We start from the raw sequence: 69,742 nt of genomic DNA, 5'->3' as shown, positions 1-69,742 counted from the left end.
GTTGCAGTGGGGGAGATCTAGGTTGGATATTAGGAAACACTATTTCACTAGGAGGGTGGTGAAGCACTGGAATGGGTTCCCTAGGGAGGTGGTGGATTTTCCTTCCTTAGAGGTTTTTAAGGCCCGGCTTGACAAAGCCCTGGCTGGGATAGTTTAGTTGGTGTTTGTCCTGCTTTGAGCAGGGGACTGAACTAGATAAATTCCTGAGGTCTCTTCCAACCCTAATATTCTATGATTCTATGAAAACCAAGAATCCGTATATTTTGTTAAAATGACAGATTCATACATTCCAAGGCTCAACCATCAGATATGAGCTGGATGGAGGAATCCCTGGCTCTCTGGCCTGGGCTGGGCAGGAGGTCAGATGGGATGATAGAAACAAGAATAGAACTCAGGAGTCCGGACTCGCAGCCTCACCTCCCCCCCCATCAAATCCGTGACCCAAGCAGGAAGGGCCAGGGGGCATGATTGACATGTGGCAAATCTGACACCAGTCAAATCCAATTTCAAGACCACCAACCTCTGGAACACCTTGCCACCGGATGCTGCCATGGCCAATTGCTCAGCCAAAGGAAAGGATGTTGGGTCAGATGACAGGGAATGCCTGGAATTAAAATGGTGGCCTGGGGGACTCAGTGCCACAGGAAACTCATTGCCAATCACAGCGCAGAAGAAAGCAAGAGGTGGTTCTATGAGTAAGGCTGCGTGTCTGTCACAGAGATCAGGGAAGTCACAGATTCTATGACCTTCCGTGACCTCCATCACTTCTGCAGCCGCCGGTGCTGGCTCAGGGGCCAGCAGCAGCAGTTTGGGTGGAGGCTCAGGGCTGGGGCAGGTGATTGGGGTGCAGGGCGGTGCTTACCTGGGGGGGGCTCCCCACCTCCCACCGGCATGTCCCTGCAGCTCCTAGGCAGAGGGGTCAGGGGACTCAGTGTGCTGCCCTAACCCTAACCCACCCCGCAGTGCTCGTGGGGTCCTGGGCTTTGTGCCGCTGCCCCCACCCTCCCAGCACCAGTGGTGGTCCTGGACTATTCCCTGAGTACCTGTGGCACCCCCAGCTCCCTCCCCCCTCCCCATGAGCACCCCAGGCCCCCTGGCCCAAGTTTTAGTTAGGAGTATATAGTAAAAGTCATGGACAGGTCACAGGACCTGAATTTTTGTTTACTGCCCGTAACCTGTCCATGACATTTACTAAAAATAAGTGTGACTAAAATGTAGCCTTACCTATGAGTAATGAGGACAAGCAGCGCCTTTATAGCCAGGAGTTAAAACTCGGCGCAAGATGCTTGGAAAGGGGTTAGACCCATCTGCTTAGAGCAGGAACCAACCCCTAGGCATAAGGGGCTAGCAGAGAATTTCCCCCACGGGGAGATTATTCCATCCTTATCCACTAGGGCGTGTCTTGTGCCTTCCTCGGAAGCAGCTGGGCTTTGCTAGAGACAGGAAGCCAGGGTAGATGGGCCCGTTGAGCAGTTTCTCTCTCCTTGGGCATTCCAGCTTTAGCCACTAGACCCCATCCCCTGAAGCAGGAATAGAACCCAGGAGTCCTGATTCCCAGGTCCCCCTGCTCTAGACACTAGACCCCACCACCAAGGAAGGAATAGAACCCAGCTCCCCTGATTCCCAGCTCCCACTGCTCTAACCACTAGACCCCACCTCCCAAGGCAGGAATAGAACCCAGGCATCCTGAGTCCCAGCCCTTAAGAAGGCCCAAGGCTGCCAGGTGGAAAGCCCCTTCCAGGCACAGAAGCACGGCACTTTCTCCTGCTGGGTTAGGCGTGTGCATTTGTGAAACCACTTCAGCTTTTGAGGTTTTCTGCATCAGCCAGACTGCAGTTCCCCTTCCCGTTGCCTGCCCCCAGCCTGCTGAGCCTCACGTGTGCTGGTGATGCTCAGTCTGTGCCGGGGATCTGCTGGCCAGATGTCAAACACATTTATCCCCAGCGAGACGGGAACCCAATGGAGACGGCTCTGACGTAAGGGCAAAGTTGCTCTGAATTCTCAGCCTCCTGCCGCTGCTAATTCATAAATCCGTCCGTCTGGAACCCAGACGGGCCCCTAGATCGTTCCAGTCTAGTCTCTGGCACAGCCCAGACAAGGGACTCTCAATTAGTCCCCCTGTACTGAGCTCAATCCCTCGTGTTTCCAAGAACATCTTCCAGAAAAGCCACCAGGTGTTTGTCCGGCTGTTCTTAAAACCCTCCAGGGATGGGGATCCCAAAACCACCCCGGAAGCCAATTCCAGAGCTTCTCCCCCTTGAGAGTTAGAAAGAGTTTCCTAACCTCTGACCTAAAATGTACAAACTTTTAAATTTGGGGAGTAAAAGTGTTGAGTTTGCAGTTTAAAAAGAATCTGGATTTTTTTTAATGGAAAAATCACTGTTTTTCCCCCAAAAAAAAACAGTTTGCAAAAATCGAAGCTTGGGCTAAAAGCTGTTTATGAAAACTCAAGATTTGTACCAAGCCTCTGAATGGTTTTCATCAAAACTGACAGTTTTGAATCAAACCCCAAGGATGGTTATTGGAACCTGATTGGGTTTTTTTTCCCTTACCAAAAATCCGTTTTCAAAACCCAAGCATTTGGGCTTAAAACAGTTTATAAAAAATGAACATTTGACTCAAGCCCCATGTTTTTTCTTACCCAACCTGCCATTTTTTATCCATCCCCCAAAACATTTACTCAAACTGCCAAATTTTTTACCCCAGTCAGTTTCCAAAACCTGAAACAAATCCAGTTTCCACTTCTTTCAATTAACAACAAAAAATTGTATCACATTTTTCTAAAGGAACCAGATCTGGTTTGAAATTCCTGGTGATAAATCACTGACGTATCCATCTGGTTCCATCCATTTCCCTAAAAAGAACAGGCATACTTGTGGCACCTTAGAGACTAACAAATTTATTAGAGCATAAGCTTTCGTGGGCTACAGCCCACTTCTTCAGATGCATATAGAATGGAACATATATTGAGGAGATATATATACACACATACAGAGAGCATGAACAGGTGGGAGTTGTCTTACCAACTCTGAGAGGCCAATTAAGTAAGTGAAAAAAAACTTTTGAAGTGATAATCAAGATAGCCAAGTACAGACAGTTTGATAAGAAGTGTGAGAATACTTACAAGGGGAGATAGATTCAATGTTTGTAATTGCTCAGCCATTCCCAGTCCTTATTCAATCCTAAGCTGATTGTATCTAGTTTGCATATCAATTCCAGCTCAGCAGTCTCTTGTTGGAGTCTGTTTTTGAAGTTTTTCTGTTGTAAGATAGCCACCCGCAGGTCTGTCATTGAATGGCCAGACAGGTTAAAGTGTTCTCCCACTGGTTTTTGAGTATTATGATTCCTGATGTCAGATTTGTGTCCATTAATTCTTTTGCGTAGAGACTGTCCGGTTTGGCCAATGTACATGGCAGAGGGGCATTGCTGGCACATGATGGCATATATCACATTGGTAGATGTGCAGGTGAACGAGCCCCTGATGGTATGGCTGATGTGACTAGGTCCTATGATGATGTCACTTGAATAGATATGTGGACAGAGTTGGCATCGGGCTTTCCCTATTACTCCAGAGTCCTTGCTCTCACTTAGGAAGGAAAGGGTCATACAATGGTGCTGATGAGGATATTGCAAAAATCCTGGGCACAGAACGCTCAATGAAAGAGGTGGCCCATAGCTCTGTCTTGTAGCAGTGAGTTCCACTGGCCATATCCCAGTTGATTGTAGAATACCCAGCCTGGATAGTCTGGAGGATGAGAGGGTGAGGTCCTCTCCAATGATGCATTCCTGACCCTCTGGTATTTCTCCCTTCCTTGTCTTCCATTCTCTGTTTTCCCCTCCTCTGTGGTCATTTTTAACCCCTCTTCTGTCTCTCCCCAGGGCACCATGGACAAAGGCAACATGACCATCCAACCAACCACTGGGGAGAATTCCAGCCAGACCCCAGCTGCTGCGAGCGCCACTCACTTTGCCGCAGCCGTGTTACTCTTCCCCACCTTCCTGCTGGGTGTGATTGGGAATGGGTTGTACCTGTGGGTGCTGGGGCTGAAGATGAGGAGGACAGTGACCACGCTCTGGTTCCTCCACTTGGTCTCCTGCTACCTCCTCTTCACCATGCTGATCCCCTTCTTCATCCTCCTGGGTTTCCACTGGGTCTTCATCATGGCTATGTGCAAACTCCTCTGTGCATGCCTCTCTCTGGGCATGTTCACCTCCATCTTACTTCTCGCCCTCATCAGCCTGGACTTAAACACCCTTATTCAAAAGCCCATCTGGTTTCGGAATCACCGCTCCCTACCCTGGGCTGGAAAGCTGGTTGCGAACATGCGGCTGGCCTCCTTCGGTCTCAGCGCTCCCTACCTGGCTTTTGGGGAGACCTGGCTGGTGGACGGGGGCAGAATCATCTGCATCAACAATTACAACATCTCCGGAGACTGGAACGGAGCCGAGAGGTAGGCCCTGGGCAGACAGGTCCACCTGGCTGTCCTCATGGTCTGGTTCCTGCTGGCTTCCTGCTGCCCTTCTCCACCATCGTGGGATGCTATGTCTGCGTGGGGCTGGAGATGAAGGGGAAGAAGTGGGTATGGGCTGGGAACCCCCTGAATGTCATGGTGTCCATGGTGGTTTCCTTTTTCCTCAGCTGACTGCCCTACCACCTCTACCACAATTTGAAGCTCTACAAGAAGGAGGTGCCAGAGTTGGTAACGGGTACCCTCTTTGTCATTTTCACCTTCACATCCTGCTTCAATTCCTCCTTATCCCCCATTGTCTACCTCTTCATGGGGGAGAAGTTCTGACAGGTGTTCAGGATGTCTCCTCTCACTCTGGTCAAAGCGGCTTTTGTCGATGATCACGGAGGCAGTGCCCCTGAGTCTAATGGAAGACACGGGTCAGAAGTTCACAACACAAAACAGGAGATGGCCTAAAGGTGCCCAGACTTAGGGAGAGTTGTAAGCTTGGCATCCCCTTTCTTCCTAGATTCCATATGGTTCTAAAATCTGGAGGGTTCCAGGTATATCGCTGTTTATAAACACTGCAGTGTTCCTGGATTCTAAATTCCCTGCTCTTTTTCGAGAATCCCATGTGTTCTAGGTCTCTCAATTTTTTCAAGCTCAGTGGGTCATTAATGGAACCAGATCAGTAGTCAGCTCCAGAATCTTGTTTGTTTTAGATCACTCAATGTGTTCTCACCTGATTGACTCTCTTGGATACTGCATCACTAGCTGGCTCTGGAATATCATTTATCGTAAGCGTCTCAATGTGTTCAAATTCAAAGTCTATGGGTTCTATATTCCTGACCGGATCTAGGCCATCACTGGATTCTTGAGTGTTTTCAAACCACATGGAATCCAACAGGTTCCAGATTGTTTCCTAAAAATTTCATCATGGTCCTAGATTTCCAAATGGTTTTTAATCCATTAGGTGTAGTATATTATAGAAGAGTCAGTATATTGTAATAGCGATATCTACCTCTTCTCTAGTGTTTGTCATCAGTAGATCTCAAAGAACTTTACCAAGGTCAGTAGCAGTCTTCCAGTTTTTACAAATGTGTAAACTGAGGCACAGAATGGGGAAGTGACTTGGCCAAAGTCGCCCAGTAGAACCTTTGGTCTGTCCAGTGGCAGAAGCGGGAACAAATCCAGATCTCCTGCATCCCAGCCCAGGTCTCTATCCATTGCATCTCCTTAGATTGTGAGATCTGTAGCACACAGACTGTCTTTTTGCTCTGTTTGTACAGCACCTATCACAGCCAGGTCCTGGGCCAGGACTGGGGCTTCCAGCACTACTTGAAATAAAAAATAATAAGTAATAATCAGTCCCGGGTGTTACTTGAACTACTTATATTCCAGAAGGTTTATGTGGCGGCTCTGAAATATTTTACAACCACCGCATGACCCAGTCACTGGGATATTTAGTGTGTGGAGGCTCTGGCTTAGTTTAAGAGTGGTCAATAAGGAAAACAAGCTGGCAAGACAAAAAGTGGCTCCAGAGAAACCACCTACCCATGAACACTGCAGGGCGGTGAAGAGGTAACGTCCAAGTAACCAAGAAGATCCTACTTGCCAGCTCTAGCCAAGTTACAAAACTTTGGCCAACTCGGGGGCCAGCAGATCCAATGAACAAAAACTTTAAAAGACCCATCGGGTGGATTCTCCATCACTGACAATTTTTAAGGCAGGATTGGGTGTTTTTCTAAGAGATCTTGTTAGGGGGCTTATTCCTTCACCCTCTCACTTCCCTGGTCCTTCTCGCATGACCATGCAAATAAACATACAAAACAATACAGAAGCAAGAATTTCACAACTACATCTATACAGACTTAAGGGTTTTCCAGCTGTGTCTATTGATAAGTAAGTTCTTACCAGACAGGATGCTGTCAAACTAAGTTTCCTTTTACATCTTTTAGGCTCTTCCCTTTCTCTGGAGGTGATAGGAATATCAGGACAGGATTGTATTCCAATAGCACCTTATTTCAATATGACTCGTTTGGAATGTGAGGATGTGACCGTTCACTTCTCAGCTTATGGTTGCCTCTGCTGCTTAGCCAAAGGCCTTACTTTGCCTAAGAACAGAGCCTCAGACTGTCACAGTGCGAGAAGGCCCTTACACAGACAGACAGTGATTTTGATTCTTTCTTTTATACCTCTATAACTAGCTAAGTGATAAGAATACACGTAAAATCTTAAAGTATAGGCCTTTACAGACAGGCCTGAATATCTATATCCTAACAGATCTGCTCTAGTTCAACCAGGGACTAATTCAAGGATATTCTGCAGGAGTTCAGATAGGGCACTACCATGCTCCATCTGGACTTGGAAGCTCTGAATCTACCCAGAGGTCGGGGTGGTGCACCAGTTGTCACCTAGGGCCCACTGTGGTGTCTGAGCAAGCAAGGCCTGTGTAGGCCACCAGCCCAGGGTGGAGGCTGTAGGTAAGTTAGACACATGTGTTTTACTGTTCAGACAAAACAAGAGTGACAACCATAACAGATACCACCCATCTCTGATTCAAAATTCAATAGGTTCTCATGGATTCTAGGAATCCTGGCTGATTGTTAACCTCTTGGGTCCCAGCTACGTCACTGTTTTCAATCTGATCTGATCTGGGCTAGATTAGACATAATGTTTTCAAACCCCTGTATGTTTCAAAAGCTAATAAGATCCTATGAGTTCTAGATATTTGGCTGGTTCTTGAACCTTTGGGTTCTAGGTTTTCCAAGATTTTAAAACCCAAAGAGATCCTATGTGGTCTTGAGCATCCTAGTTTCCAACCTCATATATGATGTCCTACCTGACATAGGACCAGTTTGGGTTTTAAAAAACTTGTCATGCCTAGATCTCAAGAGGTTCAAGAACCACTCAGATATCTAGAACTCATGGGGTACTATTGGGTTTATCTATCTATATCTATCTATCTATCTATCTATCTATCTATCTATCTATCTATCTATCTATCTATCTATCTATCTATCCACACACACACACACTGTAGTACCACATGAGTTCTAGATATTTGGCTATTTCTGAAACCTCGAGTTTTAGGTGTGACAATATTTTGAAATCCAATCATATCTGACATGGTCTAGTACTTCAAGGGCTCCAAACACCTATATGTTTGAAAATACAATAGGATCTGGTGAATTCTAGATATGTGGCTAGTTCTAGAAAGTCCCTTGGTATTTGCCCTGAGGGTACCGCTGGACCCACATTTCTGTGCATCCCTGGCCCTCCGCACCCAGCCGGTCAAAGGAGCCAAGCTGGGCAGTAGTGGATTATCCAATGGGCTGACGGGGCCTGTGCCCAGGGGCTCTAGACAATTGGGGGCCCCCAGAAAAATAGATGCCCCACCCCAGCAGAAATCCTGGAGCCCTGGAAGAAGCACTTGGTGGGCAAGGTGGGGGAAACCCCTGTGCCCCAACACCACTCCCTGGCAGAAGTGCCTGGCAGGGTGGGGAAAGCCCCAATGCCCAGACCCCCTCTGTAGCCCTGGGACTGCAGGGCTCTTGCTCCCTGCCGAGGCCTCAGGGTTAGTGGTTAGAACAGGGGAGGGGTGACTTAGGACATCTGGGTTCTAGCCCCAGATGTGGGAGGGGCGTGGGGGCTAGTTTTAAAGCAGTGGCTGTTTCTTAGGTGGTTTCTTTGCTAAGACAGTGTCCGAATGATCATTTCCATTCATGGTTTGCAGTTCCTCCATCTCAGAGAGCAGGTGGAGGTGAAGTGTGTAGAAGACACAGACTTAAGGGGAGTGACCTCAACACACAGGGCAGCACAGACTCACGGACGCTTTGCTGGTTAAACACAAACCATCTGAGTCTCTCTGCACTGGGTCCTGCACTGCCCAGGTGAGTCGAGATGATGGGCCGAGGCCCCTTGTTGGGTCTGACAGGGAATTTCCTTGCTAATCCTACCTAGAAGCCACAGACATTTGCTATTAACAAAGCAAACCAGTGGGATTCCTTGCCACTGGGTATTAGTGGGATTAGCATGTGGGACTCCCTGCCACTGGGTATTATTGGGGTTAACATGGGGACTCAATAGACAGAGGTAAGTAGGTGGGGTCTGTGACATGGGTGAATTTTTTTCTTTTGTTTCAGGTTAATCAGATGAGGTGTTCCCCATTTACAAAGCTCTAAGTCGCAGGAGCCCCCCTGTCCCTCCCACAGCCCAGGAGTCCTGCCTCCCAGCTCTAACCCATTAGACCTGACTCACCTCCCTGAGGCAGGAATAGAACTCAGGAGTCCTGGCTCCCAGTTTCCCCTGCTCTAAACATTAGGCCAGTCTGCAGAGCACAGAGGACACCATGCTGACAAGGCTGCGGGGGGGGGGGGCACAGTCCCTGACAGAGACAATAGCCCAGAGGTCCCTGGTGCAGGGCTGCAGCATGGCTGAGGGTCAGAGAAGCAGGTTTGTGGATTGAGGCTTCCTATGTTACAATGAGGATGAGAAGGACCCTGAATGCTCTCTCTAGTCAGGGTGTAGCAGGACTTCCTGTGACAGGCAGAAGAGTTCAAGACATGGGGTGAGGGTGGGTTTTACGGGTGAGTAACATACACGTTGAGCTGAAACACGGGGGGCTTAGAGACACAGCCACTGCTCTTTGATCTAGAAACAGAGATGTTTGGGTTTTCATCACTATTACCATCTTTGACCTGGTGTCTTCAGCCTCAACGGGGCTGAATTTGGACCAGAGATGGCATGTAAGTCCTGTGCCAATCACCAATTCTTTGGGACTCTGGTTCTTCTGAAAAAACCGAGGTTGGGGGGGAATCATTTGGAATGACTCCAAACTATTATTATTAGCTAACAAAAAGGTGTGCGGTGCGGGGGGGGGGGGGGCAGATTGTTTCTGTCCAAACAAAATGTTTTTTTCCCTGTGCTTGCTTTTTACACATTTTAAATTAATAAAATATTTAAAAAATTTCAAACAAAGGTGCTTTGAACAAGAGAACCGAAATGTTTTACTTTGAAAATGTCAGCTTTTTGGTGGTTGAGCAAAACAATTTGGCAAATTTGGCACTAGTTTATTAATGTTTTGGTGTCACTAAGTCTACTGTAACTGCTAAAAACCATTTGCTCACAGAGCCGGGGTTTGAACCCAGGAGCCCTGGCTCCTTGCCCCCCCTGCTAGATCCTACTCATCTCCCAGCTGCAGGAGAATAGCCCAAGAACTGTGAAGTAAAGTCAACAGAGCTACACTGATTTACACTGGCTGAGGATCCGGTCTATTCACTCCATGCCCTACTGCCTTACAGGCTTAATATTCCAAAATAATTGGTGATTATTTGTTATGGTTCTATGTTGGGGGGGTTCCCAGATGAATACCGTTAAAGAGGCCTGATTTTCCAGAAGAAGGAGCTGAACCCTTTGTGAACATCAGGCCTGTTGGAAGTGTCTCAAGTCAGTACGTGATTCCATGTCCTTGGAACCCTTCAGGTACTAGACCATGTCAGATCTGATTGGGTTTCAAGACATTGTCATACCTAGAACTCAAGAGGTTTAACAACCAGCCAAATATCTAGAACTAATGCGGTACTATTGTTTGTGTTTATATTATATACTCATATACATAAATGTATATTATATATATATATATATATATATATATATACATACACACACATTTATGTATATGAGTATATGTTGTGACAAAGTTCCTCCTCTATCTTGGTGGGTCCTGCGCTTATTGGCAGATTTTCTTGCCTCAGAGATTCACCATGTGGGTTGGGGAACAGCCCAGAGACCTTCCCCTCTGGAAGAACCCACAGTCCAGGTCAATTGGGAGGTTTGGGGGGAACCCGGGCCCACCCTCTACTCCGGGTTCCAGCCCAGTGCCCTGTGGACTGCAGCTGTCTATAGTGCCTCCTGTAACAGCTGCATGACAGCTACAACTCCCTGGGCTACTTCCCCATGGCCTCCTCCAAACACCTACCTTATTCTCACCACAGGACCTTCCTCCTGGTGTCTGATAACGCTTGTGCTGCTCAGTCCTCCAGCAGCACACCCTCTCACTCTCAGCTCCTTGCGCCTCTTGCTCCCAGCTCCTCACACTCACACCACAAACTGAAGTGAGCTCCTTTTAAAACCCAGGTGCCCTGATTAGCCTGCCTTAATTGATTCTAGCAGCGTCTTCTTAATTGGCTCCAGGTGTCCTAATTAGCCTGCCTGCCTTAACTGCTTCTAGCAGGTTCCGGATTACTCTAGTGCAGCCCCTGCTCTGGTCACTCAGGGAACAGAAAACTACTCATCCAGTGACCAGTATATTTGCCCTCTACCAGACTCCTGTACCCCACTGGTCTGGGTCTGTCACAATGTATACACACACACATTTAAAAACACAATAATACCCCAGGAGTTCTAGACATTTGAGTGATTCTTGCAACACTTGGGTTCTTGCTCTGACAAAAAAATTTAAAACCCGAACTGGTCCTATGTGGTCTAGGATGTCACATATGAGGTTGGAAACTAGGATGCTCAAGACCACATAGGATCTCTTTGGTTTTCAAAATCTTGGCAGACCTAGAACCCAAGAGGTTCAAAGAACCAGCCAAATATCTAGAATGCATAGGATCCTATTGGCTTTTGAAACATAAAGTGGCTTGGAAAACATGATGTCTAAATCTAGCCTACATCAGATCAGATCGCATTCAAAACACTGACAGACCTGGGACCCAAGAGGTTAAGAACTGGACAGGATTCCTGGAATCCATGAGATCCTATTGAATTCGGAATCAGTGAGCGGTGGTATCTGTCATGTTTGGCAGTCTTGTTTCGTCTGAACCGTAGAAATGGGGAAAGATTTTTTTAAAAGAGGGGCTATGTGCACGTCTAACTTTCCCACAGCCCTCCACCCGGGAGTCGTGGCCCACAGAGGTCTGGTATCCTCAGATACCCCAGTGGGTCCGGGTGACAACTGGTACAGCACCCCAACAACATCTGCCTGACCTCAAGATAGAATCAGAGATCCCAAAGCCAGAAGCAGCATGGTGGTCCCCTAGTCTGACCTGCTGCAGAACTTCTCTGAATTAGACCCTAGTTGAAATAGAGCAGACCTGTTAGAAATACCATCCAGTCCTGCTTTAAAAATTTCAGTGATCGAGAATTGACCAGGGAAGATCTTTTTAACTCTTTATCATCTTTTGGATCTGCTGGCCCCCAGCCTTGGCCAAGGTTTTGTAACTTAGCTGGAGCTGGCAGATGAGATCTTCACAGTTACTGTGACCTGTGACCAGAGGTGCACAGGGAAGCCCACATTGAAAATGCCAAGATCAGGGCAGGCTGCAAAAAGCAGAGTAGTTTATCCCAAAACTGGTGGTTAACACTGTAGTTATATTCACCAACCAGTCACAAGCTGTGCTCCTGATCCCCCACATGGGTTATCAAGAATCCAAAATAATAATAATAATGATCCCACAGCCCCCTTTATTGCATTCCAATCTTAGGCTCCCAGTCAGAAAATAGGTCCAGTAAAGTGAGAAGTTACTTAAAATTCTATTCACTATACAAAATGACAGGTTTCAGAGTAGCAGCCGTGTTAGTCTGTATCCGCAAAAATAACAGGAGTACTTGTGGCACCTTAGAGACTAACAAATTTATTAGAGCATAAGCTTTCGTGGGCTACAGCCCACAAGCTTATGCTCTAATAAATTTGTTAGTCTCTAAGGTGCCACAAGTACTCCTGTTAACTATACAAAATGTTCTTCTAATCCCGAAAGGGCCAGCCACATTCCCAGATCAATACTGGTTTGGATCTTATCCAAAATACAACGTTGCCAGCCAATTCTTGATGGGCCATCGAACAGCCTGGACAGTGCTGATGCAATCTTTCTGGGGGTGTCACCCAGATACACAGCACAGGTTTGAGATATTAATATACCACACATATTTACGACTCATGATACAAAGATGATACATACACATAAACAAGCTTATCATATTTATGAAATGATAACTTCCCCACTCATAGCTTACATGGCATGTTTGGTATGTTTCATTTCAATTTCGTATCCATAATATTATGAATAATCACCCATATTCCATATATTGTCACTCCTACTTGCTTGGATGTTCCCTCTTCACCACCCTGAAGAGTTCATGGGCAGGTGGTTTCTGTGGAGCAGCTTTTTATTCTACCGGCCTGATTCCCTTACGGGCCACTCTTTAACTAAGCCAGAGCCTCCCCACAGGAAATATCCCAGTGATTGGGTCACACAGTGTTTGTAATTATGTCAGAGCAGCCACACAAACCTTACAGAAACTACATAGTTTAAGGAAAACCTGGGAATCATTATTATTATTATTATTATTATTTATTTTGGTAGTTCTGGGAGCCCCAGTCCTGGCCCAGAATCCTGCTGTGCTAGGCACGGTACAAACACAGAGCGAAAACACAGAACCAATCCCAGAGATCTCCCTGCGTACGAAGATGAAATTGAAAGACACCTCAGCTGGAATGTAGGAGACAAGCATTTGTTCTAGTTCTGACACTGGCCTGCTCGGTGACCTTGGCCAGGTCACTTTCCCACTCTGTGGCTCAGTTTCACCATTTGTAAAAACTGGAAGACTGCTACTGACCTCCTTCCTAAAGATCTTTGAGATCTACTGATGACAAATACAAGAGAAGAGCTAGATATTGGTATTATAATACACAGACTCTTCTATAATATACTACACCTAATGGATTTTAAACCATTTGAAAATCTAGAACCACAATAAAAGTTTTAGCAAACAATCTGTTGGATTCTTTGTAGTTTGAAAACACTCTAGAATCCAGTGATGTCCTAGATACAGTCAGGGACCTAGACTCAATAGACTTTGAGTTTGAACACTTTGAAAGGCTTACAATAAATTAGATTCCAGAGACAGCTCAAGATGCAGAATCCAAGAGTCAATTAGGTTAGAACACATTGAGAGACCAAAAACCAACAAGATTCTGGAGCTGGCTATCATTCTGGTGCCACTGATGACCCATTGAGTTTCAAAAAATTGAGAGATCTAGATGTGTAGGATTCTGGAGACAGCAGGGAATCTAGAATCCAGGAACACTGAGGGGTTAATCAACATAGAGATACCTGGAACTCATTAGGCTTCAGAACTAGCAGGAATCTAAGAACAAAGGGGATGCCAAGTTTTCAACTCTCCCTAAGTTTGGGCACCTTCAGACCATTTCCTGTTTTGTGTTCTTGACTTCTGACCCGTGTCTTCCACTAGACGCAGGGGCACTGCTGCTGAGATCGTCAACAAAAGCTGCTTTGACCAGAGTGAAAAGAGACGTCCTGAAGACCTTCCAGAACTTCTCCCCCACAAAGAGGTAAAGGATGGGGGAGAAGGAGGCATTGAAGCAGGACGTGAAGGTGTAAATGACCAAGAGGGCACCCGTCACTGACTCTGGCACCTCCTTCTCGTAGAGCTTCAAGCCGTGGAAGAGGTGGTAGGGCAGCCAGCCGATAAAGAAGGAAACCATGGCGGCCACCATGACTTTGAAGGGCTTTCCAGCCCACGCCAGCTTCTTCTCCTTCATCTTCAGCCCCACGCAGACATAGCATCCCACAATGGTGCAGAAGGGCATCAGGAAACCCAGCAGGAACCGGACCATGAAGATGGCTAGGTGGACCCTTCTGCCCAGGTCCTGCGTCTTGGTTCCGTTCCAGTCTCCAGAGATGTTGTAATTATTGATGCAGGTGATCCTGCCCCCATCCACCACGTGGGTCTCCCGGAAAGCCAGGTAGGGAGCGCTGAGACCGAAGGAGGCCAGCCACACTCCCACAGCCAGCTTCCAAGCCCGGGGCATGGTGCGGTGATTCCGGGACCAAATGGGATGGTAAATGAGGGTGTAGCGGTCCAGACTGATGAGTGTGAGAAGGAAGACGGAGGAGAACATGCCCATGGAAATGAAGGCATTAAGAAGCTTGCAGGTGGCCATGCCAAAGACCCAGTGGAAATCCAGGAGGATGTAGATGGCGAAGAAGGGGATCAGCAGGGTGAAGAGGAGGTAGCAGGAGACCAGGTGGAGGAACCAGAGGGTGGTCACCGTCCTCCTCATCTTCAGCCCCAGCACCCACAGGTACAGCCCATTCCCCACCACACCCACTAAGAAGGTGATGAAGAGCAACACAGCAGAGGCCAGGTGAGCGGTCTTCATGGTCTCTGGGGTCTTGATGGAATTTGCCACTGTGGTTGGTGGGAGTGCCATGATATCTTGTTCCACTGTACGCTGGGAAGAGACAGGAGAGGAGTTGGAAGGGTTGACAGTGGAGGTGAAAAAGGAGAGTGGAAAAAGAGAGGGGAGAAATACCAGAGTGGGTTAGAAAGGAAACTGTTGAGAGGACCTCGCTGGATAATGCTATTATAATACACAGACTCTTCTATAAAATACTACACATAATGGATTCTGGTCCTCCAGAATATCCAGGCTGGATATTCTCAGAAACTGGGCTATAGCCAGTAGAACTCACTGCTACAGGATAGAGCTGTGAGCAGTAGGGGAGGACAAGGGGAATAGCAGACATGGGAGGAGTGGAGAAGGGGACACTCTAGTAGATCAAATATACAGCTATGCAGAGAATACCACATAGCTGTGATCTGGATGTGTGGCTGGCTCAAGGGAACAGGGAATGGGCCTGGGGCCTTTCCCCTCTATGGTGGCCAGCTCCAATCTGGCCCCAGGGCAGGGGGATCAGGCCTACTCAGTTGGTGGTGCGGGGGAATTGGTGCTGTTGACTCCTAGCATGCTGGAGCTGGTGCCAGTGGAACTCACTGCTACAAGGAAGACAAAACCACCCCTCCCCCACCCATCTCTTGTGCTCATCTGCCAGTCACAGGAATTGCTGCTACACCCTGACTCGTGAGAGCGTGCAGGGTCCTTCTCACCTACATTGTAACACAGGAAGCCTTAATCCACCGAGCTGCTTCTCTGACACCAGCCGTGCTGCCAGCTCTGCACAAGGACCTCTGCCTCTGTCTGGGATTTCCCCCCTCACAGACTTATTAGCTCTGTAGAATGGCCTAATGGTTAGAGAATGGGGGAGGTGCTGGGAGCCAAGACTCCTGGGCGCTGGGAGGGACATAGGATCTTCTTGCTTACACTCTGCAAATGTGGAACACCTCATCTGATTACCATGAAACAAAAGCAAAAAATTCACCCACATTACAGATCTCACCTACTACCTCTGTCTCTTGAGTGCCCCATGTTAACCCCAGTGCTACCCAGTGGCAGGGAGTCTCACAGGCTAACCCCACTGATACCCAGTAGCAGGGAGTTTCACAGGCCAACACCAGCGATACCCAGTGGCAGGGAGTTTCACAGGCTAACCCCTCTGATACCCCGTGGCAGGGACTCCCACTGGTTTGCCTTTAAAATAGCAAATTTCTGTGGTTTCTAGGTGGCCTTACAAGGAAATTCCCCTTCAGACCCAATGAGGGGGCCTCTGCCAATCATCTTGACTCACCTGGGCAGCAAGTGGTGGAAACATACCAGGTGCAGAGATTCGGACGGTGTGTGTTTGCCCAGCAAAGTGTCTATTTGTCTGTCCCCGCCTCAGTACTGTCCTGTGTGTTGAATTCACTCCCCTTAACTCTGTGTCTACTACATGCTCCACCCCCACTTGCTCTCTAAATAGAAAAGCTGCAAACCATAAAGGGAAATGATCATTCGGACACTGTCGTAGCAGAGCAACCACCTAAGAAACAGCCATTGCTTTAAAACTAGCCCCCATGCCTCTGCCAGACCCAGGGCTAGAACCCAGTGGGCGGTCTAGTCATGGCCACAAGCCCCACCTTGCTAGGCACTGTATAAATAGAGAGGGAAAAGACAGATCTTGCATGAGAGAGCTTACTGTCTAAGGAGTCAGGATCGATAGAGACCTGGACCAGGTCTCAGGAGGCCTTGGTATTATTCCTGGCTCTGCCACTGGCAGACTGAGTGCCCTGGACCAAGTCACTTCTGCACTGCGTGACTCAGTTTCCCCTTTTGTAAAATCCAGGAGACTGCTATTGACCTCTTTGGCAAAGTTCTTTGAGATCTACTGACATAACTTGCTCTGTGGATATGGGGAAAGCGGTGGACGTGATATATCTTGACTTTAGGAAATCTTTTGATATGGTCTCCCACAGTATTCTTGCAAGCAAATTAAAGAAGTATGGGCTGGATGAATGGACTATAAGGTGGATAGAAAGCTGGCTAGATCGTTGGGCTCAGTAGGTCGTGATCAGCTGCTCGATGTTTAGCTGGCAGCCGGTATCGAGCGCAGTGCCCCAGGGGTCGGTCCTGGGGCTGATTTTGTTCAACATCTTCATTAATGATCTGGATGGTGGGATGGATACACCCTCAGCAAGCTCGCAGATGACGCTAAACTGGGTGAGAGGCAGATACACTGGAGGGCAGGGAGAGGGTCCAGAGGGACCTAGACAAATTGGAGGACTGGGCCAAAAGAAATCTCATGAGTTTCAACAAGGACAAGTGCAGAGTCCGGTCCCTGGGCCGGCAGCAGCAACAGCAGTTTGGGTGTGGGAAGGGGCTCAGCGCTGGGGCAGGCGGTTGGGGTGAGGGGCGGTGTTTACCTGGGTGGGTGGCCTCCCTGGCTTCCACTGGCATGTCCTTGCAGCTCCTAGGCTGAGGGGCCAGGGGGCTCAGCGTTCTGCCCATGCCTGCAGGTGCTGCTCCTGCAGATCCCATTGGCTGCGGGTCTCAGCCAATGGGAGCTGCGGAGTCAGTGCTTGTGGTGGGAGCAGCGTACGGAGCCCCCCGGCCACCCCTCTCCCTAGGAGCTGCACACACATACAGGTCAGAGCAGGGACCCTGCCAGCCCTGCCAACCCCACCCCCCAACACTCATGGGGGTCCTGGGCTGTGTGCCACCGCCCCCACCCTCCCAACACCAGTGGTGGTACCGGGCCACTCCCTGAGCACCCGTGGCACCTCCAGACCGCCCCCCCCCGAGCACCTCAGCCCCAAGTTTTAGTTAGGGGTATATAGTAAAAATCATAGACAGGTCACAGTCCCTGAATTTTTGTTTATTGCCCGTGACCTGTCCATGACTTTTACTAAAAATACCTGTGACTAAAACATAGCCTTACTTATGAGTAATGAGGACAAGCGGAGCCTTTCTAGCCAGGAGTTAAAACTCAGAGCAAGATGCTTGGAAAGGGGTTAGACCCACTTGTTTAGAGCAGGAACCAACCCCTAGGCATAAGGGGCTAGCAGTGAATTTCCCACAGAGGGAGATTATTCCATCCTCATCCACTAGGGGGTGCCTTGTGCCTTCCTTGGAAGCAGCTGGACTTTGCTAGAGACAAGACGCTGTTGTAGATAGGACCCTTGAGCAGTTTCTATGTGCTTGGCTATTCAAGCTTCAGCCACTAGACCCAATCCCCCAAGGCAGGAATATAACCCACGTGTCCTGATTCCCAGCCCCCCTGATCTAGCCACTAGACCCCACCCCCGAAGGCAGGAATAGAAACCAGGTGTTCCTGATTCCCAGCCCTTAAAAAGGCCCAAGGCTGCCAGGTGGAAAGCCCCTTCCAGGCACAGAAGCACGGCACTTTCTCCTGCTGGGTTAGGCGTGTGCATTTGTGAAACCACTTCAGCTTTTGAGGTTTTCTGCATCAGCCAGACTGCAGTTTCCCATCCCGTTGCCTGCCCCCAGCTTGCCGAGCCTCACGTGTGCCGGTGATGCTCAGCTCTGTGCCAGGGATCTGCTGGCCAGATGTCACATGCATTCATCCCCAGCGAGACGGGAACCCAGTGGAGACGGCTCTGACGTAAGGGCAAAGTTGCTCTGAATTCTCAGCCTCCTGCCGCTGCTAATTCATAAATCCATCCGTCTGGAACCCAGACGGGCCCCTAGATCGTTCCAGTCTCGTCTCCGGCACAGCCCAGACAAGGGGCTCTCAATTAGTCCCCCCGTACTGAGCCCAATCCCGCATGTTTCCAAGAGCATCTTCCAGAAAAGCCACCAGGTGTTTGTCCGGCTGTTCTTAAAACCCTCCAGGGATGGGGATCCCAAAACCATCCCGGAAGCCAATTCCAGAGCTTCTCCCCCTTGAGAGTTAGAAAGTTTTTTCTAACCTCTGACTTAAAATGTACAAAACTGTTGAGTTTGCAGTTAAAAAGAATTGGTTTTTAATAAACTTTGAACTTGTTTTTTTTTTTAACCAGCCTGACAACCGGATTTTTTAAAACTGAAAAATCAGTGTTTTTTCCCCAAAAAAACAGTTTTCAAAAATTGAAGCTTGGGCTAAAAGCTGTTTTCTGAAAACTCAAGACTTTTACGAAGCCTCCGAATGGTTTTCATCAAAACTGATGGTGTTTAATCAAACCCCCAATACAGTTATTGAAACCTGATTGGGTTCTTTTCCCTTACCAAAAATCTGTTTTCAAAACCCAAGCATTTGGGCTTAAAAAAGTTTATAGAAACTGAACATTTGACTCAAACCCCATGTTTTTTCTTACCAAAACTGCCATTTTTTATCCATCCCCTGAAACATTCACTGAAACTTCCAAATCTTTTACCCGAGTCAGGTTCCAAAACCTGACAAAATCCAGTTTCCACTTTTTCCATTAACAACAAAAAAGTTATATTAAATTTTTGAAAAGGAACCAGACCTGGTTTGAAATTCACAGTGATAAATCGCTGATGTGTCCAACTGGCTCCATCCATTTCCCTATAACTCCAGGGTACTTGCTTTCACTTAGGAAGGAAAGAGTCATACAAGGGTGCTGATGAGGATATTACAAAAATCCTGCGCACAAAATGCTCAAATCAAGAGGTGACCCATAGCTCTGTCTTGTAGCAGTGAGTTCCACTGGCCATATCTCTGTTGATCATAGAATACCCAGCCTGGATAGTCTGGAGGACCAGAGGGTGCCGGAGAGGTCCTCTCCAAAGGTACATTCCTAACCCTCTGGTATTTCTCCCTTCTTTGTCTTCCATTCTCCATTTTGCCCCCTTCTGTCTGTCCCCAGGGAACCATGGATTGAGGCAACATGACCATTCAACCAACCACTGGGGAGAATTCCAGCCAGACCCCAGCTTCTGTGAGCACTTCTCACCTCACCGCAGCCGTGTTGCTCTTCCTCACCTTCCTGGTCGGTGTGATGGGGAACAGGCTGTACTTCTGGGTGTTGGGGCTAAAGCTGAAGAGGCCGGTGACCATGCTGCGGTTCCTCTACCTGGTCACCTGCTACCTTCACCCTGCTGATCCCCTTCTTCACCGTCTACATTCTCCTGGGTTTCCACTGGGTCTTCAGCATGGCCATGTGCAAACTCCTCTATACATGCCTCTCTCTGAACATGTTCATCTCCATCTTACTTCTCACGCTCATCAGCCTGGACTTTGACACCCTTATTCACAATCCCATCTGGTTTTGGAATCACCGCACCCTGCCCTGGACTGGAAAGTGTGGCTGCCCTCCTTCGCTCTCAGTGCTCCCTACCTGGCTTTCCAGGAGACCCACATGGTGGAAGGGGGCAGGATCACCTGCATCAATAATTACAACATCTCCAGAGACTGGACCAGAGCCGAGACACAGGACCCAGGCAGATGGGTCCACCTGGCTGTCTTCATGGTCTGGTTCATGCAGGCTTCCTGCTGACATTCTGCACCATTATGGGATGCTACGTCTGCGTGCGGCTGAAGATGAAGGAGAAGAAGCGGGCATGTGCTGGGAAGCCCTGAAAGTAATGTTGGCCATGGTGGTTTCCTTCTTCATTGGCTGGCTGCCCTACCAACTCTACCACGGCTTGAAGCTCTACAGGAAGGAGGTGCCAGAGTCAGTGACAGGCACCCGTTTGATCATTTACACCTTCACGTCATGTGTCAATTCCTCCTTCTCTCCCATCCTCTAATCATTGGGGAGAAGTTCTGGCAGGTCTTCACAACGTTTCTTCTCATTCTGGTCAAGGCGGCTTTTGTTGACCATCTCGGCAGCAGTGCCCCGAATGTAACAGAAGGCAGGGGTCAGAAGTGGAAAACACAAAACAGGAGATGGTCTGAAGGTGCCCAAACTTAGGGAGAGTTGAAAACTTGGCATCCCCTTTGTTCCTAGAACCTATATGGTTCTAAATCCTGATGGGTTCCAGGTATATCAATGTTTATAAACCGTGCAGTGTCCCTGGATTCTAGATTCCCTGCTCTCTCCAGAATCCCATGCGTTCTGGGTCTCTATTTTTTTTTTCAATCTCAGTGGGTCATCAATAGAACCAGATCAGTAGTCAGCTCCAGAATCTTGTTTGTTTTAGATCATGCAATGTGTTCTCACCTAATTGAATCTCTTGGATTCTGCATCACTAGATAGCCCTGGAATCTCATTTCTTGTAAGCCTCTCAATGTGTTCAAATTCAAAGTCAATGGGTTCTAGATTCCCAACTAGATCTAGGACATCACAGAATTCTTGAGTGTTTTCAAACCACATAGAATCCAACAGGTTCCAGATAGTTTGCTAAAACTTTCATTGTGGTTCTATATTTCCAGATGGTTTTTAATGCATTAGGTGTAGTGTATCATAGAAGAGTCTGAGTATTATAGTAGAGATATCTAGCTCTTCTCTAGTGCTTGTCATCAGTAGATCTCAAAGAACTTTAGGAAGGAGGTCAGTAGTAGTATTCCAGTTTTTACAAATGGGGAAACTGAGCCACAGAGTGAGGACGTGACTTGGCCAAGGTCACCCAGTAGAACCTTCAGTCCGTCCAGTGGCAGAACCGGGAACAAACTCAGGTCTCCTGCATCCCTGCCCAGCTCTCTATCCATTGCATCTCCTTAGATTGTGAGATCTCTAGCACACAGAATCTCTCTTTCATCTGTTTGTACAGCATCTAGCACAGCGAGGTCCTGGGCCAGGACTGGGGCTCCCAGAACTACTTAAAATAAAAAATAATAATCATTCCTAGGTGTTACGTGAACTACTTAGATTCCATAAGGTTTGTGTGATGGCTCTGAAATACTTTGCAACCACCACATGACCCGGTCACTGGAAGATTTAGTGTGTGGAGACCCTGGCTTAGTTTGAAAGCGGCCAGTACGGAAAAGAAGCCAGCAGGACAAAGAGCGGCTCCAGAGAAACCACCTCCCTGTGAATGCTTCAGGATGGTGAAGAGGTAATGTCCAAGTAACCAAGAAGATCCCACTTGCCAGCTCTAGCCAAGTTACAAAACATTGGCCAAGGCTCAGGGCTAGTAGATCCAATGGACAATACAGACTTTAAAAGACCTCCCTGGTGGATTCTCCATCACTGGCAATTTTTAAGGCAGGGTTGGGTGTTTTTCTAAGAGATCTGCTCTAGTTCAACCATGGACTAATTAAAGGGTATTCTGCAGCAGTTCAGATAGGGGACTACCATGCTCCATCTGGCCTTGAAAGCTCTGAATCTATCCAGAAGTCAGGCAGATGTTGTTGGTGTTGTAAACCAGTTGTCACCTAGGTGTCTGGGGTGTCTGAGGAAGCCAGGCCTGTGTAGGCCACCAGCCCAGGGTGGAGGCTGTAGGTAAATTAGACATATGTGTTTTACTGTTCAGACAAAACAAGAGTGACAAACATGACAGATTCCACCTCTCGCTGATTCAAAATTCAATAGAATTTCATGGATTCTAGGAATCCTGGCCGATTGTTAACCTCTTGGGTCCCACCTCTGTCACTCTTTGCAATCTGATCTGATCTGATGTGGGCTAGATTTAGACATAATGTTTTCAAACCCCCTGTATGTTTCAAAAGCCAATACAATCCTATGACTTCTAGATATTTGGCTGGTTCTTGAACCTTTGGATTCTACGTCTGTCAAGATTTTAAAACCCAATTGGTCTTATGTGAGCCAGAACATCCTAGTTTCCAACATCATATATGATGTCCTAGCTGACATAGGACCAGTTTGGGTTTTCTAAAACTTGTCAGACCTAGATCTCAAGAGGTTCAAAAACTACTCAACTATCTAGAACTGATGGGGTAGTATTGGGTTTATATATGTATATATCTATATCAATCTATATCTATCTATACACAGAGAGAGAGTAGTATAATGAGTTCTAGATATTTGGCTAGTTCTGAAACCTCTTGAGTTCTAGGTGTGATAGTATTTTGAAATCCAATCAGATCTGACATGGTCTAGTACTTCAAGGGCTCCAAACACCTATATGTTTGTGGGAAAAACAGTAGGATCCTGTGAATTTTAGATATCTGGCTACTTCAAGAAACTCCCAGTTTACAAGCCACTCCATTTAAAAAAACACCTATAGAACCTAGAGCCTTTTACAAGCAATACCCCTCAGGGCAGCATATCTGGATTTGAGAACATTTTCCGCTTTGAGGGCAAAGTACATGGAATCACATGTACATGGAAGGCTGCAGAACAGAGCAGTGGGAGTCACTCCCCGGAGCTGGAGAAGGGAGGAGGACTGGCTGCCTTGCAAGAGGAGGGCAGCAAGCCCCCTGGCAGGGCTGGTGCTTCCATTTAGGCGACCTAGGCGGTTGCCTAGGGTGCCAGGATTTGGGGGGGCGGCATTTTGCCACCCTCGGTGGCAATTCAGTGGCGGGGGGCCCTTCCGCGCTCCAGGTCTTCGGCGGCAATTCTGCGGCGGGTCCTTCACTCGCTCCGGGACCCACCGCCGAAGTGCCCTGAAGACCGGGAGTGTGGAAGGACCCCCCCACCGCAGAATTGCCGACAACGACCGGGGGCATGGAAGGAACCCCACCTAGGGTGCCAAAAACCCTGGCGCCGCTCCTGCCCCCTGGGCAGAGCAGTGCTGCAGGCAGCGACCCAGGGAGCTAAAGGCAGCTCCTGGCAGGCTGCAGGGATCTGCAGACTGAGCCCCTGACACAAGGGCAAAGATAGTGCTGGAGCCACTGAAGGAAGTGGCTAGACCGTAAACTGCAGTTTGCCACTGAAGGGAGTGGCTGGACAGTAGGCTACAGGTCCCCCCAGAAGGGGGGTATCTGGGTTCCCTCCCCACTCTGAACTCTGGGGTACAGATGTGGGGACCCACATGAAAGATTCCCTAAGCTTATTTTTACCAGCTTAGGTTAAAACTTCCCCAAGGCACAAATCCTTTCCCTGTCCTTGGATGGTATTGTTGCAACCACCAAGTGATTTAGACAAAAATTCAGGAAAAGGGCCACTTGGAGTCCCTTGTTCCACAAAATATTCCCCCAAGCCCTTTCACCCCCTTTCCTGGGGAGGCTTGAGAATAATGTGAGTACCAACCAGATCCTTTGTCCCTAGGACACTGAAAATCAAACAGGTTCTTAAAGGAAGAACTTTATTTAAAGAAGAAGTAAAGAATCACACCTGAAAAATCAGGACGGAAGGTAACTTTACAGGGTAATAAAAGATTTAAACACAGAGGATTCCCCTCTAGGCTTAGATTCAAAGTTACAAAAAACAGGAATAAAACTCCCTCTTACCATAGGGAAAATCACAAGGTAAAACAAAAGATAATCTAACACATTTCCTTGCCTTTACTTACTGTTATGTAAAGCCTCCGCTCAAATGTGATTGTAAGATCTGTAACTTGTATCATTAAGTTCTGCAACCTTTTTGCAGACTTTGTAACTTCAGTTATTGTTAACATAGCCTTTTAAGTTTTGTAACCGTTGCAAGCTCTGTAACCTTTTCATGTTACCACTTGTATGAACTTCCAAGCTTTGTAATATCCCATCACGCAATCAGAGAGCGTGTGAACGAGGGAGTGTGTGGGGAAGATAAGGGAGTGTGAACAAGGAAGTGTATGTGGGACTGGGTGGAGAGGAACTGCAAGGAGAAAAGAGCCCAGAAGCAGGGGTGCCTGATATAATCTGCTCTGAGAAGACAATCATGGGGTGCTGTAAAGAAAAGAAGAACCTGGTATGCAAGAAAGAAACTGGTCTGGGAATGCTTCTCAGTGACGGACACAGAAGAAAAACTCAGTGTATGTGACAGGAGCCACTCAGTTCCAGAAAAAGGAAGAAGGCATGCACACAAGCTGCTGCTCCTTGACCTGATCACCAGCCTGGATTCAGGACCGCAGGCGGACACACCAGATCTACCACTCTGTGGCTTCTCGGCTTCCATGCTGTCTCCAGTAACTCTCCACCTGTGTAAGTGTGTGGGGGAATGAATGCGGTGAATGTGTGCGTGTGTGGATAAGCTCCATCTCTTTTCTATCTGATGCAACATCGACTTTGTAATAAAACTAATACAAGTGTGACCTTGGGTTGGTTTTTAGGGGAACTGAGGTAACACTTACAATTTCTGTAATTTTAGATGTATCATTTCAGGTATGTTTTCAGGAGATGTTTTACCTGCTTGGTCTCTCTCTCCATCCAGAGAGGGAACAAACAAAGAGAGTCCCAAAAAAACCTCTCCTCCCCCCAGATTTGAAAGTATCTTCTTTCCTTATTGGTCCTTTTGGTCAGGTGCCAACCAGGTTATTTGAGCTTCTTAACTTCTTACAGGTAAAGTGATTCTGCACCTCTGGCCAGGAGGGTTTTTATGTTACTGCATACATAAAGGTTATTACCCTTCCCTTTGTATATATTACAATCTACCTTTACACACACACACACACACACACAGAGAGAGAGAGAGAGAGAGAGAGAGAGAGAGAGAGAGAGAGAGAGAGTAGTACCACACGAGTTCTAGATATTTGGCTAGTTTTGAAACCTCTTGAGTTCTAGGTGTGATGGGGGGATATAGAGTGTGGCACAGCCAGAGGGCAGTGTCACTGAAGGAGGACACCGTGGTCCTGGGAGTGATGTGGGGCCAGGAACAGAGGTGATAGCAGGTAAGACACCACCAAAAGAGGGCACAGCGCTAATTCCCTGGACAGCCAGCAGGAGGCACCGCAGTGGTGAGTCGTGCCCCTTCACAGTGTTCATCTGGGAAACCCTCCAAAAATAGAAGCATAACAAATAATCGCCAATTATTTTGGAATATTAAGCCTGTAAGGCAGTAGGGCATGGAGTGAAAAATCCAGATCCTCAGCCAAAGTAAATCAGTGTAGCTCTGTTGACTTCACTTCAGAGTTCTTGGGTTCTTCTCCTGCCTCTGGGAGGGGAGTGGGGTCTAGCAGGGTAGAGTGGGGGGGGGCTAGGAGCAAGGACTCCTCGGTTGAATCCCCAGCTCTGGGAGGGCAGTGGTCTCTAGCAGTTAGAGCAAACTTATTAACACCAAAACATTTAGTGAATTAGTATCAAATTTGCCAAATTGTTTCGCTCAATCACGAAAAATCTGACATTTTCAAATGAAATATTTTGATTTTCTTTTTCGAAATGGCTTTGTCTTGAAGTGTACTTCAATTTTATTTAAAATGTGTAAAATCTAAGCTCACAACAAAAAAAACATTTTGTGTGGACTGAACCCCCCCCCCCTTTTCATTTGCTAAAAAAATTGCTAGAAAAATTCATTTGGGGTCATCTCCAAATAAGAGCCCCCCCCAACCCCCCATTTTTCAGAAGAACCAGAGACACGAAGAATCGGTTAAAGGGACAGGACTTACATGCCATCTGTGGTCCCAATTCAGCCCCGTTGTGGCTGAAGACACCAGGTCAAAGGTGATAATAGGGACGAGAACACAAACATCTCCCTTTCTAGATCAAAAGAGCAGTGGCTGTGTCTCTAGGCCCCCTTGTGTCAGCTCAACATGTGTGTTACTCACCCTCAATTTCTGGTGGAAGCCGTACCTCGCAGAGGTGTGAATTGCTATTAAACACAAGTGTGAACAACTTGAGGAGTAGACTCACTTCTACAGTACAGCCACACCAGCCCTCGGTCCCATTGCGTAGCTGAGCTCAGGGGTCATCCAGGCTCGATGTTTCCTGAAATTCGGCCTCTTTGCTTTTTCCCCTCGCTCTGCACCAAAAACATTATAACCATCTGAAAATTTTCAATCAGCACGTGCAAGGGGTGAGAGGGGGAGTCTGTATCACGGGAACCAAATACCCCTAAATTTACATAACAACCCCCCCGCCTCCATTGCAGAATGTCATTTTTCAAGGCAGTTGCCCCATGCACGGGGGCGTCAGTGCAATTTGTGAATATTAACAGCAGCTCATCATCAGGGGGCTGCATCTTGTGGAGTCCCCAATCAAACGACTGCCCTTTCCTCCAGCAGACTCCAGCAGAGCCCCTGCAGCTTGGTGCCACTTTCCCAGTGTAAGCAGAGGGTGGATGAGCTCTCCTCTGACATCTAGTGGTGAGCTGTGAAAAAAGACTTCAGAAGCTGATCTCGTTTGCATGGACAAACCCATCCTGCCTAGGTGCTCATGATGATGGGATTGCTTGCCCAAATGATCACTTGTGGCTGGTGTTGGATCCCTAGTCTCCTTGGTTTCGGGGCAGGATTAAAAAAGGGTTATTATCCTTGTTGTGTGAACCAAGGGCAGCAGAACTGTAACTGGCATACCCCCGATGGCATACCCCCAACACCCAGGAATGATTATTCATTATTATTTTTTATTTCGGTAGCGCTGGGAGTGCAAATCCTCACCCAGAGCCCCACTGTGCTAGGCACTGTACAAACATAGAGCAAAAAGACAGTCCCTGTCCCAGAGAGCTCTCAATCTAAGGAGATTCAACAAATAGAGACCTGGGCTGGGACAGAGAAGACATGAGTTTGTTCCCGGTTGTGCCAGTGGATGGACCGAAGTTTCTACTGGGTGATCTTGGCCAAGTCACTTCCCTACTCTGTGTCTCAGTTTCCCCATTTGTAAAAACTGGAAGACTGCTACTGACCTTGCTCAAGTTCTTTGAGATCGACTGATGAAAAGCTACTAGAGAAGAGCTAGATATCACTATTGTAATACAGACTCTTCTATAATATAAAACACCTATTGGATTTTAAACCATTTAGAAATCTAGAACCATGATGAAACTTCTAGCAAACCATCTGGGACCTGTTGGATTCTATGTGGTTTGAAAACACTCTAGAATCTGGTGATGTCCTAGATCCAGTTGGGAATCTAGAACCCATAGACTTTCATTTTCAACACATTAAGAAGCCTACAATAAATGAGATTCCAGAGCTAGCTAATGATGCAGAATCTAAGCGAGTCAATTAGGTGAGAACACATTGAGTGATCTAAAACAAACACGATTCTGGAGCTGGCGACTGATCTGGTTCCATTGATGACCCACTGAGTTTGAAAAAATTGAGTCACTTTGAATGCATGGAATTCTGGAGACAGCATGGGATCTAGTATCCAGGGACACTGCAGGGTTTATGAACAGTGAAATACCTGGAATCCATTAGGATTTAGAACCATCAGGAATCTAGAAATGAATGGGATGCCAAGTTTTCAACTCTCCCTAAGTCTGGGCACCTTCAGGCCATCACCTGTTTTGTATTCTCCACTTCTGACCTGTGTCTTCCACTATACTCGGAAACGCTGTTGCCGAGATCATTGACAAAAGCTGCTTTGACAAGAGTGAGAAGGATGTCCTGAAGACTTGCCAGAACTTCTCCCCCATGAAGAGATAGAGGATGGGGGTGAAGCAGGCATTGAAACAGGATGTGAAGGTATAAATGACCAAGAGGGCACCCGTCACCAACTCTGGCACCTCCTTCTTGTAGAGCTTCAAGCCGTGGTAGAGGTGGAAGGGCAGCCAGCTGAGGAAGTAGGAAACCACCGTGGTCACAATGACTTTGAAGGGCTTCCCAGCCCATGCCAGCTTCTTCATCTTCAGCCCTATGCGGAAATAGCATCCCATGATGGTGCAGAAGGGCAGCAGGAAGCCTAGCAGGAACCGGACCATGAAGACAGCCATGTGGACCTGTCTTCCCAGGTCTTGCGTCTCAGCTCCATTCCAGTCTCTGGAGAGAGCATAATTATTGATGCAGATGATTCTGCCCTTGTCCACCACATGGGTGTCCTGGAAAGCCAGGTAGGGAGCGCTGAGACCAAAGGAGGCCAGCCACACACCCACAACCAGCTTCCAAGCTCGGGGAATGGTGCGGTGATGCCGAGACCAGATGGGATGGTGAATGAGGGTGTAGCGATCAAGGCTGATGAGGGTGAGATGGAAGACAGCAGAGAATGTGCCCACAGAGATGCAGGTGTTGAAAAGCTTGCACATGGCCGTGCCGAAGACCCAGTGTAGACCCATGAGGAGGGAGACGATGAAGAAGGGGATCAGCAGAGTGAAGAGGAGGGAACAGGAGACCAGGTGGAGGAACCAGGGGGTGGTCACTGTCCTCCTCATCTTCAGCCCCAGCACCCATAGGTACAGCCCGTTCCCCACCACACCAACCAGGAAGGTGGGGAAGAGCAACACTGCAGAGGCCAGGTGAGCTGTGCTCACAGCTGCTGAGTTCTGGCTGGAATTTGCCCCGATGGTTGGTGAGAGGGTGGTGTTGCTTTGGTCCATGGGGCCCCGGGGAGAGACAGAAGAGGGTTTGGAAGGGATGACGGAGGAGGGGAAAAGGGAAAGTGGAAGAGGAAGAAGAAAGAAATAGCAGAGGGGTTTAGGAACATACTATTGGACAGGACCTAGCACCCTCTGGTCTTTCAGAATCTCCAGGCTGGGTATTCTCAGCAACTGGGCCACAACTCACTGCTACAGGATAGAGGTATAGGCAGCAGAGGATGAAGAGAGGGATAGCAGATGTGAGAGCAGTGGGGAAGGGGACAGTCTGGTAGCTCAAATACACAGCTCTGCTGAGAATACCACATTGCTATGATCTGGATGATGGGCTGGCTCAGAAGGGTGGGGAATGGGACATGAGGCCTTTCCCCCCAGCAGACGCCAGCTCCAATCTGTCTCCAGGGCAGAGATTGGCTAGCTCAGGGATGTGGGGATTGGTGCTATTGACTTCTAGCATGAGGGAGCTGTGGCCAGTGGAAGTCACTGCTATAAGGTAGAAAAAGCCACCCCACCCCCACCCCCATCCCATCTCTTGTGCTCATCTGCCTGTCACAGGAATTGCTGCTATACCCTCATTGTAACACAGGAAGCCTCAATCCATCGAGCTGCTTCTCTACCCCATGGCAATGCTGCAGCTCTGCACCAGGGACCTCTCAGCTACTGTCTCTCTCAGGGACTGCGCCTCCCCCCAACCAGCACCCCCACATCCTTGTTAGCATGGTGTCCTCTGTGCTCTGCAGACTGGCCTAATGGTCACAGCATGGGAGACTGGGAGCCAGGACTCCTGGGTTCTATTCCTTCCTCTGGCAGGTGAGTCACATCTAGTGGGTTCGAGCTGCAGGGGTTGGGCTGTGGGAGGGACATGGGGTCCTGTAGCTTAGAGCTTCATAAATGGGGAACACCTCATCTGATTAACGTGAAACAAGAGAGGAAAAATTCACCCATGTCACAGATCCAACCTACTACCTCTGTCTATTCAGTCCCCATGTTAACCCCATTAATACCCAGTGGCAGGGAATCCCATTGGTTTATTTTGTTACTAGCAAATGTCTGTGGCTTCTAGGTAGGACTAGCGAGGAAATTCCCCGTCAGACCCAACAAATGGCCTCAGCCCATCATCTTGACTCACCTGGGCAGCGCAGGACCCAGCGCAGAGAGAGACTCGGATGGTGTGTGTTTGCCCAGCAAAGTGTCCGTGAGTCTGTGCTGCCCTGTGTGTTGCGGTCACTCCCGTTAACTCTGTGTCTTCTACATGCTCCGCCTCCACCTGCTCTCTGAGCTGGAGAAGCTGCAAACCATGAATGGAAATGATCATTCGGACACTGTCTTAGCAAAGAAACCACCTAAGACACAGCCATGGCTTTAAAACTAGCCCCCACTCCCCTCCCACATCTGGGGCTAGAACCCAGATGTCCTGTTTTACCCCTCCCCTGCTCTAACCACTAATGCTGAGGCTTTGGCAGGGAGCAAAAGCCCTCCAGTCCCAGGGCTGCAGCGGGGGTCCGGGACCTGGGGCTTCCCCTAACCCGCCCGGCGCTTCTGTCAGGGAGTGGTGTTGGGGCGCAGGAGTTTCCCCCGCCTTGCCCACCCAGTGCTTCTGCCAGGGCTCTGGGAATTCCTCCTGGATGGGGCATCCATTTTTCCAGGGACCCCCAATTGACCAGAGCCCCTAGGCACAGGCCCCGACGGACCATTGGATAATCCTCTATTGCCCAGCTGGGCTCCTTAAGCTGGTCGGGCATGGTGGGCCAGGGATGCACATAAATGGGGGTCCAGCGTTACCCCCTGGGCAAATATCAATGCCACCTGCTGCCCCTCGGAGGAAGCTGCATGTCCAAAGGAACTAGAGCTTTGACGGGGCTTTCAAAGAGGCACACGCCCCAGAGATGTGACTGTGGTGTCTGGCATGAGTGTCGCCGGGCTGATGCCCCGGGGTTGGACGTGAGTGTGCAGAGAGGAAAGGGCTGTTGGATTCAGAGGGCCACTTGCAACCAGGTGCTGCAGACGCTGAGCTCAGAACTACCTTGGAGACCGAGTCCTCCCACTGCAGGTCTGCTAATGGCCCTCCTGCAGCCAGCCTGCAGAGAAACCTTTTCCTGTCAGGACCAATGAATCAAAGTGCTCTGAAATCCACGTGCCCACTCGGCTTGGCTTGAAATTGGCCGTCTTTGAGCAAGGCCGGGAGCAGAGTGAGAGGGGCAAATTCAGAGGCTTGTGGTCTGGGTCCCTCAGTTAAAGCCACATGAAAAGGAGCCGTTCTTAATTTTTTCACACTGCTCTGAAAACCTGTGGCAGACTTGCATCGACTTGGAAAGTGGCACCAAGCCGCAGGGGCTCTGCTGGAGTCTGCGGGAGCCAAGGGCAGTCGTTTGATTGGGGACTTCACGAGATGCAGCCCCCTGAAGATGAGCTGCTGATAATATTCACACACTACACTGACGCCCCCCTGCGGGGGGCAACTGCCTTGAAAACCAGCACTGAGCAATGAAGGTGGGGGTGGGGTTTGTGATGCAAATTTGGGGTCATTTGGTCCAGAGGTTCCCTTGATACAGGCCCCTCTCCTGCCATGCACTAATTGAACATTTTCAAATGGTTATAATGTTCTCGGTGCAGAGTGAGGGGAAATAGCAAAGAGGCCATGTGACGGGTTGGATCACAGAAACCCCCCTGGGAGTGGCCACCTGATGTGCCCAGACTACTTCTGTCCCTGCTTTCCTGCCCCGTCAGCTTAGGACTTCAATGCCCTCCTATTTTGAGCCAGACTCGCTAGCCTGCTGCAAACCCAGACCCAGGTCTGAATCACGTCCCCTAACAGCTGTAGGCTTAAACTGAAAGCAGCTAACAGAAGTGCTCTTGTCTCAGATGCCCAACTCCCAATGGGGTCTAAACCCAAATAAATCCATTTTACCCTGTATAAAGCTTATACGGGATAAACTCATGAATTGTTCGCCCTCTATAACACTGATAGAGAGATATTCACAGTTGTTTGCTCCCCCAGGTATTAATACATACTCTGAGTTAATTAATAAGTAAAAAGTGATTTTATTAAATACAGAAAGTAGGATTTAAGTGGTTCCAAGTAGTAACAGACAGAACAAAGTACGTTACCAAGTAAAATAAAATAAAACATGCAGATCTATGTCTAATCAAACTGAATACAGATAATCTCACCCTTAAGGATGCTTCAGTAAGTTTTTTCCTCAGACTGGACACCTTCCAGGCCTGGCACAATTCATTCCCTTGGTACAGCTCTTGTTCCAGCTCAGGTGGTAGCTAGGGGATTCCTCATGATGGCTCCCCCCTTTGTTCTGTTCCACCCATTTATATATCTTTTGCATAAGGTGGGAATCCTTTGTCCCTCTCTGGGTTCCCACCCCCTCCTTCTCAATGGAAAGACACCAGGTTAAAGATGGATTCCAGTTCAGGTGACATGATCATATGTCACTGTAAGACTTCATTACCCACTTGCCAGCACACATGTATACAGGAAGACTTACAGGTAAACAGAGCCATCTGCAGTCAATTGTCCTGGTTAATGGAAGTTGTCAAGATTACAAACCACCATTAATGGCCCACAGTTTGCATAATTACAATAGGCCCTCAAAGTTATATTTCATATTTCTAGTTTCAAATACAAGAGTGGTACATTTATACAAATAGGATGATCACACTCAGTAGATTATAAACTTTGTAATGATACCTTACAAGAGACCTTTTGCATAAAGCATATTCCAGTTACATTATAGTCACTTATTAGCATATTTTTATAAAATCATATAGACTGCAACATCACAGGCCGAACTTTGGGAAACATCGAGCCTGGACGGCCCCTGAGCTCAGCTATGCAATGGGACTGAGGGCCAGTGCAGTTGTACTGCAAAAGTGAGTCCGCTCCTCAAGCTGTTCGCACCTGTGCTATATAGCAGTTCACACTTCTGTGGGTACGGCTTCCACTGGAAATTGAGTGTGAGTAACACCCACGTTGAACTGACACGTGGGGGCTTAGAGACACAGCCACTGCTCTTTTGAATGAAGCATGGAGATGTTTGAGTTCTCGTCCCTGTTATCACCTTTGACCTAGTGTCTTCAGCCACGAGGGGGCGGAATGGGGACCACAGATGGCATGTAAGTCTTGTGCCAGTAACCGATTCTCTTGGTCTTTGGTTTTTCTGAACAACCGAGGTGGCAGGGGGGGGACAACTCATTTGATATGACCCCAAATTATTATTATTATTAGCTAACGAAAAGGTGTGTGTGAGGGGGTGGAGATTATTTTAGTCCGAACAAAATGTTTTTTTTTCCTGAGCTTGGTTTTTCCATATTTGAAATTAATAAAAAAAAATTAAAGAATTTCAAGCAAAGCTGTTTTGAATGAGAAAATCAAAATATTTTATATTGAAATTGTCAGGTTTTTGGTGGTTCAGGGAAACAATTTGGCAAATTTGGTACTAATTCATTAAATGTTTTGGTGTCATAAAGTCTACTGTAACTGCTAAACACCATTTCCTCACAGAGCTGGGGTTTGAACCCAGGAGTCCTGGCTCCTTGCCCCACCACACTAACCTGCTAGACCCCACTCATCTCCCAGCTGCAGGAGAAGAGCCCAAGAACTCTGAAGTGAAGTCAAGAGAGCTACACTGATTTACACTGGCTGAGGATTTGGCCTGTTCGCTCCATGCCCTACTGCCTTACAGACATAATATTCCAAAATAATTGGTGATTATTTCTAATGCTTCTATTTGGGGGGGGGGGGGGGTTCCCAAATGAACACCATTAAAGAGTCCTGAATTTCCAAAAGAAGGAGCTGAAATCTTTGTGAACATCAGGCCTGTTGGAAAGTGTCTCAAGTCAGTACATGATTCCATGTGCTTGGAATCCTTCAGGTACTAGACCATGTCAGATCTGATTGGGTTTCAAGACATTGTCATACCTAGAAATCAAGAGGTTTAAGAACTAGGCTAATATCTAGAATTAATGCGGTACTATTGTTTGTGTGTGTATATATATACACATATGAGTATATGTATACACACACACACACACACATTTAAAAACACAATACCACCCCAGGAGTTTTAGACATTTGAGCGATTCTTGCAACACTTGGGTTCTTGCTCTGACAAAAAATTTAAAACCCAAACTGGTCATATGTGGTCTAGGATGTCATATATGAGGTTGGGAACTAGGATGCTCAAGACCACATAGGATCTCTTTGGGTTTCAAAATCTTGGCAGACCTAGAACCCAAGAGGTTCAAAACCAGCCAAATATCTAGAATGCATAGGATTCAATTGGCTTTTGAAACTTAAAGTGGCTTGGAAAACATGATGTCTAAATCTAGCCTGTCAGATCAGATCGCATTCAAAACACTGACAGACCTGGGACCCAAGAGGTTAAGAACTGGACAGTATTCCTGGAATCCATGGGATCCTATTGAATTCTGAATCAGTGAGAGGCAGTATCTGTCAGGTTTGGCAGTCTTGTTTCATCTGAACAGTAGCAATGGAAAAAGATTTTTAAAACACAGGGGCTACATGCATGTCTAACTTACCTACAGCACTCCACCCATGGGCAGTGGACCACACAGGCCTGGCTTCCTCAGATACCCCAGTGGGTCCAGGTGATAACTGGTACAGCACCCCAACAGTATCTGCCTGACCTCTGGATAGAATCATAGATTCCAAGGCCAGAAGCAGCATGGTGGTCCCCTAGTCTGACCTGCTGCAGAATGTCCCTGAATTAATCCCTAGTTGAACTAGAGCAGACCTGTTAGAAATACCATCCAGTCCTGCTTTAAAAATTGCAGTGATAGAGAATTGACCAGGGAGGATCTTTTTAACACTTTATCATCTTTTGGATCAGCTGGCCAAGGTTTTGTAACTTAGCTGGAGCTGGCAGGTGAGATCTTCACAGTTACTGTGACCTGTGACCAGAGGTGCATAGGGCAGCCCACATTGAAAAAGCCTAGGTCAGGGTGGGCTGCAAAAAGGAGAGCAGATTCTCCCAAAACTGGTGATTAACACTGTAGTTAGATTCACCCACCAGTCACAAGCTGTGCTCCAGATCCGCCACACTGGTTATCAAGAAGCCAAAAAGAAAGAAAGAAAGAAAGAAAGAAAGAAAGAAAGAAAGAAAGAAAGAAAGAAAGAAAGAAAGAAAGAAAGAAATCCCACAGCCCCCTTTATTGCATTCCAATCTTAGTCTCCCAGTCAGCAAATAGGTCCAGTAAAGTGAGAAGTTACTTAAAATTCCATTCACTATACAAAATGTTATTCTGATCCTCAAAGGGGGTTTGGATCTTATCCAAAATACAATGCTGTCAGACAATTCTTGATGGGCCATCCAACAGGCTGGATAGTGCTGATGTAATCTGTCTGGGGGTATCACAGCACAGGTTTGAGATATCAATATAACACATATATTTATAACTCATGATACAAAGAGGATGCATACACATTAACAACATTATCATATTTATCAAATGATAACTTTTCCACTGATACCTTACATGGCATATCTGGTATGTTTCATTGCAATTTTATATCCATAATATTATGAATGATCACCCATATTCCATACAACGTCACTATTATTAGCTTAGACATTACCTCTTCACCACCCTGAAATGTTCATGGGCTGGTGGTTTCTCTGGAGCAGCTCTTTACTCTACCGGCTTGTTTTCCTTACCAGCCACTCTGAAATTAAGCCAGAGTCTCCCCACACTAAATATCCCAGTGATTGGGTCACATGGTGTTTGTAAATTATGTCAAAGCTGCCACACAAACCTTACATAAATGATGTAGTTCAAGGAAAACCTGGGAATCATTATTATTAATTTTTATTTCGGTAGTGCTGGGATCCCCAATCCTTGCCCAGGAACCTGCTGTGCTAGGCATTCTACAAACACATAGCGAAAAAACAGGCCCAGTCCCAGACAGCTCAGTGTGTAAGGATATGAAATTGAAAGAAACCTCAGCTGGGATATAGGAGACCTGTGCTTGTTCCAGTTCTGCCACTGGCCTGCTCGGTGACCTTGGCCAAGTCACTTCCTGACTATCTGCTTCAGTTTCCCCATTTGTAAAAACTGGAAGACTGCTACTGACCTTCTTACTAACGTTCTTTGAGATCTACTGATGACAAGCACTAGAGAAGAGCTAGATATCACTATAGTAATACACAGACTCTTCTATAATATACTACATCTAATGGATTAAAAATATTTGGAAATCTAGAACCAAGATGAATGTTTTAGCAAACAATCTGGAAACTGTCGGATTTTATGTGGTTTGAAAACACTCTAGAATCCAGTGATGTCCCAGATCCAGTCAGGGATCTAGACTCAATAGACTTTGAGTTTGAACATATTGAATGGCTTACAATAAATGAGATTCCAGAGCCAGCTAGAGATGCAGAATCCAAGAGAGTCAATTAGGATAGAAAACATTGAGAGACCTAAAACCAACAAGATTCTGGAGCTGGCTAGCAATCTGGTGCCATTGATGACCCACTGACTTTGAAAAATTTGAGAGACCTAGAATGTATGGGATTATGGAGACAGCAGGGAATCTAGAGCCCAGGGACATCAGGTTTAAGAAACAGCAGGAATTTAGGAACAACGGGATGCCAACTTTTCAACTCTCCCTAATCTGGGCACCTTCAGACCATGTCTTCTTTTATATTCTCGACTTCTGATCCCTGTCTTCCACTAGACTCGGGGGCACTGCTGCCGAGATCATCGACAAAAGCCGCTTTCACCAGAGTGAGGAGAGACATACTAAAGACCTGCCAGAACTTCTCCCCCACGAAGAGGTAGAGGATGGGGGAGAAGGAGGCATTGAAGCAGGATGTGATGGTGTAAATGACCAAGAGAGCACCTGTCACCGACTCTGGCACCTCTTTCTTGTAGAGCTTCGCGCCGTGGTACAGGTGGTAGGGGAGCCAGCCGAGGAAGAAGGAAACCACCGCGGCCACCATGACTTTGAAAGGCTTCCCAGCCCACGCCAGCTTCTTCTCCTTCATCTTCAGCCCCACGCGGACATAGCATCCCACGATGGTGCACAAAGGCAGCAGGAAGCCCAGCAGGAACCGGACCACAAAGACTGCCAGGTGGACCCATCTGCCCAGGTCCTGCATCTCGGCTCCATTCCAGTCTGTGGAGAGGGCGTAATTGTTGATGCAGATGATTCTGCCCCTGTCAACCACATGGGTCTCCCGGAAAATGAAGTAGGGAGCGCTGAGACTGAAGGAGGCCACCCACACACCCATGACCAGCTTCCAAGCCTGGGGCATGGTGCGGTGATTCCGGGACCAAATGGGATGGTGAGTGAGTGTGTAGCGGTCCAGACTGATGAGTGTGAGAAGGAAGACGGAGGAGAACATGCCCATGGAAATGAAGGCATTGAGAAACTTGCACATGGCCAGGCCAAAGACCCAGTGGAAATCCAGGAGGACGTAGACAGCGAAGAAGGGGATCAGCAGGGTGAAGAGGAGGTAGCAGGAGACTAGGTGAAGGAACCAGAACGTGGTCACTGTCCTCCTCATCTTCAGCCCCAGTACCCACAAGTACAGCCCATTCCCCAGCACACCCACCAGGAAGGTGATGAAAAGCAACACAGCAGAGGCCAGGTGAGGGGTCTTCATGGTCTCTGGGGTCTTGCTGGAATTTGCCACCGTGGTTGTTGGGAGTGCCATGATATCTTGTTCCACGGTACCCTGGGAAGAGACATTAGAGGGGTTGGAAGGGATGACAGTGGCGGCAAAAAGTGAGAGTGGAAGAGGAGAAGGGAGAAATACCAGATTGGGTTAGGAAGGTAACACTGGAGAGGGCCTCGCTGGGCACCCTCTTGTCTTCCAGAATATCCAGGCTGGATATTCTGAGAAACTGGGCTATAGCCGGTGGAACTCACTGCTACAGGATAGAGCTGTGAGCAGTAGGGGAGGACAAGGGGAATAGCAGACATGGGAGGAGTGGAGAAGGGGACACCCTAGTAGGTCAAATATACAGCTGTGCAGAGAATACCACCTAGCTGTGATCTAGACGACTGGCTGTCTCAGGGAAACAGGGAATGGGCCATGGGACCTTTCCTGTCTAGGGTGGCCAGTTCCAGTCTGGCCCCAGGGCAGTGGATCAGGCCTACTCAGTTAGGCGAGGATCGGTGCTGTTGACTCTTAGCATGCAGGAGTGCTGTGAGTGCAACTTATGCTACAAGGAAGAAAAAGCCACCCTTCCCCCACCCCATCTCTTGTGCTCATCTGCTAGTTACAGGAACTGCTGCTATTCTCTGACTCGAGAGATTGTGCAGGGTCCTTCTCACCTTATTGTAACACAGGAAGCCTCGATCCACCGAGCTGCTTCTCTATCCCACAGCCGTGCTGCCAGTCCTGCAGCAGGGTCCTCTGGGCTATTGCCTCTGTTAGGGACTGCGCCCCTCACAGCCTTATTAGCATGGAGTCCTCTGTGTTCTGCAGACTGGCCTAATGGTTAGAGAAGGGCAGGCTGGGAGCCAGGACTCCTGGTTTCTCGCCCCAGCTCTGGGAGTGGGGTGGAGGTCAGAACTCCTGGGTGGTGGGAGGAAGTTGGGGTCTTGTGGCTTAGAGCAGAAGTTCTCAGTCAGGGGTACGTGTGCCCTGGGGGTACGCAGAGGTCTGTCAGGGGGTACATCAACTCATCTAGATATTTGCCTAGTTTTACAACAGGCTACATAAAAAGCACTAGCATAGTCAGTACAAACTACAATTTCATGCAATTACTGGCTTATACTGCTCTATATACTAGACACTGAAATGTCAGTACAACATTCATATTCCAATTCATTTATAATTATATGGGGAAAATGAGAAAGTCAGCAATTGCTCAGTAATAGTGTAGCTGTGACACTTTAGTATTTTTATGTCTGATTTTGTAAGCAAGTAGTTTTTAAGTGGGGGAAAACTTAGGGGTACGCAACTGAAGGGGTAGAGTAGTCTGGAAAGGTTGAGAACCTCTGGCTTAAAGCTTTGTAAATGGGGAGCAACTCGTCTGACTGACATGAAATAAGGGGGAAATTTACCCACATCACAGACCTCACCTACTACCTCTGTCTATTGAGTGCCCCATGGGAACCCCACTGATAGCCAGTGGCAGGGAGTCTCACAGGCTAACATCACTGATACTCAGTGGCAGGGAGTCTCCCAGGCTAACCCCACTCCTAGACAGTGGCAGGGAGTTTCATAGGCTAACCCCACTGATACCCAGGGGCAGGGAGTCCCACTGGTTTGCCTTTACAATAGCAAATTTCTGTGCCTTCTAGGGGGCCTTAGCAAGGAAATTCCCCTTTAGACCCAACACAGGTCCCTGTACCCATTGTCTCGACTCACCTGGGCAGTGGGTGGTGGAAACACAGACCAGGTGCAGAGAGATCCTCAGATGGCGTGTGTTTGGCCAGCAAAGCATCCGTGTATCTGTCCTCTGCACCCCAGAGCCCTCCCCTGTGTGTTGAGTTCACTCCCCTTAACTCTGTGTTTTCTACATGCTCCACCCCCACCTGCTCTCTGAGATCCACACGCTGCAAACTATGAACGGAAATGATCATTGGACACTGTCTTAGCAAAGAAACCAGCTAAGCAACAACCATTGCTTTAAAAATAGCCCCACTCCCTCCCAGAGCCTGGCATAGAACCCAGGAGTCCTGGTTCCCAGCCCCTCCACTCTAATGCACTAGATGCTTGGCCAGGAGCTCAACTATTGAGGCGTGCCCCCATGAAGAGGAAGGGCCTGTATTTTGCACAACTGCTTGGCTGCCAAGACCCAGAAATAACCCAGCCCTGTAAGCTCACAACAAAGTCTGAGTCACAAATGATGCAATTCCCAGCCAAGGATTGGGGTAGTTGAGTGGTTTGGAGTGGGGGTGGGGGACACTGGCAGTAAGGATCCTGGCTTCTGTTCCCAGATCTAGGAGGGGGGTGGTGTCTAGTGGTTAGAGCAGGTCAATAGCCGTGAGGGGTCCTGTGTTATCTACATGTTGAGGGTACATCCCTGAGTGAGACAACTCATGTGAAATGCTGCCCCTTCCTGTTCTAGATAAAATCTCAGTCACACCCGCCCTCCCCAGAGTGTTGGTTACACAGGCCCCATCCTCAGAGCTGGGACCCTGAGACCCCCAAAGGGAACCCAACGCTACTGGGAAAACATCCCCCAATAGCATGGTACACGAGACCAAGGTTGAATTCTGAGGGGAGTGGAGTCTAGTGGTTAGAGTGTGGGGGGTACAGGTGCTGGGGCCCAGGGTTCTGGTTCTACCCTGTGTGTGGCTGTAGCCTAATTGGTTTGTGCAGGGAGGAGAATGAAATGCCGTGTTTCTCACTGCTAGGGCACGGGCTGCACACATCTGTCTCTCTCTTCCCCTTCCCCTTTTCTGTCTCGTCCAATCCCCTTTGTGTTCTTCCTGCTCCTCCTTAGGGTCTCATGGCCCCTCTGCCTTCCCGACAGGCCTGATCCCTCATGCCACCTCTGCCTTCCCATCCAATCTGGCCCGTCACTGTACCTCCGCCTTCCCACCAGTCCGGCAGCCAATGGGAGCAACCCCCAGCTGGTTGGGAAGGGAAATCAAGTGGCAGCTGCGTGTGGCACCCCCTGATGGGGGTGGGTGGCTGTGGGCTCTGCCTGTGGGTTTTGGGGCTGAATATGAGGATGATGATGACCTCCCTCTTGTCTTTCCATCTGGTCCTCACCTACCTGCTCACATCCTGCTTTATAACTCAGTTCCCATCTACACCTGCCTGGGCTTCCTCCGGTCTTCAGTATGGGCATGTATGAGTTCCTCAACGCCTGCCTCTCCCTGGGCATGTTCTTTGCCATCTTTGTCCTCACCCTCTCCAGCCTGGACCGCTGCACTCTCCCCTGCAGCCCGTCTGGTGTTGGCATCACCGCACTGTAACCCGGGTCAGGAAGCTGGTCGTGGGTGTGTAGCTGGTCTCCTTCACCCTCAGCACTCCCTAACTGGGTTTCCAGGAACTCCTAGAGATTGAGGGGGCAGGGTCACCTGCACAAATAGTTACACCCTCTCTAGAGAGATGGACGGAGCCGAGACGCAGGCCTGGAGGAGACATCTCCATCTGCTGCTGTTCAGGGTGCAGTTCCTGCTGGGCTTCCTGCTGCCGCTCAGCACCAACGTGCGATACCAGGGCTGGAGATGAAGAAGAAGGGGTTGGCGAGGAGCGGGAAGCCTTTCAAAGTCACGGTGATGCGGTGGTGTCTTTGTCTGCTGCCTGCCCAACCATCTCTACCATGGCCTGCTGCTCTACAAGAATGTGATGCCGGTGTCGGTCATTAGCGTCTGAAAGTTCCTGGAGTTAGAGAGCATTGGAAACTTGTCATCCCACCTGTTCCTTCATCCCTGACGGTTCTGAGACCTGATGGGTTCCAGATATCTCAATGTTTATAAACAGAGCAGTGTCCTTGGGATTCCAGATGCCTTGTTATATGCAGATTCCCATGTGTTCTAGGTCTTTCAACATTATGAAACTCAATGGGTGTTTAAGGGTCCCAGATCACTAGCTGGCTCCAGAATCAATGTATTCTAACCTAAGTCTCATGGGTTCTGTGTCATTGGCTGGCTCTGGAATCTTCGTTTTAAGTCTCTCAAAGTGTTCACACTCAATAGGGTCCATGAGTTCTAGATTCCTGACTGGTGCGAGGACCCCAGTAGATTCTAGAGTGTTTTTAAACCATATAGAATCCAACAGGTTCCAGTTTCTTTGCTTGATCTAAAAATCTCATGGGGGTTCTAGATTTCCAAATGGTTTCAAATCCATTTGGGGTGGTGTATTATAGAAGAGTCTGTGTATTATAATAGCAATAACTAGCTCTTCTCGAGTGCTTTTCCTCAAAGAACTTTGCCAAGGAGGTCAGGAGCAGTCTCCCAGTTTTTACAAATGGGGAAACTGAGGCCAAGGTCACTCAGTCCGCCAGTGGCAGAGCCAGGAATAGGACCAAGGGCTCCTGAGTCCTGGTCTCTATCGATCCTGACTCTTCAGAGAGTAAGCTCTCTTGTGCAGGAACTGTCTTTTTCCTCTGTCTTTCTACAGCACCTAGTACAGCTGGGTATGGGGCTGTAGCGGGGTGGCTACCCTGCTCCTAAAATAAGAAGAGTGAAAGCAGCAAAGCTAGGCTGATTGAGGAAGCAGCCACAGCTGTGGACAGCTCAATCAGGGCCCAGCTGGCCCTTATAAGAGGGCTGGGGGCCAGGAGCTGGAAGAGTCTCTCTCCAGCTCTGGAGGGAGAAGGACTAGTTGCCTGGGTGTAAGGTACCTGAGCTGGAGCAGTGCTGGGGAATAGGGCAAGGGAGCTCCAGCCTGGTAAACCCCCAGGCTGCAGGCCTTGATGAAGGCCTATGAAAAGGTACTGGGGCTGCAGAGGGGCAGCCTGAGGATAGGCAAAGGCAGCAGGTCCTAACCCCTTTGCCTGTGATGAGTGGCCATTACAGATGGCATTCTGCCCCAGTGAGTGGGAGCTAGATAACTGGCAGTAGCCACTGAGGCTAGGTGGGTATAGAGGGTTGGGGGTTCCCCTGGGAGGGGAGACCCTGAGTGAGGGGGTACTGCTGGGGCAGAACCCTGAGGTAGAGGGCACTGGGGTCTGGGAGAGACACAGGGCCAGCAGCAGGCGAGACACTGGCCTGCAGAGGGCAGTCTGTACACTGGAAAAGAGCTAATTCCCAGACGACCAGCAGAAGGCGCTGCGGCAGTGAGTCTCGCTTCGCTACAGGGGCCATGACTACACATCCCACTGGGTTCTAGCCCTGGCTCTGGGAGGGGAGTGGGAGCTAGTTTTAAAGCAATGACTGTTTCTTAGGTGGTTGCTCTGCTAAGACAGTGTCTGAATGATCATATTTATTTATGGTATGCAGCTTTTTTGACCAGATTGGGGTGGAGCATGTAGAAGACAGAGAGTTAAGGGGACCCTCACTGGCACCACCTCAACAGAACAGTGCCCCACCTCCCTGAGCCAGCCAGTCCCCGCCCTGGAGCCAGATTGGAACCAGCACCTCTTGGAGTGGAAGGCCCTATATCCCATTCCCCACCCCATGAGCCAGCCCATCCTCCAGATCACAGCAACGTGGTATTATCAGAATAGCTGTGTATTTGACCTACTAGACTGTCCCCGTCCCCACTCCTCCCACATCTACTATCCCTCTTTCCCTCTGCCCATAGCTGTACCTTGTAGCAATGAGTTCCACCGGCTATAGCCCAATTACTTAGAATATCTAGCCTAGATATTCTGGAGGACCAAAGGGTACCCAGATATATTCTCTCCAATGGTGCCTTCCTAACCCCCTCTTATTTCTCCCTTCCTCCTCTTCCCCTCCCTCTTTTACTGTCCGCTGTCATCCCTTCCAACCAATCTTCTATTTCTTCCCCACTGCACCATGGACCAAGGCAAGACGCCTCTCCCACCAACACTGGGGCGAATTCCCTGACAGACCCCAGCAGCTGTGAGCGCTGCTCACCTGGCCATGGTGGTGCTTCTCTTCCCCACCTTCCTGTTGGGTGTGATGGGGAACGGGCTGTGCCAGTAGGTGCTAGGGCTGAAGATGAGGAGGACGATGACCATGCCTCGGTTCCTTCACCTGGTCTCCTGCTACCTTCTCTTCACCCTGCTGATCCCCTTCTTCACCATCTACATCCTCCTGGGTTTCCACTGGGTCTTTGGCATGGCCATTTGCAAGTTCCTAAACACCTGCATCTCTGTGGACATGTTCACCTCCATCTTCCTTCTCACCCTCATCAGCCTGGACTGCTACACCATCACTCACCATCCCATCTGGTCTTGGAATCACTGCACCATGCCCCAGGCTCGGAAGCTGTCTGTAGGCATGTGGTGGCCTCCTTCGGTCTCAGCGCTCCCTACCTGGTTATCCAGGAGACCCAGGTAGTGGATGGGAGGAGAATCATCTGCATCAACAATTACGCCCTCTCTGGAGACTGGACTAGAGCTGAGCCGCAGGAGCTGGGAAGACAAGGTCCACCTGGCCGTCTTCACGGTCCAGTTGCTGCTGGGCTTCCTGCTGCTTTTTTGCACCATCGTGAGATGCTATGGCCAGGTAGGGCTGAAGATGAAGGAGAAGAAGATGGCATGGACTGGGAAGCCCTTCAAAGTCATGGTGTCTGGGCGGTTTCCTTCTTTCTCAGCTGGCTGCCCTACCACCTCTAACGGAGTTTGAACCTCTACAAGAAGGAGGTGCCAGAGTCAGTGATGGGTGCCTTCTTGGTCATTTACACCTTCACATCCTGCTTCAATGCCTGCTTCACCCCCATCCTCTACCTCTTCATGGGGGAGAAGTTCTGGCAGGTCTTCAGGACGTCTCTTCTCACTCTGGTCAAAGCGGCTTTTCTTGAAGATCTCGGCAGCAGTGCCCCCGAGTCTATCATAGAACCATAGAATATCAGGGTTCGAAGGGACCTCAGGAGGTCATCTAGTCCAACCCCCTGCTCAAAGCAGGACCAATTCCCAACTAAATCATCCCAGCCAGGGCTTTGTCAAGCCAGGCCTTAAAAACCTCCAAGGAAGGAAACTCCACCACCTCCCTAGGTAATGCATTCCAGTGCTTCACCACCCTCCTAGTGAAATAGTGTTTCCTAATATCCAACCTAGACCTACCCCACTGCAACTTGAGACCATTGCTCCTTGTTCTGTCATCTGCCACCACTGAGAACAGCCGAGCTCCATCCTCTTTGGAACCCCCCCTCAGGTAGTTGAAAGCAGCTATCAAATCCCCCCTCATTCTTCTCTTCCAGAGACTAAACAATCCCAGTTCCCTCAGCCTCTCCTCATAAGTCATGTGCTCCAGACCCCTAATCATTTTTGTTGCCCTCCGCTGGACTCTTTCCAATTTTTCCACATCCTTCTTGTAGTGTGGGGCCCAAAACTGGACACAGTACTCCAGATGAGGCCTCACCATGATCACGTCCCTCGATCTGCTGGCAATGCCCCTACTTATACAGCCCAAAATGCCGTTAGCCTTCTTGGCAACAAGAGCACAGTGGAAGACAGGGATCGGAAGTTGAGAACACAAAACAGGAGATGATCTGAAGTTGCCCAGACTTAGGGAGAGTTGAAAACTTGCCATCCCAGTTGTTCCTAGATCCCTGATGGTCCTAAAACCTGATGTGTCCCAGGTACCTCACTGTTTATAAACCCTGCAGTGTTCCTGAATTCTAGATCCCTGCCCTCTCCAGAATCCCATGAGTTCAAGGTCTCTCAATTTTTTTTCATACTCAATGGCCATCAGTGGCACCAAATCAGTAGCCAGCTCCAGAATCTTGTTTGTTTTAGGACTCTTAATGTGTTCTAACTAACCTAATTGACTCTCTTGGATTCTGCATGTCTAGCTGGCTCTGGAATTTCTGTTATTCTAAGCCTCTCAGTGTCTTCATACTCAAAGTCCATGGGTTCTAGATACCTGACTGGACCAAAGACACCGCTAGATTCAAGAGCGATTTCAAACCACATAGAATCCAACTGATTTCAGATTGTTTTCTGAAATTTTCATTGTGGTTCTAGATTTCCAAATATTTTTTAATCCATTAGGTGTAGTATATTATAGAAGAGTCTGTGTATTAGTATAGTGATATCTGGCTATTATCTAGTGCTTGTCATCAGTAGATCTCATAGAACTTTAACAAGGAGGTCAGTAGCAGTCTTCCAGTTTTTACAAATGGGGAAACTGAGGCACAGAGTGGGGACGTGACTTGGCCAAGATCACCCAGTAGAACCTTCAGTCTGGCAAGTGGCAGAACTGAAAACAAACCCAGGTCTCCTGCATCCCAGCCAAGGTCTCTATCTATTGCATCCCCTTAGATTGTGGGCTGTCTGGGACCTGGACTGTTTTTTTTACTCTGTTTTGTACAGTGCCTAGCACAGCGTGGTGCTGGGTCAGGACCGGGGCTCCCAGAACTATCTGAAATAAATTATAATAAGTAATAATCATTCCCAGGCTTTCCTTGAATGACATAGATTCTGTAAAGTTTGTGTGATGACTCTGAAATACTTTACAACCACTGCAGGACCCAGTCACTGGGATATTTAGTGTGTGGAAGCTCTAACTTAGTTTAAGAGTGACCAATAAGGAAAACAAGCCAGCAAGACAATTAGCGGCTCCAGAGAAACCACCTGTCCCCGAACACTTCAGGGTGGTGAAGAAGTAACGTCCAGGTAACCAAGAAGACTCCACCTCTCAGCTCCAGCCTAGTTATAAAACTTTGGCCAAGGCTGGGGGCCAGCAGATCCAATGGACAATAAAGACTTGAAAAAACTCTCCCTGGTGGATTCTCCATCACTGGCAATTTTTAAGGCAGGACTAGGTGTTTTTCTAAGAGATCTGCTCTAGTTCAACCAGGGACTAATTCAGGGAAGTTCTGCATGAGGTCAGAGTAGGGAACCACCATGCTCCTTCTGGCCTTGGAATCTCTGAATCTATCCAGAGAACAGGGAGATGTTGTCAGGGTGGTGTACCAGTTGTTACCTAGGGCCCACTGGGGTGTCTGAGGAAGCCATGCCTGCATAGGCCACCAGCTAAGGGTGTAGGCTGTAGGTAAGTTAGACATGTGCATTTTACTGTTCAAACAAAACAATACTGACAACCGTGACAGTTACCACCTCTCGCTGATTCAAAATTCAATAGGATCGCATAGATTCTAGGAATTCTGGCCAATTGTTAACCTCTTGGGTCCCAGCTCTGTCAGTGTTTTGAATGTGATCTGAACTGATGTGGCCTAGATTTAGACATTATATTTTCAAACCCCATGTATGTTTCAAAAGCCAATAGGATCCTACGAGTTCATAAGAACATAAGAACATAAGAAAGGCCGTACTGGGTCAGACCAAAGGTCCATCTAGCCCAGTATCTGTCTACCGACAGTGGCCAATGCCAGGTGCCCCAGAGGGAGTGAACCTAACAGGCAATGATCAAGTGATCTCTCTCCTGCCATCCATCTCCATCCTCTGACGAACAGAGGCTAGGGACACCATTCTTACCCATCCTGGCTAATAGCCCTTTATGGACTTAGCCACCATGAATTTATCCAGTCCCCTTTTAAACATTGTTATAGTCCTAGCCTTCACAACCTCCTCAGGTAAGGAGTTCCACAAGTTGACTGTGCGCTGCGTGAAGAAGAACTTCCTTTTATTTGTTTTAAACCTGCTGCCTATTAATTTCTTTTGGTGACCCCTAGTTCTTGTATTATGGGAATAAGTAAATAACTTTTCCTTATCCACTTTCTCAACATCACTCATGATTTTATACACCTCTATCATGTCCCCCCTTAGTCTTCTCTTTTCCAAACTGAAGAGTCCTAGCCTCTTTAATCTTTCCTCATATGGGACCCTCTCTAAACCCTTAATCATTTTAGTTGCTCTTTTCTGAACCTTTTCTAGTGCTAGAATATCTTTTTTGAGGTGAGGAGACCACATCTGTACACAGTATTCGAGATGTGGGCGAACCATGGATTTATATAAGGGCAATAATATATTCTCAGTCTTATTCTCTATCCCCTTTTTAATGATTCCTAACATCCTGTTTGCTTTTTTGACTGCCTCTGCACACTGCGTGGACATCTTTAGAGAACTATCCACGATGACGCCAAGATCTTTTTCCTGACTCGTTGTAGCTAAATTAGCCCCCATCATGTTGTATGTATAGTTGGGGTTATTTTTTCCAATGTGCATTACTTTACATTTATCCACATTAAATTTCATTTGCCATTTTGTTGCCCAATCACTTAGTTCCTGATGTTTGGCTGGTTTTTGAACCTTTGGGTTCTAGGTCTGCCAAGATTTTAAAACCCAATAGGTCTAATGTGGTCCAGAACATCTTAGTTTCCAACCTCATGTATGATGTCCTAGCTGACATAGGACCAGTTTGGGTTTTAAAAAACTTGTCAGGTGTAGATCTCAAGCGTTTCAAGAACCACTCAAATATCTAGAACTCATGTGGTACTACTGGGTTTATATCTATCTATCTATCTATGTCAGGGTTCCCTCCCCACTCTGGGATACAGATGTGGGGACCAGCAGGAAAGATGCCCTAAGCTTATTTCTATCAGCTTAGGTTAAAACTTCCCCAAGGCACAAATCCTTTCCTGGTCCTTGGACGGTATTGCTGCCACCACCAAGTGATTTAGACAAAAATCCAGGAAAAAGGGCCACTTCGAGAACCTGTTTCCTCAAAATATTCCCCCAAACCCTTCACCCCTTTCCTGGGGAGGTTTGAGAATAATATACTAACCAATTGGTTACAAAGTGAGCACAGACCAAATCCCTGGGCTTTTAGGACACTGAAAATCAATCAGGTTCTTAAAAGAAGAATTGTATTTACAAAAATAGTAAAAGAATCATACCTGCAAAATCAGGATGGAAGGTAACTTTACAGGATAAATAAAAAGATTTTAAACACAGAGGATTCCCCCCTTTGCTCAGCTTCAAAAGCAGGAATAAAACTCCCATTTAGCATAGGGAAAATTCACAAGCTAAAACAAAATATAATCTAATGCATTTCCTTGCCTTTACTTACAGTTTCTGTAATTTTAGATGTATCATTTCAGGTATGTTTTCAGGAGATGTTTTACCTGCTTGGTCTCTCTCTCTGCCCAGAGAGGCAACAAACAAAGAGAGCACACAAAAAACCTCTTGCCCTGCCCTGCCCCGATTTGAAAGTATCTTCTTTCCTTATTGCTCCTTTTGGTCAGGTGCCAACTGGGTTATTTGAGCTTCTTAGCCTCTTACAGGTACAGTGATTCTGTGCCTCTGGCCAGGAGGGATTTTATGTTACTGCATACAAAAAGGTTGTTACCCTTCCTTTTATATTTAGGATAATCTACCTACCTACCTACACACACACACACACACACACACACACACACACACACACACACACACACACACACACACACACACACACACACACACACAGTAGTACCACACGAGTTCTAGATATTTAGCTAGTTCTGAAACCTCTTGAGTTCTAGGTGTGACTGTTTTGAAATCCAATCAGATCTGACATGGCCTAGTACTTCAAGGGCTCCAAACACCTATATTTTGAAAAAACAGTAGGATTGTGTGAATTCTAGATATGTGTCTAGTTCTAGAAACTCCTGGGTTACAAGACACTCTATTAAAAAAAAAAACTATGGAAGCTAGAGCCTGTTACAAGTAAGACCCCTCAGGGCAGAATATCTGGAATTGAGAACATTCTACGCTTTGAGTCCAAACTACATGGAATCACATGTACATGGAAGGCTGCAGAACAGAGCAGTGGGAGTCACTCCCTGGAGCTGGAGCAGGGAGGAGGACTGCCTGCCTTGCAGGAGGAGGCTAGCAAGCCCCCTGGGCAGAGCAGTGCTGCAGGCAGCGACCCAAAGAGCTAAAGGCAGCTCCTGGCAGGCTGCAGGGATCTGCAGACTGAGGCCCTGACACAAGGGCAAAGAGGGTGCTGGAGCCACTGAAGGAGGTGACTAGACCGTGGACTGCAGTTTGCCACTGAAGGCAGTGGCTGGACAGTAGACTACAGGTCCCTCTGGAAGGTGGGGGGGACATAGAGTGTAGCACAGCCGGGGGGCAGTGTCACTGTAGGAGGATGTCATCATCCTGGGAGTGACGTGGGTCCAGGAACAGAGGTCACAGCAGGGAAGTCATCACCAGAGGAGGGCACAGCGCTAATTCCCTGGAGGCACCGCAGTGATGAGTCATGCCTCATCACTCTGTTCATCTGGGAAACCCTCCAAAAATAGAAGCATAACAAATAATCACCAATTATTTTGGAATATTAAGCCTGTAAGGCAGTAGGGCATGGAGTGAACTGGCGAGATTCTCAGCCAGTGTAAATCAGTGTAGCTCTGTTGACTTCACTTCAGAGTTCTCTGGTTCTTCTGCCCCTGGGAGGTGAGTGGGGTCTATCGGCGGCAGGGGGGGGGTAGGAGCAAGGACTCCTCGGTTCAATCCCCAGCTCTGGGAGGGCAGTGGTGTCTAGCAGTTAAAGCAAACTTAGTAACACCAAAACATTTCACAAATTAGTATAAAATTTGCCAGATTGTTTTGCTCGATCACCAAAAATCTGACATTTTCAAATGAAACATTTTGATTTTCTTTTTCAAAATGGCTTTGTCTTGAAATGTGCTTTGATTTTATTTAAAATATGTAAAATCTAAGCTAAAAAAAAACCCATTTTGTTCGTATTGAAACAATTCCTCCCCCACTTTTCATTTGCCAAAAATATTAATGTGGGGTCATCTCCAAATATGTGCCCCCCTCACAATTTTTTTGAATAAACAGAGATCAGAAGAATCAGTTATTGACACAGGACTTGCATGCCATCAGTGGTCCCAATTCAGCCCCATTGTGGCTGAAGACACCGGGTCAAAGTTGATAATAGAGATGAGAACACAAACATCTCCCTTTCTAGATCAAAAGAGCAGTGGCTGTGTTTCTAGGCCCCCATGGGTCAGCTCAATGTGTGTGTTACTCACCCTTAATTTCTGGTGGAAGACGTACCTCGCAGAGGTGTGAACTGCTATTAAACACAGGTGTGAACAGCTTGAGGAGCAGACTCAGTTTTGCAGTATGGCCGCACCGGCCCTTGGTCCTGTTGCGTAGCTGAGCTCAGGGGCCGTCCGGGCTTGTTGTTTCCTGAAATTTGGCCTATTTGCTATTTCCCCTCTGTCTGCACTGAGAACATTATAACCATCTGAAAATGTTCAATCAGCACGTGCAGGGGGGAGGGGGAGCCTGTATCATAGAAACCAAATGACCCCAAATTTGCATTACAAACCCCACCTCCGCCTCCGTTGCAGAGTGCCATTTTTCAAGGCAGTTGCCCCAAGCACGGGGGTGTCAGTACAATTTGTGAATATTAACAGCAGCTCATCTTCAGGGGGCTGTATCTCATGGAGTCCCCAATTAAACGACCACCATTTGCTCCAGCAGAGTCGCTGCAGCTTGGTGCCACTTTCGAAGTGCAAGCAGAGTCTGGATGAGCTCTTCCCTGACATCTAGTGGTGATCTGTGGAAGCTGATCTCCTTTGCATGGACACCCCCACCCGGCCTTGCTCAGCATGATGGGATTCATTGTCCAAATGATCACTTGTGGCTGGTGTTGGATCCCTAGTCTCCTTGTTATTGGGGAAGGAGTAATAAACATTGGTATCCTTGCTGTGTGAACCAAGGGCAGCTGAACTATACTTGGCATACCCCAATGGAGGGACTCACCCTCAATTGAATAGCACTCGCTAGGCAGAGGACATGGGTTCCAAAGCCCAATGAGTGGGGAGAAGGGGTTGGTCCTGCTTAAGGGCCCTAGGCAGTATTTGACCCTTTCTGTAGGTGGGATAATAAAAGAGCTAATTTAGACTCAATTGAGAGTCTTGTTACATGCTACAGAGCTGAAATCACTGATATCTAGATCTAAGTATTAGACCTAGTTTGGGACAGTGTCTCTATTGTATGAGGCTATCCAGGTGCACCAGCAGTGAGGCTTCCCCATTAACAGCTGAAATCACTGAGAACTGTGCTAAGTGTGTGCAGGGGGGCCTGAAGACATCTTGGTGAGTTGCCATCGAGGTGCCTTGCAGAGAGGCGTAGTAAGTGGCCAGCAGGGAAGAACATAATAGTGTTCCTACCGGGTAAGACCAAAGGTCCATCTAGCCCAGTATCCTGTCTTCTGACAGTGGCCAGTGCCAGGTGCCCCAGAGGGAATGAACAGAAGAGGGAATCATCAAGTGATCCATCCCCTGTTGCTCATTCCCAGCTTCTGGCAAACAGAGGCTAGGGACACCATTCCCAACAGAAGCTGGCGGAGAGGGCCAGAGCAGAGCTCTGCAGAGGTGGGGCGATCAGCGAGTGCCCGAGAAGTGCCTGAGTAGTCCAGCATGTAAGGTGCTTCCTTACCCCCCCCCCCCGCCTTCCACAGAGGGTGGGCGGTGAACTCTGCGGATGAACCTCTGAAGTCTGGGACTGCTCTGGCCAAGGACAGCAACTGTGAGTGGGATGCAGAGAAGGGACAGGCACGTTAAAGGGACTTTGGGGGCTGCTGGACTTAAGACCCTGAGGGGAAAAGGACACTGCCCAACTTACTTAGGGGTGAGTCTTTTGCTCATGGTTTGCATTTATGAACCCTAGTTGCAGTGTTTTCCCAAATTAATGCTGAGTTACTTCCCTCCTTTTATTAAAAGTTTTTGCTACACTCATACTCTGTGCTTGTGAGTGGGGAACTATTGCCTCTTAGAGGCACCCAGAGGGTGGTGTGTAATTGTCCCAGGTCACTGGGTGGGGCTCGAGCAGGTTTTGTGTTGTATTGTTCAAAAGGAACCCCTAGATACTGAACCAGGCCTTTGTTGCTCCTGGCTCCACCTGGCAGAAGGGTTTCACAAGTCAATGCGAGTCTGCAATTGGTTTTCAGAGCGGTGTGAAAAAATTAAGAGCGACTCCTTTTCATGCAGTTTTAACTGAGGGCCCTGGATCCCACGGCCCCGAACCTGACACATTCACTCTCCCCCTGTCTTGCTCAGAGCCAGCCAGATTCAAGCCAAGCTGAGCAGGCGCGTGGATTTCAGAGCACTTTGACTCATCGGTTCTGACAGGAAAAGTTTTCTCCACAGGCGCAGATGCAGGAGCGCCCTTACCAGATCTGCACTGGGACTCCCAGATCTTGGGCAGTTTTGAACTCCGCGTCAGCAGCACCTGGTTGCAAGCAACCCCTCTCCTCGTAAGTCATGTGCCCCAGCCCCTTAATCATTTTCGTTGCCCTCCACTGGACTCTCTCCAGTTTGTCCACATCCCTTCTGTAGTGGGGGTCCCAAAACTGGACACAATACTCCAGATGTGGCCTCACCAGTGCTGAATAGAGGGGAATAATCATTTCCCTAGATCTGCTGGCAATGCTCCTATAATGGAGATCAATATGCCGTTACCCTTTATATCAACAAGGGCACACTGTTGACTCATATCCAGCTTCTTGTCCACTGTAATACCCAGGTCTGTTCTACAGAATTGCCGCTTAGCCAGTTGGTCCCCAGCCTGTAGCAGTGCATGGGATTCTTCCGTCCTAAGTGCAGGACTCTGCACTTGTCCTTGTTGAACCTCATCAGATTTCTTTTGGCCCAATCCTCCAATTTTTCTAAGTCACTTTGGACCCTATCTCTACTCTCTGGCATATCTACCTCTCCCCAGAGCTTAGTGTCATCCACGAACTTGCTGAGGGTGCAATCCATCCCATCATCCAGATCATTAATGAAGATGAAAAAAAAAACGGCCCCAGGACTGACCACTGGGGCACTCTGCTTGATACCAGCTGCCAACTAGACATCAAGACATTGATCACTACTCGTTGAGACAGACAATCACCTTATAATCCATTCATCCAATCCATACTTTTTTTTAAACTTGCTAGCAAGAATACTGCAGGAGACCGTATCAAAATCTTTGCTAAAGTCAAGATATATCACGTCCACCGCTTTTCCCATATCCCCAGAGCCAGTTATCTCATCATAGAAGGCAATCAGGTTGGTCAGGCATGACTTGCCCTTGGTGAATCCATGTTGACTGTTCCTGATCTCCTTCCTCTCCTCCAAGTGCTTCAAAATGGATTCCTTGAGGATCTGCTCCATGATTTTTTCCAAGGACTGAGGTCAGGCTGACTGGTCTGTAGTTCCCCGGATTCTCCTTCTTCCTTTTTTTAAAGATAGCACTATATTTGCCTTTTTCCAATCGTCCGGGACCTTCCCTGATTGCCACGAGTTTTCAAAGATAATGGCCAATGGCTCTGATGTTCGAAATCTAGACCGCATCATATCAGAACACATTCAAAACACTGAGAGTCCTGGTACTCAAGAAGTTAAGAACTGGCTAGGTTTCCTAGACTCTAGAAGATCCTATTGAATTTTGAATCAGCGAGAGGTCCTTTCTGTCATGGTTGCCAGTCTTGTTTCATCTGACCAGTAGGAATGGGAAAAGATTTTTTAAAATAGAGGAGCTATGCACATGTCTAACTTACCTAAAGCCCTCCACCCAGGGCTGGTGGCCCACACAGGCCTGGCTTACTCAGATACCCCAGTGGGTCCAGGTGACAACTGGTACAGCACCCTGACAACATCTGCCTGACCTCTGGATAGATTCAGAGATTCCAAAGCCAGAAGAAGCATAGTGGTCCCCTAGTATGACTTCCTGAAGAACATCCCTGAATTAGTCCCTGGTTAAACTAGAGCAGATCTCTTAGAAAAACACCCAGTCCTGCCTTAAAAATTACTGGTGATGGAGAATCCACCAGAGGAGGTCTTTAAAAGTGTTTGTTGTCCTTTGGATTTGCTGGCCCCCAGCCTTGGACAAGCTTTTGTATCTTGGCTGGAGCTGGCAGGTGCGATCTTCATACTTACTGTGACTTGTGACCCAACATGTGGGGCAGCCCACACTGAAAATGCCAAGGTGAGGGTGGGCTGCAAAAAGGAGAGCAGATTCTCTTTAAACTGGTAGTTAACACTGTAATTAGATTCACCAACCAGTCACACACCATGTTCCTGGTCCCCCACATGGGTTATTGAGAAGCCAAAAAGAAAAAAAAAAGAAAAAAAGAAAAGAAATCCCACAGGCCCCTTTATTGCATTCCAGTCAGAGGTCCCCAGTCAGCAAATAAGTCCAATAAAGTGAGAAGTTACTTAAAACTCTGTTAATTATACAAAATGTTCTGGTCTCCAAAGGGCCAACCACATTACCAGATCAATACTAGTTTGGTTCTTATCCAAAATGTCATGCTGCCAGCCAATCCTTTCGTATCTAACAACTAAAGGTTTTATTATAAACTAAAAGAAAAGAAAGAGAAGAGAGTTGTTAAATCGTGAAAGCAATCAGATACGTACATATGATTTCTGAGTCCATAGTTCAGGTTCCTAGCAGCACTGGTGAGTTTGCTGGCTTGTAAAGTTTTTCTGGAACATACCCAAAGCTTGGATGGATCTGTCAAATCTTCATTCAGAGCTTCAGTTTGTAGAGAAGTTGCTCCAGAGGTAAGAAGCAGGATTGAAGACAAAATGGAGAAGATGCAGCTGCCTTTTTATATGTTTGCCACGTGGCTTGTACATCTTCTGTCCCAAACAAAAGCTCCCACCATATGGGCATGGAAAAGCACTTGGAGTCCCCTGTCCACATATCCTGCTGACTCATAGGCGTGGCCCCTGGCTTCTCACAATGGGCTCATTGTACAGCTGAGATCCCTGGATGGGCCATCCAAAAGGCTAGATAGTGCAGATGCCAATGTGTCTGGGGGTGTCACCCAGATACACAGCAGAAGTTGGAGATATCAATATACCACACATATTTATAACTCACGATACAAAGATGATACATACATATAAGTCAGTTTATCATATTTAGCAAATCGTAACTCTACGATGATTGCAGCTGTTCCTCCTCTGTCTGGGAAGGAGGCCATGCCCCCTCACTGCAACACTGGTGGAAGGGCACAGTTCAGAGGGAATTGGTACCAGGGTCTCCATCACTCAGCGGTGTAGAGCAGTAATTAGTTAGGGGCCCATGCCATCTGACAGGGCAGGGCAGCAAACAATGAGAAGGCTCTGGCCTGAAATCAATGTAAAGCAGCAGTGTCTATAAGCCCAGGTCCCCAGGCAGGGCAGCAAACTGGGGGCTCTGGCCTGCAGTCAGGATAGAGCAGTAATGAGTCTATAAGCTCAGGCCCTCAGGAAGGGCAGGGTACCAAACAGTCAGGAGACCACCAACAAATGCAGGCCTTTTGGCCTAGAGTGGGGAGCCTGCTACCCCTAGGTGAGATGGCAGAGGGTAGGGGGACCTGGGCCCACTCAAATCCACCGGGTCCCAGCCCAGGGCCCTAACAGTGGTGGACTGGTACACAAATAGGTCAGCGGGGAAATTCAGCCACAACACATTGGCCAGCTGTCAGTCAGCAACACAGTCAAATTATATTCAGCTCCCTGGGCAACTTCCTACACTCCCGTTCAGGGGGAGGGGTGGAAGTACCTGGGTCCCAGGGTCATTGTTTGTCCTGCCAGGATAAAACAGCTAACGGCAGCCCCAGCAACTCCTCAGTGTCTCCAGCGACTGGCAGCTCTGGCAGTCCCTCCAGGTCTGAGGCGCTAGAGCAGTTGCTAAGCAGGAGGACCTGCCTTTTATACTACTGGTTCCTGTCCTGCCCCTCTGCTTCCGGTGGGATGGGCACAGGTGTCCCGGTTCTGCCCACCAGGGGGCAGTTGTAACGGTCTCTCCAGCCATCTGGAAAGGAGGCCACATTCCGTTGCCAGAATAACTTTTCCACTGAAACCTTACATGGCATATCTTGTATGAGTCACTGAAATTTCATAATATTGGTATCCATAATATTATGAATGGTCACCCACATTCCCCACAGCATCACAGTTACTAGCTTGGTCGTTACCTCTTCACCACCCTGAAGTGTTCACAGGCAGGGGGTTTCTCTGGAGCCATTCTTTGTCCTGATGGCATGTTTTCCTTACCAGTTGCTCTTAAATTAAGCCAGAGCCTCCACACACGAAATACCCCAGTGATCGGGTCACATGGTGTTGGAAATTATTTCAGAGCCACCACAAAAAACTTATGGAAATTACGTAGTTCAAGCAACACCTGGGAATTATTATTAATTACTATTATTTATTTAAGCAGAGCCCGGAGCCCCAGTCCTGGCCCAGGACCCCGAAGTGCTAGGCACTGTACAAACACAGAGCAAAAAGTCCATGTCCCAGAGAGCCCAAAATGGATAGAGACCTGGGCTGGGACACAGGAGAGCTGGGTTTGTTCCCGGTTCTGCCACTGGAGAGACCGAAGGTTCTACTGGGTGACCAAGGGTGACCCATCTCCACAGGTCCTGCGTCTTGGCTCCATTCCAATCTCTGGTCATGTCGTAATTATTGATGGAGGCAATCCTGCCCACATCCACTACGTGTGTCTCCCAGAAAGCCAATTAGGGAGTACTGAGACCAAAAGAGGCCAGCCCCAGATCCATGAACAACTTCCCAGCCAGGGGCACGGTGCGGCGATTCTGAGACCAAATGAGATGGTGAGTGAGGGTGTAGCAGTCCAGACTGATCAGGGTAAGAAGTAAGATGAAGAAGAACATGCCCATAGAGATGCAGACATTGAGAAGCTTGCACATCGCCATGCCGAAGACCCAGTGGAAATCCAGGAGGACGTAGACGATGAAGAAGGGGATCAGCCGGGTGAAGAGGAGGTAGCAGGAGACCAGGTGGAGGAACCAGAGCGTGGTCACCATCCTCATCATCATCAGCCCCAGCACCCACAGGTACAGCCTGTTCCCCACAACACCCACCAGGAAGGTGATAAAGAGCAACACAGCAGAGGCCAGGTGAGGGGTCTTCATGGTCTCTGGGGTCTTGCAGGAATTTGCCACTGTGGTTGGTGGGAGTGCCATGATATCTTCTTCCACGGTACCCTGGGAAGAGACATTAGAGGGGTTGGAAGGGATGACAGTGGCGGCAAAAAGGGAGAGTGGAAGAGGAGAAGGGAGAAACACCAGATTGGGTTAGGAAGGTAACATTGGAGACAATCTCTCTGGGCACCCTCTGGTCCGCCAGAATATCCAGGCTGGATATTCTCAGAAAGTGGGCTATAGCTGGTGGAACTCACTGCTACAGGATAGAGCTGTGAGCAGTAGGGGAGGACAAGCAGGATGGCAGACATGGGAGGAGTGGAGAAGGGGACACTCTAGTAGATCAAATATACAGCTATGCAGAGAATACCACATATTCTGGATGACTGGCTGGCTCAGGGGAGCAGGGAATGGGCCCTGGGGCCTTTCCTCTCTAGGGTGGCCAGGTCTAATCTGGCCCCAGGGCAAGGGATCAGGCCTACTCAGTTGGGGGGGGAGGGAAGAGATTGGTGCTGTTGACTCCTAGCATGTAGGAGCTGGTGCCGGTGCAGCTCACAGTTACAAGGAAGAAAAAGCCACCCCTCCCCCACCCCATCTCTTGTGCTCATCTGCCAGTCTCAGGAACTGCTGCTACACCCTGACTCGTGAGAGCGTGCAGGGTCCTTCTCATCTTCATTGTAACACAGGAAGTCTCAAGCCACCGAGCTGCTTCTCTGCACCCAAGCCGTGCTGCCTCCTTCATAGCCGTATTAGCCTGGAGTCCTGTCTGCTCTGTAGAATGGCCTAATGGTTAAAGAATGGGGGAGCGGCTGGGAGCCAAGACTCCTGGGCTGTGAGAGGGATGTGGGGTGTTGTTGCTTACACTCTGCAAATGGGGAACCCCTCATCTGATTAACATGAAACAAAACAGAAAAATTCACCCACGTCACAGATCTCACCTACTACCTCTGTCTATTGAGTGCCCCATGTTAACCCCAGTGCTACCGGTGGCAGGGACTTTCACAGGAGAACCCCACTGATACCCAGTGGCAGGGAGTCTGACTGGTTTACCTTTACAATAGCAATGTTTTTGGTGTCTCCTAGGTGGTCTTAGCAAGGAAATTCCCCTTTAGACCCAATGCTGGGCCCTCTGCCCATTGTTTTGACTCACCTGGGCTGCGGGTGGTGGAAACATGGATCCAGCAGAGAGATTCAGACGACATGTGTTTGCCCAGCAAAGCATCTGTGTATCTGTCCCCTGCACCCCAGAGCCCTCCCCTGTGTGTTGAGTTCACTCCCCTTAACTCTGTGTTTTCTACATGCTCCACCCCCACCTGCTCTCTCAGGTTGAAAAGCTGCAAACCTAAATGGAAATGATCCTTCGGACACTGTCTTAGCAGAGAAACCACCTAAGAAACAGCCATTGCTTTAAAACTAGCTCCCACTCCCCTCCCAGAGCCGGGGCTAGAACCCAGTGGGAGGTGTAGTCATGGCCCCAAACCCCGCTCTGCTAGGCACTGTATAAAGACAGGAGAGACCTTACTGTCTAAGGAGTCAGTGTTTGATAGAGACCAAGTGCAGGTCTCAGGAGCCCGTGGTACTATTACTGGCTCTGCCACTAGCAGACTGAGTCACCTTAGCTAAATTACTTCCATGCTCCCAGCCTCAGTTTCCCCATTTGTAAAACTGGGAGACTTCTACTGACCTACTTGGCAAAGTTCTTTGAGATCTACTGAGGACAAGCACTAGAGAAGAGCTAGTAATGGCTATTATAATACACAGACTCTTCTATAATACACCACACCAAATGGATTTGAAACCATTTGGAAATCTAGAACCCCCATGAGATTTTTAGATCAACAAAGAATCTGGAACCTGTTGGCGTCTATATGGTTTAAAAACACTCTAGAATCCACTGGGGTCCTAGCACCAGTCAGGAATCTAGAACCCATGGACCCTATTGAGTGTGAACACTTTGAGAGACTTAAAACGAAGAGTCCAGAGCCAGCCAGTGATGCAGAACCCATGAGAATCAGTTAAGTTAGACTACATTGAGAGACTAGAACAAACAAGATTCTGGAGCCAGCTAGTGATTTGGAACCCTTAACAGCCATTGACTTTGAAAAAAATGGAGAGACCTAGAACACATGGGATTCTGCAGACAACAAGGAATCTGGAATCCCAAGGACACTGCTCGGTTTATAAACATTGAGATACCTGGAACCCATAGGGTTTCAGAACCATGAGGGATAAAGGAACAAGTGGGATGACAAGTTTCCAATGCTCTCTAACTTCAGGCACTCGTGACCAAACACTGGCAGCGCATTCTTGTAGAGCAGCAAGCCCTGGCAGAGATGGTAGGGCAGCCAGCAGATGAAGAATAACACCATCGCAGTCACCATGACTTTGAAAGGCTTCCCGCTCCTTGCCGACCGCTTCTTCTTAATTAGGCCAGTCAGGAAGGCAGAGGGGCCGTGAGTGGCCAGACAGGTCGGGAAAGCAGAGGTGCCATGAGGGATCAGGCCTGCCGAGAAGATGGAGGGGCCATGAGACCCTAAGAAGGAGCAGGAAGAACACAAAGGGGATTGGAGGAGACAGAAAAGGGGAAGGGAGAGACAGACAGACGTGTGCAGCCCGTGCCCTAGCAGTGAGAAACACGGCATTTCATTCTCCTCCCTGCACAAACCGATTAGGCTACAGCCACACACAGAACCCACTAGACCCCACTACCCTCAGAATTCAACCTTGGTCTGGTATACCATGCTGTTGGGTGCTGTTTTCCCAGTAGCGTTGGGTTCCCTTCAGTGGTCTCAGGGTCCCAGTTCCAAGGATGGGGCCTGTGTAACCAGCACTCTGGGGAGGACGGGTGTGACTGAGATTTATCTAGAACAGGAAGGGGCAGGATTTCACATGAGTTGCTTCACACAGGGATGTACCCACAACATGTAGATAACACAGGACCTATCACGGCTATTGACCTGCTCTAACCACTAGACCCCAACCCCCTCCCAGAGCTGGAGACAGAACCCAGGGTCCTCAATCCCAGCCGCCCCATGCACTAGCCCATTAGACCCCACTCATCTCCCAGAGGTGGGAACAGAACCCAGGCATCCGGCCTCCAGCTCCCCTGCTCTAACCCACAAGGCCCCCCACTCTTGGCTGGGAGTTGTATCATTTGTGACTCAGCCTTTGTTGTGAGCTAATATATCTGGATTATCACTAGGTCATGGTGCAGCCCCCTGTCAGGAAAGGAATTGTGAGAATTACAGGCCCTTCCTCTTCATGGGGTCCTGCCTCAATAGATGAGCTCCTGGCCAAGCATCTAGTGCATTAGAGTGGGGGCTGTGAGCCAGGGCACCTGGGTTCTATGCCAGGCTCTGGGAGGGAGTGGGGCTAGTTTCAAAGCAATGGTTGTTGCTTAGATGATTTCTCAGATAAGAGTGTCCAATGATCATTTCCGTTCATGGTTTGCAGCTTGTGGATCTCAGAGCAGGTGGGGGTGGAGCATGTAGAAGACACAGAGTAAAGGGGAGTGAACTCAACACACAGGGGAGAGCTCCGGGGTGCAGGGGACAGATACACGGATACTTTGCTGGCCAAACACACCATCTGAGGATCTCTCTGCGCCTGGTCTGTGTTTCCACCACCCACTGCCCAGGTGAGTAGAAACAATGGGCAGAGGGCTCTGTGTTGGGTCTAAAGGGGAAATTCCTTGCTAAGGCCCCCTAGAAGCCAAAGAAATTTGCTATTGTAAAGGCAAAGCAGTGGGACTCCCTGCCCCTGGGTGTCAGTGATGTTAGCTTGTGAAACTCCAGGTCACTGGGTATTAGTGGGGTTCCCGTGGGGCACTCAATAGACAGAGTTAGGAGGTGAGGTCTGTGACTGGGTGAATTTTCTCCCTTATTTCACATCAGACAAGTTGCTCCCCATTTACAAACCTCTACGCCAGCAATTCTCAACCTTTCCAGACTACTCTACCCCTTGCAGGAGTCTGATTTGTCTTGCATACCCCCAAGTTTTACTTCAGTTCAAAACTACTTGCTTACAAAATCAGATGTAAAAATATAACAGTGTCACAGCTACACTATTACTGAACAATTGCTGACTTTCTCATTTTCCCCATATAATTATAAATGAATTGGAATATAAATGTTGTACTGACATTTCAATCTATACTATATAGAGCAGTTTAAGCAACTAATTGTATGAAATTGTAGTTTGTACTGACTTTGCTAGTGCTTTTTATGTGGCCTGTTGTAAAACTAGGCTAATATCTAGATGAGTTGATGAAGCCCCAACAGACCTCTGCGTACACCAACCCCTGGCTGAGAACTTCTGCTCTAAGCCACAGGACCCCACATTCCTCCCACAAACCAGGAGTTCTGACCTCCACCTCACTCCCTGAGCTGGGAATAGAAACCAGGAGTCCTGGCTCCCAGCCTGCCCTTCTCTAACCATTAGGCCAGTCTGCAGAACACAGAGGACTCTATGCTAACAAGGCCGTGAGGGGCAAGTCCCTGATAGAGGCAATAGCCCAGAGGGCCCTGCTGCAGGGCTGGCAGCATGGCTGTGGGACAGAGAAGCAGCTCAGTGGCTTGAGGCTTCCTGTGTTACAGTGAGAGTAAGAAGGACACTGCACGTTCTCACGAGTCAGGGTGTAGCAGCAATTCCTGTGACGGCCAGATGAGTACAAGAGACAGGGTGGGGGAAGGGTGGCTTTTTCCACCTTGTAGCAGTGAGTTCCACCAGCACCAGCTCGACAGAACCGATCACCACCTCCCTGAGCCAGCGAGTCTCCGCCCTGGAGCCAGGTCAGAACCAGCACCTCCTGGTGGGGAAGGGCCCATATCCCATTCCCCATCCCTCAGAGACAGCCTGTCCTCCAGATCACAGCCACATGGTATTATCAGAATAGCTGTGTATTTGACCTACTAGACTGTCCCCATCCTCACACCTCCCACATCTACTATCCTTTTTCCCTCTGCCCATAGTTCTACCTTATAGCAGTGAGTTTACACTGGCTATAGCCCAGGTGCTGAGAATACCTAGCCTGGATATTCTGGAGGACCACAGGGTGCCCAGAGAGATCATCTCCAATGTTGTCTTCCTAACCCCCTTTATTTCTCCCTTCCTCCCCTCACCCTTTCCCCCTCCTCTGGTGTCCCTTCCAACCACTCTTCTGTCTCTCCCCAGGGCACCATGGACCAAGGCAATATGACTATTCCACCAACCACTGTGACAAATTCCAGCCAGACCCCAGCAGCTGTGAGTGCCTCTCACCTGGCTGCGGCCGCGTTGCTCTTCCCCACCTTCCTGGTGGGTGTGGTGGGAAACGGGCTGTACCTGTGGGTGCTGGGACTGAAGATGAGGAGGACAGTGACTACGCTTTCGTTCCTCCACCTGGTCTCCTGTTCTCTCCTCTTCACCCTGCTGATCCCCTTCTTCATTGTCTCTCTCCTCATGGGTTTCCACTGGGTCTTCGGCATGGCCATGTGCAAGCTCCTTAATGCCTGCATCTCTATGTGCATGTTCTCCTCCGTCTTCCTTCTCACCCTCATCAGCCTGGACCGCTACATCCTCACTCACCATCCCATCTGGTGCCGGCATCACCGCACCGTGCCCCGAGCTCAGAAGCTGGCGGTGGGTGTGTGGCTGGCCTCCTTTGCTCTCAGCACTCCCTACCTGGCTTTCCGGGACACCCAGGTGGTGGACGGGGGAAGAATCATCTGCATCAACAATTATGCTCTCTCTGGAGACTGGAACACAGCCGAGACACAGGACATGGAGAGACGGGTCCACATGGCTGTCTACATGGTCCGGTTCCTGCTGGGCTTCCTTGTGCCCTTCTGCACCATCGCTGGATGCTATGGCCTGGTGGGGCTGAAGATGAAGGAGAAGAAGTTGGCATGGGCTGGGAAGCCCTTCAAAGTCATGCTGACCGCGGTGGTTTCCTTCTTTATCGGCTGGCTGCCTTACCACCTCTATCACGGCTTGAAGCTCTACAAGAAGGAGGTGCCAGAGTCAGTGACGGGTGCCCTTTTGGTCTTTTACACCTTCACGTCCTGCTTCACTGCCTGCTTCACCCCCATTCTCTACCTCTTTGTGGGGGAAAAGTTCTGGCAGGTCTTCAGGACATCTCTTTTCACTTTGGTCAAAACGGCTTTTGTTGATGATCTCGTCAGCAGTGCCCACGAGTCTAGTGGAAGACACGGGTCAGAAGTTGAGCACACAAAACAGGAGATGGCCTGAAGTTGCCCAGATTGAGGGAGAGGTGAAAACTTACCATCCCAGTTTTTCCTAGATCCCTGATGGCTCTAAAACCTCATGGGTTCCAGGTATCTCAGTTCATAAACCTCACAGTGTCTCTGAATTCACCAGAATCCCATGTGTTCTAGGTCTCTCAATTTTTTCAACTCAATGGGCTATCAATGTTACCAGATCCCTAGCTAGCTCCAGAATCTTGTTTGTTTTAGGTCTCTCAATGTGTTCTAACCTAATTGACACTCTTGGATTCAGCATCTCTAGATGGCTCTGGAATCTCCTTTATTCTAAGCCTATCAATGTGTTCGTACTCAAAGTCCATGGGTTCTAGATTCCCGACTGGACCTAGGACATCACTGTATTCTGGAGTGTTTTCTAACCACATAGAATCCAACAGGTTCAAGAGTGTTTTCTAAAAAATTCATTGTGATTTAAAATCCATTAGGTGTAGTATATTATGGAAGAATCTGTGTATTATAATAGGAATATCTAGCTCTTCTCTAGTGCTTGTCATCAGTAGATCTCAAGGAACTTTAGCAAGGAGGTCAGTAGCAGTCTTCACATTTTAAAAAAATGTGGAAACTGAGACACAGAGTTGTGAAGTGTCTTGGCCAAGGTCACCCACTAGAACCTTCCATCTGGCCAGTAGCAGAACCGGGAACAAACCCAGCTCTCCTGTGTCCCATCCCAGGTCTCTATCCATTGCATCTCCTTAGATTGTGGGCTCTGTGTTTGAACAGTGCCTAGTACTGCACAGCCCTAGGCCAGGACTGGGGCTCCCAGCACTACCTGAAATAAAATATAATAATAATCATCATTCCCGGATGTTACTTGAACTACATATATTCTGTAAGGTTTGTGTGGCAGCTCTGAAATACTTTACAACCCCTGCATGACCCGACCACTGGGATATTTAGTATGTGGAGGCTCTGGCTTAGTGTAAGAGCAGCCAACAAGGAAAACAAGCTAGCAGAACAAAGAGCGGCTCCAGAGAAGCCACTTGGCTGTAAACACCTCTTCACCACTCTGAAGTAACATCCAAGTAACTATGAAGATCCCACCTGTCAGCTCCAGCCAAGTTACAAAATCTTGGCCAAGGCTTGGGGCTAGCAGATGATAAAGATGATAAAGACTTGAAAAGATCCTCTCTGGTGGATTCGCCATCACTCACTAATTTTAAAGCAGGATTAGATGGTATTTCTAACAGATCTGCTCTAATTCAATCAGGGACTAATTCAGGGAGGTTCTGCAGGAGGTCAGAGTAGGGTACCACCATGCTCCTTCTGGCCTTGAAATCTCTGAATTTATCCACAGGTCAGGCAGATTTTGATGGGGTGCTGCACCAGTTGTCACTTAGACCCACTGAGGTATTTGAGGAAACCAGGCCTGCGTAGGCCACCAACTCTGGGTGGAGGCGGTAGATAAGTTAGACATATGTGTTTTACTATTCTGATAAAACAAGACTGCCAACCATGACAGATACCACCTCTTGCTGATTCAAAATTCAATAGGATCTCATGGATTCTAGGAGTCCTGGCTGATTGTTACCAACTTGGGTCCCAGCTCTGTCAGTGTTTTGAATGTGATCTGATCTGATGTAGGATAGATTTCGACATCATGTTTTCCAAGCCCCTGTATGTTTCAAAAGCCAATAGGATCCTATGATTTCTAGATATTTGGCTGGTTCTTGAACCTTTGGGTTCTAGGTTTGCCAGGATTTTAAAACCCAAATAGCATCTATGTAGTCTAGAACATCCTAGTTTCCAAGCTCATATATGACAATCTAGACTACATAGAAGTAGTTTGGGTTTTAAAAAAAACTTGTCATATCTAGAGGTTGAAGAACCACTCAAATGTCTAGCACTCATGGAATACTCTTGGGTGTATATATATGTGTGTGTGTGTGTGTGTGTGTGTGTGTGTGTGTGTGTGTGTGTGTGTGTGTGTGTGTGTGTGTGTGTGTGTGTGTGTGTACACAAAATAAACACACACACACAAATAGTATCACGAGTTCTAGATATTTCGTGAGTTCTTAAACTTCTTCAGTTCTAGTTGTGACAATGTCTTGAAACCCAATCAGATCTGACATGATCTAGTATTTCAACGACTTCAAGCACCTATATGTTTGAAAAAACAATAGGACCCTGTGAATTCTATATATCTGGCTATTTCTAGAAACTCCTGGGTTACTAATCATTCGGTTTATAAAAAAAAAAAAAAAAAAAAAAAAACCCACTATGGAACCTCGAACCTTTTACAAACAAGACCCCTCAGAGTGGCATCTCTAAAATTGAGAACATTCTCTGCTTTGCGGGCAAAGTGCATGGAAGCATGTACTGACTTGAGACACCTTCCAACAGGCCTGATGTTCACAAAGGGTTCAGCTTCTTCTTCTGGAAAAATCAGCCCTCTTCAGGGGTGTTCATCTGGAAAACCCTCCAAAAATAGAAGCATGACAAATAATCAAGTATTTTGGAAAATTAAGCCTGAAAATCTGTAGCGCATGGAGCAAGCAACCCAGACCCTCAGCCAGTGTAAGTCAGTGTAGCTCTGTTGACTTCACTTCAGAGTTCTTGGGTTCCTCACCTGCCTCTGGGAGGGAATTGGGGTCTAGGAGGGTAGAGTGGGGGGAGCTGGGTGCCAGGACTCCTGGGTTCAATCCCCAGCTCTGGGAGGGGAGTGGTCTCTAACAGTTAGAGCAAATTTAGTGACAACAAAACATTTAGTGAATTAGTGTCAAATTTGCCAAATTGTTTCACCCAACCACCAAAAGTTTGACATTTTCAATATAAAATTCTTCATTTTTTCCCCCCGAAGTGGCTTTGTCTTGAAATGCTTTTATTTAATTTGTATTTAAAATGTGTAAAATCCAAGCTCACAGAACAAACCATTTTGTTCCAACTGAAACAATCCCCCTCCCCTTTTCATTTGCCAAAAAAAAAAATTTCTTCATTTGGGGTCATCTCCAAATAAGTCGCCTCCTCCCGATTTTTCTGAACAACCAGAGACCCGAAGAATTAATTATTGGCACAGGACTTACATGCCATCTGTGGTCCCAATTCAGCCCCATTGTGGCTGAAGACACCGGATCAAAGCTGATAATAGGGACGAGAACTTAAACGTCTCCATGTTTAGATCAAAAGAGCTGTGACTGTGTCTCTAAGCCCCCATTGTCAGCTCAACATGTATGTTACTCACCCTCAATTTTACAGTGGAAGCTGTACCTCGCAGAGGTGTGAGCTGCTATTAAACACAGGTGCAAACAACTTGAGGAATGGACTCACTTTTGCAGTATGGCCGCACTGGCCCTCGGTCCTGTTGCGTAGCTGATCTCGGGGGCTGTTCGGGCTTGATGTTTCCTGAAATTTGGCCTCTTTGCTTTTTCCCCCTCACTCTGCCCCAAGAACATTATAAGCATCTGAAAATGTTCAATCAGTACCTGCGGGGGGGAGGGAGAGCCTGTACCACTGGGCATCAAATGACCCCAAATTTGCATCACAAACCCCACCCCTGCCTCTGTTGCTCAGTGCCACTTTTCAAGGCAGTTGACCTAGGCACAGGAGCGTTGGTGCAATTTGTGAATATTAACAGCAGCTCATCTTCAGGGGGCTGCATCTCCTGATGTCCCTGATCAAACAACCGCCCTTTGCTCCAGCAGACTCCAGCAGAGCCCCTGCGGCTTGGTGCCACTTTCCAAGTCAATGTAAGTCTGCAACTGGTTTTCAGATCAGTGTGAAAAAATTAGGAGCTGCTCCTTTTCATGCAGCTTTAACTGAGGGCCCTGGATCACAACCCTCTGAACCTGCCCCACTCACTCTGCCCCCAGCCTTGCTCAGAGTCTGCCAATTTCAAGCCAAGGCAAGCGGGCGAGTGGATTTCAGAGCACTTTGATTCATCAGTTCTGACAGGAAAAGGTTTTGCCGCAGACCTGGCTGCAGGAGCGCCCTTACCTGATCTGCTGTGGGAGTCCCAGACCTTGGGCAGTTTTTACCTTGGGGGGGGGAGGGGAGAGGTTCTCTTTGTTCTCTCTTTGTTGGGTTCCCTCTCTGGACAGAGAGAGAGACCAAGCAGTTAAAACATCTTCTGAAAAGATACCTGAAATGATACAATTTCTGTAATTTTAGATGTAAGTAAAGGCAAGGAAACGTGTTAGATTATCTTTTGTTTTAGCTTGTGAATTTTCCCTATGCTAAGAGGGAGTTTTATTCCTGTTTTTTTTTGTATATTTGAAGCTGAGCCTAGAGGAGAATCCTCTGTGTTTTAAATCTTTTTATTTACCCTGTAAAGTTATCTTCCATCCTGATTTTGCAGGTGTGATTCTTTTACTTTTTTTAAATAAAATTCTTTTAAAGAAACTGATTGATTTTCAGTGTCCTAAAAACCCAGGGGTTTTGTCTGTGCTCACTTCGTAACCAATCAGTTAGTATATTATTCTCAAGCCTCCCAAGGAAAGGGGGTGAAGGGGTTTGGGGGAATATTTTGGGGAAACAGGGACTCCAAGTGGCCCTTTTCCTGGATTTTTGTCTAAATCACTTGGTGCTGGCAGCAATACCATCCAAGGACAAGGAAAGGATTTGTGCCTGTAACAGGGTGCTGGCCTAAGAGGCACTGAACCAGCCCCTGTTAGCTCAGAACCTGCTAGCATAGCTCCCATAAAGGGGAACTGACTTGAGCTGGCAGGGTGTGGCTCATTAAAGGAGCCTGAGAGCAATCACCTGTGAGCCTGCTGAGAGGAAGGCCTATAAAGTTAGCAGGAAGGGAGGAACAGGAAAGTGAGGACCTGTTGCTCCCAGCTAGCGGTAAGAGCAAGCTGTTCCCTAAGGGGCTACCTGACTGATATTTAACTGTATATACGTGGTGGTGGGAAAATATAGGGAAATAAAAGGGCATTGGTGTGTGAAAGAGTGGTCTCCAGTGAATTTGTACGCAAGCAACAAAGCGCTCGTCTACAGTGCCTTAGGGAACTTTTAAGCTACGTTGGTAGAAATAAGCTTAGGGGGTCTTTCATGTGGGTCCCCAGATCTGTATCCCAGAGTTCAGAGTGGGGAGGGAACCCTGACAATATATATGCACATACACACACATTTAAAAACCCAATAGTACCTTACGTGTTCTAGACATTTTAGAGGTTCTTGAACCTCTTGGGTCCGAGGTCTGACAAAGTTTTTTAAAACCCAAACTGGTCCTCTGTGTTCTTGGATGTTGTAGATAAATCTCTGCATAAAGCATCTTCGTATAACTATCATTTTCATAGGACTTTGTATTATGCCTCTTCATATAACCTTGTATTAAGTCTTTCCATATATAACATCTATTTTCATAGAACTTTGTATCAAGTCCTTTGATATAGGAACTTTGTATCAAATCCTTATATAGAAACTTTTTATTGAGCCTTGTTATAATGTTATAGCCCATAGGGATAATTAAGGTAGAAGAAAAATGTCTTTTCGCTAGGAGTAGAATAAGATCTCCCCCCTTTTAATCAATTGCCCTGTTGAATGAATGAGGTGTGAATGAGTAAGGCGTGGAAGGCAAGCACATCTAGACAGCTGCAACAGTTGGAGAGGGGATGGAAGCCAGACCCAAGAACAATAAAACTTGTCAGATGGGCTCATTAAAAAAAGATCAGACATATTGACGGCCTTGGGAGTTAGAAGCGAGCACCTTCTTTTGAAAAACACCCTCTTTGAAAATAAATGTGGCAGCATTAAGACTACACCCAGAAGGAAGCGCCACAGAAGACCAACTGACACAGACACAGATTTTGCATCTAGTATAGATTTGCATGAGAGGGGAGCTGCTATAAATGTGAGGTGTCTTGCAGAGGATCTCGGGTCTCATCTTGTCAACACCGGAGCATCGATCCAAATCGACAGAAGCTCGGATCCACCCCTCTCGCATCTAACTCACTTGGCCAATGAAGTTAAGGGGAGCAACTAGTTGGTAACAACAACAAGACTGAGTGTGCTTGTGTGTGTGTGTGTGTGTGCGTGCGTGTGTGTGCACATACACACACACGAGTGTAAAATATCATATGCATATGATAGTGTTGATTGATACATGTATTCCCAATAAACGTGATGCTCTGCCTTATCCCCCCGAAAAGATTCTGTGCAGTACTTTAAGTAAAACAATGTCATATAGGAGGTCGGAAACTAGACTACATAGGACCTCTCTGGATTTTAAAACTTTGATAGACCTAGAACCCAAGAGGTTGAAGAACCAGCCAAATATCTAGAATGCATAGGAACTTTTTGTCTTTTGAAACATACAGGGGCTTGGAAAA

The 69,742-nt window shown here is 48.0% G+C and overlaps 3 protein-coding genes and 5 pseudogenes across 3 annotated transcripts; 4 read left to right on the top strand and 4 right to left on the bottom strand.

Moving 5' to 3' along the window:
- The first annotated feature begins 3,885 nt into the window (after nucleotides 1-3,885).
- On the top strand, nucleotides 3,886-4,925 carry LOC135892247 (probable G-protein coupled receptor 33; annotated as a pseudogene).
- Nucleotides 4,926-13,653: 8,728 nt separating this feature from the next.
- Nucleotides 13,654-15,967, bottom strand: LOC135892750 (probable G-protein coupled receptor 33). The gene is made up of 2 exons (XM_065420548.1): nucleotides 15,944-15,967; nucleotides 13,654-14,709 (listed from the first exon to the last, which is right to left on the bottom strand). Exons 1-2 carry the CDS (start codon nucleotides 15,965-15,967, stop codon nucleotides 13,654-13,656), a joined length of 1,080 nt encoding a protein of 359 aa, XP_065276620.1.
- A 3,496-nt stretch (nucleotides 15,968-19,463) lies between these two features.
- LOC135892796 (probable G-protein coupled receptor 33) lies at nucleotides 19,464-20,488 on the top strand (annotated as a pseudogene).
- Nucleotides 20,489-27,780: 7,292 nt separating this feature from the next.
- Nucleotides 27,781-28,823, bottom strand: LOC135892246 (probable G-protein coupled receptor 33; annotated as a pseudogene).
- A 7,652-nt stretch (nucleotides 28,824-36,475) lies between these two features.
- LOC135892751 (probable G-protein coupled receptor 33) lies at nucleotides 36,476-37,525 on the bottom strand. The gene has a single exon (XM_065420549.1). The coding sequence runs from the start codon at nucleotides 37,508-37,510 to the stop codon at nucleotides 36,476-36,478; it is 1,035 nt and encodes a 344-aa protein (XP_065276621.1). The 5' UTR covers nucleotides 37,511-37,525.
- A 5,699-nt stretch (nucleotides 37,526-43,224) lies between these two features.
- Nucleotides 43,225-44,888, top strand: LOC135892763 (probable G-protein coupled receptor 33; annotated as a pseudogene).
- Nucleotides 44,889-55,986: 11,098 nt separating this feature from the next.
- LOC135892245 (probable G-protein coupled receptor 33) lies at nucleotides 55,987-58,390 on the bottom strand (annotated as a pseudogene).
- Nucleotides 58,391-62,394: 4,004 nt separating this feature from the next.
- LOC135892244 (probable G-protein coupled receptor 33) lies at nucleotides 62,395-63,444 on the top strand. The gene has a single exon (XM_065419950.1). The coding sequence runs from the start codon at nucleotides 62,395-62,397 to the stop codon at nucleotides 63,442-63,444; it is 1,050 nt and encodes a 349-aa protein (XP_065276022.1).
- Nucleotides 63,445-69,742: the final 6,298 nt, after the last annotated feature.

The sequence above is a fragment of the Emys orbicularis genome, chromosome 20 (assembly GCF_028017835.1).
Source record: "Emys orbicularis isolate rEmyOrb1 chromosome 20, rEmyOrb1.hap1, whole genome shotgun sequence".
NCBI classification, from domain to species: domain Eukaryota; kingdom Metazoa; phylum Chordata; order Testudines; family Emydidae; genus Emys; species Emys orbicularis.
The sequence above is the reverse complement of the archived record's forward strand: the minus strand, read 5'-3'. Positions and strand labels throughout refer to the sequence as shown.

What these genes read in the sequence shown, in the direction of transcription:
- LOC135892750 (XM_065420548.1), bottom strand. Translation starts at nt 15,967, where the DNA reads ATGTTTCCACCACTTGCTGCCCAG. An exon ending in TTCCACCACTTGCTGCCCAG is followed by an intron (nt 14,710 to 15,943) that starts GTGAGTCAAGAT and finishes GTCTCTTCCCAG; the next exon opens with CGTACAGTGGAACAAGATAT.
- LOC135892751 (XM_065420549.1), bottom strand. Translation starts at nt 37,510, where the DNA reads ATGGCACTCCCAACAACCACGGTGGCAAATTCCAGCAAGACCCCAGAG.
- LOC135892244 (XM_065419950.1), top strand. Translation starts at nt 62,395, where the DNA reads ATGGACCAAGGCAATATGACTATTCCACCAACCACTGTGACAAATTCC.